Consider the following 60948-nt stretch of genomic DNA (forward strand, 5'->3'; position numbering starts at 1 on the left):
TTTTTGCTTTTAGTTTGGTCATCATAAAGAGGGTCTTCAAATAAAGACTATCTTAAATCTCACCAGCTGGGATCTCTGTATATTTGAAGTCTTTAAAAATAAACTTTAATTTTTAATTGACTTTTAATGGATTCAGTGTTGGGTTGTAGATAGAATTCTAAGAACATGATACTTCCTTCCTCCACCCCTCCCTCTCTCCCTGACACTCTACTTCCTTTCCCTTTCTTTAGTTTTCAAGATAACATTTTAATTTACATGACAGTGAAAAGGCTAGTATTTCACCAAATAAGAAGTTTAACAAGTGAAAAGCAAAAATCTAGTTTATTGGGAATATAGATAACAGCCACAGATAGTAACTGAATGGAAAAATGATCATTTCACACATCTACAGTAAATTTTAAAGTCATCAGCATAGTATAACATTCTTAATCAACAGTTTGGAAAAGGTATAAAACAAGGTTTTATAAAATTTTATTTGTACCAATTCTGGTACACACAGTTTTTTTAAATTTTAGCTCCCACATAGAAAGGGAGAAAATATGGAGCTGGCTTATTTCACCCAACAGGTCTTCCAGCTACATCCATTTTGTTGCAAATAGTAGAATTTCATTAGATTCTTCCAGCTGAATACTATTCCATTGTGTATAAATACCACATTTTCTTCATCTGATGATGGATACCGTAATTGATTTCAAATTTTGGCTATTGTGAACAGTGCTGATATAAATAAGGTGGTAAAGGTATCTCTTTGATACGGTGTGTTCATGTCTTTGGGTATATATCCAGAAGTAGGCTTATTGGATCATATGGCACATTTGTTTCTGGTTTTTAAAGAAATCCACACGTCGTTTTCTGCAGTGGACACTCATTTGCATTCCCACCAACAGTGTTTAAGTGTCCCCCTTTCTCCTCATCCTTGGCAGCATCTGCTACTGTTGTAGATTTTAGCCATTCTGACAGGGGTCCTGTGGTACCTAATTGAAGTTTGATTTGTATTTCCTTGATGGCTAGTGATGTCGAGCTATTTCTATTTGTTTTGAGGACTGTTGATTGAAGTTATCTGCCCATTTCTCAGTTCGATTGGTTGTTTTTGGTTGTTGAATATTTTAAGTTGCTGATACATTTGGGATAGTAATTCTTCACTGGGTAGTTTGCAACTACTTTTTCCCATTTGGCTGGATTTTCTTCATGCTATTGATAATTTCTTCTGCGGTACTAAAGCTTCTGAGGTTGATGTAGTCCCATTTGCTTAGCTTTTGTTGCCTGTGCTTTTGGGGTCTTGTCCAAGAAGTCGCCCCCTACACCAGTGTCTTGGAGTGTTTCCTCTACATTTTCTTCCAGCAACTTCATAGCCTTGGGTCTTAAATAGATCTGATCCACCTTAAGTTGACTTCTCTATAGGAGAGATGTGTGTCTCTGATTTCATTCATATGTGTGTGTGCATATATATCCAGTGTTGTCAGCACCATTTGTTAGAGATCACCCTTACTCCACTGGATGGTCTGAGCACTTGTGTCGTGTGTCAGTTGACTATATATATGCAGGTTAACTTCTGGGCTCTCGATTCTGTTCCATTGCTCTGTGTATCAGTTTTTATGCCAGAACTGTACTGTGAATTCCTACAGCTTTGTATATGCTTTGAAGTCAGGTATTGTGATGCCTCTACACTGACTTTTCCATTTCGGGATCATTTTGGCCATTCTGGGAATCCATGATTCTGTATTAATTTTTTTTTTTTTTTTGACAGGCAGAGTGGACAGTGAGAGAGGCAGGGAGAAAGGTCTTCCTTTGCCGTTGGTTCACCCTCCAATGGCCGCTGCGGCCGGCGCACTGCACTGATCCGAAGCCAGGAGCCAGGTGCTTCTCCTGGTCTCCCATGCGGGTGCAGGGCCCAAGCACCTGGGCCATCCTCCACTGCACTCCCTGGCCACAGCAGAGAGCTGGCCTGGAAGAGGGGCAATTGGGACAGAATCCAGCGCCCCGATCGGGACTAGAACCCGGGGTACTGGCGCCACAGGCGGAGGATTAGCCTATTGAGCCGCGGTGCCGGCCTCCATATTAATTTTAGGACTCCTTTTTTCTAATTCTGCGAAGAATGTCATTGGTATTTTGACAGGCATTTCATTGGATCTGTAGATTGCTTTAGGTAGACAGTTATTGATAATGCTTATTCCAGTCCATGGGCAAGGAACATCTTTCCATTCTGTACGTGTGTGTCCTTGATGATTTGTTCCATCAGTGTTTGAAATTGTCACTGTGGACTTTTCACTTCTTTGGTTAAATTTTTTGCAGACTCAACCTGTGAGGCCCGCACTGTCAGGATGGGGGGTGACAGTGTCCTTCAACGAGTTCCAGAGAACACGTCCATTCATTAACAATCAGCCTCAAGCTGTTGAAGGGCAGGCAGAGGGGGCCTGGCTAATTCGGGCAACACTGATTCCACAGGACAAAGCCACACTGGTGCTGCTATGCTTCTCCAATCAGCTAGAAGACCACATAGCCTCCAAGTGGTCCCTATGGGCCTGGGCCCCACCCAGGAGCTGTGCACCTGGATGGCACTTACAGGGCCCTTCAACAGGAAGCAGGGGTGTGGGACCTGAGCCGGGGGCACCTGCCGCCTGCCAGCAGTCAGGTCACAGGTCCTTCCCAGGAGGCACGGTGTGCCATGCCGCTTAACCTCCTGCATGGGCTAGGCAGGCAGACTCCCAGCCAGGCACAGGACCACCCACCCCCACCTCCCTGTTTTAGGTGGACTAGCTCTGTGGCCAAAATCTCAGCCAGTAGAGTAGCCTTTCCCTCGGCGGATGTGACCTGCTTAGTGCGGCACAGAAAAAACAGATCAATAAGCCACAACCCACAATGACTACTACTGCAATCATCAATGCGTAGGGATGGAACCAAATTGCACAAGTCCCCACCAGTCCCTGACCAGTCCCTGTGTAAATGTGGTAACAGCCTGGATAGAAATGCACGTGGCATGGCATTAAGCTTTGGGTTAAATTGAGAGCAAAGCAGTAAACTCCCCTTCCTAAGGGCTCTGATACAGGCTGACAAGTTACAATGTCAAGTTACCTAGTCCAAGACAGGCACCTTGGTGACACAAACAGCTGTGAAGCGACCATCAGACTAAGGGCCACGGTTGGATGAGAGACTGTGGCGACAGCTTCACCAGCTACCGTGGTGGCCAGTCCAAGGGCCCTCTTAGTCCACTCTGCCAGCTGCCTGACTACGTCCTTGAGGGGCTGGTTCCAAGGTCCGGTCCAGTTACTGTGCACTTGGACAGGAAGTCCAATCGCCGGGGCTGTCCTGGTGTTGGGAGGGGGCAGGCCTCCTTCCTGTGTCTCTTCATCGGTGGCTCGTTTGGGGAAAGGCGCTGAAGTCGGCTTGTCAGAGGGTCGGCTTTCAGAGAGTGGGGTCGGGGATCGGCATTTCCGGCTGGTGTCCGCGCAGGCTGTGGAGCGCTCTCACGAAAGACACAAGCAAAACCTCTCCCCGTTGTCAGGAGGGGATCGGGCCCTTCTATTGGAGGGTCGGGTCCCTCCATCGAACCAGAGGCAACTGGGTTGGGCCCGTGCAGGGTCTCCAGAGGGTGAGACTTGTAATAAATTTAAGGTGAAGACAGCAAAGTTAACGTGCTCGTGGAGGGTACCATAGTCCCCACTCTGTTCTTCAAGTGTAGTCTTAAGGTCCTGATGTTTTCTTTCTATGCTGCCTTGGCCTGGGAGTTACAGGGTGTGCCTGTGATGTGACGAACGGCATACCTAACACAGAGGAGAATGCTGTAGACCCTGCATAAGCAGGGCTGTTAGGAGTTTCTAGGGGACTTGGGAGTCCCAAGACAAGGAAGCAGGACAGGAGGTGGGCTGTCACCTTACAGGCGTTTTCACCTGCGGAAGGAGTTACTGTTACAAACCCTGAACCTGTGTCCACCGTGACATGGAGGGACTTCTGTTTGCCAAAGGAAGGGACGTGGGTAACGTCCATTTGCCACAGAGCATTGGCCTTAAGGTCATGGGGATTAACCCCCATAGGTTGTAGCGGTCCCAAAGGCAACAACGGGGCACACCCAGCGCATTGACGGACTGTGTGTGTGCACTCTTGGATGGGTAGGTCAGGGAACAAAGCAGCGAGGCAGCGGGCTGATTGATGACTGATAAAACCGAGAGTGAGGATCTCTGGCAGTGCCCTCGACGGCAAGCATGTTGGGGTGGGCCAGCGTAGCAACCTGTAGCTCAGGGGAGGATAAGGGACTGGGCAGACCAGCGTGCGCTCTGACACGCTGAACAGAGAGTGGAGCTGTGCGGGCTTCCAGTGGGTGTTGCAGGAGGCAAGCAGGGTATCCAAAGGGAAGACAGATCCAATTTACAGTAGGCACGGGGGAGACGGGGGAGTGAGCGCACTACACGCTGTCAGTAAAGAGGCTGCAGGGTTCAGGAGTCGGGCGCAGAGCATGGGAGCAAGGGGTTCTAGAAACTGGGGATCCTGCAAGGTGGGGGTGGTCAAACTGAGTTGATCATTGGCTTGAGGTCAATTTGACAGTGGCAATGGTCCCAGAAACACTAGCGTCTCTAAACACCAGGGGGGCTTGAGGGATGGGTTTAGAGGAGATAACGGAAGGGACAGAAGGGGGCAGCAGGTGCATCAGTTGGAGAAGTTTGCTCAGGGCATGTGACTACCTGTCTGGCCAGTAGAGCCAGCCAAGGCAGTCATGAGGGAATCGCCATTGAGGAGAGCGGTATCCAGCGACAACTTAGGAAGCAGGATAACCGGGCGATCCGGCTCGCAGCCAAACTGTCCAACGGAGGACACACGTGATTTCCTAATAAGAGAAGAGAGCATTTAAAGAGGAGACTGGATCTTTGCCATGGCTGTGGAGGACACAGATGGACCCATTCCCAAACACTGTCGGGAGGCTGCCGCAGCACGCCTGTAGGTGTCCTCCAGAGCCCAGATCGATGGCCCAGAGTTCCTTTTGTGGATCCCTCTATGCAGCTGTGAGGAGGCAGTGGCTCGGGTCACTAGGGCGAGGGCATCGGCTCCCTCGGGCCACTAGGGCGAGGGCACGCTCGGCTCCCTCGGGTCACTAGGGCGAGGGCACGCTCGGCTCCCTCGGGCCACTAGGGCGAGGGCACGCTCGGCTCCCTCGGGTCACTAGGGCGAGGGCACGCTCGGCTCCCTCGGGCCACTAGGGCGAGGGCACGCTCGGCTCCCTCGGTAAGCTCTCTAGAGGAGGTGGCATCAGGGTCCCCACGTAGACACGTGAAAGGGAGGTAAGTTGGTGAGTAGCTAACTTCAGCCAAGGACAAATCCAATTTATATGTCCCAACTGGACCTGTATTTCATTTAAGGTAATTTCCTTTGGGATAGAAATGGGGGGTGGAAGAGGGTGAATGGTGTAGGGAAGGATCTCAGTGCCCAGAAGTGAAAAGCAGGAGAATGTGGGACTTTCCCAGGGGCTACACAAGGCCTATGGCCCGGAGGTTTTGCACAGCTGGAGTGAAAGCATCCTTAAGGATCACAGCGTCTTGGTGAGCCAGCAAAACCTCCCCCATGGAGTGGGTGACATGTAAGCCAGTAATGGCAAACAAAGGTGTCAGAGCCTTCAAAGCATAAATTTGACAAATGGCCACGCTATTTTTCATGCCTTGTGGCAAGACTGTCCCCTGAAACCTTTGTGCTGGGACTGCATTGTGGGGCCCAGGCACTGTGAAGGCAGAAGGCTCCCCATGCCCAGGGCAAAGGCGGACAGTAAAAACGCAGTCCTTTATACGCAGGACGTGAGTGGCAGGACCAGCGGGAAGCGTAGCAGCTCTCCTGGTAGGGGGGGGGGTGCCCATTTTTTTCACGTGGGTATTGACAGCCCTCAAATTGTGGAGGAGCCAGAAGGAGGATGTGGATTTTTTGTGGATGACAAAAATAGTATTATAAGGGCTAACTGAGGGTTCTATATGACCCAAGTCTGTTGTTGAACCAAAGCGGTTAGATGGCTTAGCGTGTGTCAAGGCAGGGGCCGCTGTTCTACCCACAGGGGTATCATCAGTCCATTGTAATTTGATGGGGAAAATGGCACAAACAATAGCCCCTAGAATTGGGCGGGGGAGGGTGCTTGTCAAATCTGGGGGACTCATGGCCTGTTTGTAGCAGGTCTTCCAGACAAAACTTATCAGTATTAGCATAGTTCCCACGCTACCAAGCAGGTCACGCCCAATTACTACCCAAGCCTACAGCTATCAGCAGCACATGGCCCTTGTGTCCCTCTGAGTCTAAGCAGCAGGGTGTGTTAGCTGACGACTGGGAGAAAGTCCTCCCACCCCTCGATGTCAGGGCCCTGGGGACTTCCCCACTCCAAGAAACTTCCTCCTCTCTCAATATGGTGACATGTGCCCCTGAGAGAGCTGTGCCGTTGAAGACCTGACCATTAATCCAAACATGTATGCGAGGCTTGACCTCTGACTCCAGAGGAACGGTCCGGTCAGCCCCAGGGGCATCCACTCCCATTTGATTGGATCATCCAGCATTGGAAGACGGATGGTCCCCCTTGGGGGGATGGGGTTGGGGTCTGCCCTGATGCCCACTTAAAGGTTTTCCTTCTTTGTCATACTGGGACCTACACTCCCTAGCCCAGCAGTAGCCCTTTCTATAGCTGGGGTACACCGAGCGAGGAGAACAGGCTATGGGGTGTGACTCAGAAACCACGGCAGTCACACCGCACATGGCCCTGTGCTCCGCAGCCACAGCACGCCGGGGGCCCACCTGCTCCCACAGGGTCCCTAACCGGCACCACAGCAGTCAGAGCCTGGGAAAGCATCTCTGGGCACTAAGCAGCTGGGTGAGCGTCTCGGTTCGGGCAGAGTGCACCCCAGTATCCTGACGTGCTAGAATCCACTCGTCTGATGACTTCATACACACCGGGGCAGTCGCAGCACGGCGCTCTGTCTAAGCCTTTCCATACCAGGTCACAGATCAGGGCCCTCTTGGTCCCCTCCTGAGCGACCTTGCCCTCTACAGCCTGCTCCACTCTAGTAAATTAGTCAGTAAATCCTCAGAGGGCTTGGGACATAGCCCTTGGAGATGGACCAGAGACACTCCCACCCACAGTTTACACCAAGCTCAGAGGACGCAAAGCTTTCCCTGTTCCAAGAATTGGGGGAAGAGGGCCTGCAGCCTGGGTGATGGGGTCTGCCCAGGGGCCTCCCTGAAGACTCTGAGCGACCTGGCAGGGGTCCCCAGCTCCAAACTGCGGGCTGCCTGCTGTTCCCACTCATTGTAATAAAAGGCTCTTCATTTTATAGTCTCCGGGCTCCAAAGAGGCCTGCACGAGGTCCTTCCAGTCCAGGGTCAGCTAAGACCAATGGCTATGGTCTCCAGTAGTTGTTCAGCATAGGGCGCACTAGGACCATTTTTATGTACTGCTTTGCACAAACCCTCGAGAGTGGAATGATGGTGGGGACACCACTGACTGGGGCGTCGAGGGGTTGGCAGAGTAGTGACAGGGGGAGGTCTCGGGTGAATTGACCTGGGGGGACGTTGCAGATCCCCAGGGCGGGGTGGGAGGGGCCGAGAGGGGATGCAGCAGAAGTGCCCCAGGAGGAAAGCAGCCCCAAGGAACCTGAGCAGCAGGGGCGGGGGCACAGCAGGAGTGTGGCGAGGAAGAGGTGGTGCTTCGGGCTGGCCCGGCTACATCCAAACTCCTTTATCCACAGGCAGCGGAGCCTGGAGGTGAGCTGGAGACAAAAAGGGAGGGGGCCATAGCAGGGGCCAAGGTTGCGGGGAAGGGGAGGCTCGGGGGAGAAGCCAAGGTCGCCCTCCTGTTCGGTCCCCCATCAGGCCCGTGGCCTCTGAGTTTTTAATCTCTGGTTTGGTGGGGAGGCTCTGAGTCAGGAGATGCGGAGCCCACAGATCAAACTCCGCGGATGTTTGTGGCATCTGAGGTGGAACACAGGGATCTGGCTGGCAGCATGATGTCAGGAAAATGGCAGTAGGGGGCGCTATGCATTGCGATGGCAGTAACTATGAGCTAAAATGGGAGGGGATCAGGTATGCTGGCATCCACCTCCTGCCGTCGGGAGGCTTGTAAAACCTTCTCCCACACGGATCACGAATGGCTACTGCCTCAAGCCACGTGCCCACAGCGGTTTCCCAAAACTTTTTATTCCTCTCGTTTTAGCTTGAGACCATGAGTTTCCAACAAAGACCTTAGGCCTGGGGTCCTTACTCCGTGAGTTACAAAAGTAAGCAACCGACTAGGACAGCAAAAGAGCGAGCTAGGAAGATACAATCACAGACCAATTCAACGGGGCAGTTGCAGGGCAGCAAGAGAAACCCACGTGACAACCCCAGCAGGGGTCCTAGAGTGGGATGGAGATGTCCTCCCACCCAGCAGGGAGGGACTGGGGCCCAACCAATGGGCGATGCCTCCTCACCTAGCAGGGACGGCCCCACCCTTGCCTACCTTACACATCCAGGTCCCTGTTAAGGCCAGTTGTGGACTGAACCTGCAAGGCCCACACTGTCAGGATGGGGGGGGGTGACAGTGTTCTTCGAGTTCCAGAGAACACGTCCATTCATTAACAATCAGCCTCAAGCTGTTGAAGGGCAGGCAGAGGGGGCCTGGCTAATTCGGGCAACACTGATTCCACAGGACAAAGCCACACTGGTGCTGCTATGCTTCTCCAATCAGCTAGAAGACCACATAGCCTCCAAGTGGTCCCTATGGGCCTGGGCCCCACCCAGGAGCTGTGCACCTGGATGGCACTTACAGGGCCCTTCAACAGGAAGCAGGGGTGTGGGACCTGAGCCGGGGGCACCTGCCGCCTGCCAGCAGTCAGGTCACAGGGCCCTTCCCAGGAGGCGTGGTGTGCCAGGCCGCTTAACCTCCTGCATGGGCTAGGCAGGCAGACTCCCAGCCAGGCACAGGATCACCCACAATTTTTTCTAAGTATTTTGACGTCTTTGTGGCTGTTACAAATGAGATTTCTCTTGAGTTCATCATTGGCATATAAAATAGCTATTTATTTTATAACCTGCAACATTACTGAATTGTTTGATTCTAACAACTTCTTTTAAAGATTTTATTTATTTATTTGAGAGGTAGAGTTCAGACAGTGAGAGGGAGGGGTCTTCCAACTGCTGGTTCACTCCTCAAATGGCCGCGACAGCAGGAGCTGAGCCAGTTTGAAGCCAGGAGCTTCTTCCAGGTATCCCACAGCGGTGCAGGGGCCCAAGCAGTCGGGCATTTTCTACTGCTTTCTCCAGTCTATAGCAGAGAGCTGGATCAGAGGAGAAGCAGGCAGCGCTAGAACCGGCATCATATGGGATGCTGGCATCGCAGGCAGAAGACCGACCTGCTGCACCACAGCACCGGCCTCTCTAACAGCTTTTTGGTGGAGCGTTTAGGTTTTCCCATGTACATCATCAGGTCATCTGCAAACACAGTTCTGACTGGAAAACGTCCAGTACTATACCAGGTAAGAGTGGCAGAAGCAGACATCCTTGCCCAGTTCCAGATCTGCGGGGAGTGCTGTTTGCCCACCATTCAGCATGATACTGGACGTTGGTGTGTCACGTGCAGCCTCCCTAATTCTGAGGAATGCGCCTTCTCTACTTAACTTGTGGGGGATCTTCACCATGAAGTAGAGCCGAAGCTTAGCTGCCTTCTCTGCACCTATTGTGATGACCGTATGGTTTTTGCGCTTCATACTGATGATCCTGTATTAGGACACTTACTGGTTTGTGAATGAACCACCCTTCCATGTCTGGGATAAATCCCACTTAAGTGTGATGTGTGTGTGATCTTTCTGATTTGGTTTTGGATTTGCTAGTATTTTGTTGAGAATATTTTCATCTGTGTTCATTAAGGCTATAGGTCCGTAGTTTTCATGTCATGTCTTTGGTTTTTCTATCAATGTTGAGTTTGGTAGAGTTCCATCCTGTTCAATATTTTGGAGGTATCTTAAGATTACTGGAGTTACTTCCTCTCTGAATGTTTTGTAGAATTCAGTAGTAAAGCCATCAAGTCCCAGACTTTACCTTTATGGAAGACTTTTGATTACTCTTTCAATCTCATTGCTTGTGATGGGAATGTTTAGGCGGTCTATATCCTCTTGATCTAATCTTAGTAGCTGATGCTTGGTAGGTATGCAGGAATGTATTTATTTCTTCAAGGTTTTTCAGTTTATTAGCACAGAGTTCTTCATAACAGTTTCTTACATTCCTTTGTATTTCCTTGGTATCAGCTGTAATATCCACTTTTGATTCCATAAATTAATTTTCTTAGTCTGGCTAGCAGTTACTCTATATTACCCAAGAAAACAAGCTTTTGTCTTGTTGATTTGTTGTATTTTTAGTTTCATTTATTTCTGCTCTGATCCTTAGATTTTTTCTCACCTCCTGCTACCCCACTGTGGATTTAGGGTTTGGTTTGTTATTTCCTAATCTTCAAGATGTGTCATTAGATCATTGACACACCACTTAATGTAGGCACTCAGGTCCATTTACCCAACAGTATGTGTGAACTTTGATGTAGCTTTGGGTGATCTATTTATGAGTAGGGCGTTGAAGTCACTCACTATTATTGTATTGGAGTCTCTCCTTTTAGGTCTAACAGTATTTTCTGTATATATCTGGGTGGTCTTGTGTTGGATGCATATGATACGTCTTTTTGCAGAACTGAAGCTCTTATCAAAATAGTATATCCTTTATCTCATTTTATAGTTTTGATTTTAAGTCTGTTTTATCTGATATCAGGATGGCTACACTATGCCTGCTTGCGTTTGGTTTTTATTTGCTTTGTATATCTTTTCCCAGCCTTTCACTTTTAGTCTGTGTCTTTTTATGAAGTGAGTTGTTTGTGTAGGCAGCATATCATGGGGTCATGGTTTTGTATCCATCCAGCCAATTGGAGCCATTTGGTTGGTGAATACCATTTACATTCAGTGTGAGTATTGATAAATGAGAAGTCATTTTGTTGACTCAGCAATAACTCTAACTGCTCTGTTAGTGAATTCAGTGGTATCAAGTGTTTGGATAATTTTTTAGAGACAGAAAGGTCTTCCCTCCGCTGGTTCACCCCCCAAATGGCCACTATGGCCGGAGCTGCGCTGATCCGAAGCTAGAAGCCAGGTGCTTCCTCCTGGTCTCCCATGCGGGTGCAGGGCCCAAGGACTTGGGCCATCCTCCACTGCACTCCCGGGCCACAGCAGAGAGCTGGACTGGAAGAGGAGCAACTGGGACTAGAACCTGGCGCCCATATGGGATGCCGGCATTGCAGGCGGAGGATTAACCAAGTGAGCCACGGTGCCAGCCCCTGGATACTTCTAATGCAGGACCCCCTTCAGAATTTTTTGTAGGGCGGGTCTGGTAGTGTTGAATTTTCTGTTTTGCTTATCTAGAAGATACTTTATTTCTCCACTTTCACAGGATAGCTTCACTGGATATAATATTCTTGGAAGATACGTTTCTCTTAAGACCTTGAATATACCACCCTACTCTGTGTAGAATTTCCACTGAGATGTGTGATGTCAACGTAATTGGTTTCCTTTTATATGTAACTTGATGGTTTTCTCTTCCTATCTTGACAATTCTTTGTCTTCTGACAATCTGACTACAATTTGCCTTGGTGAAGACCTTTTTTGGTTGAATCTGCTTGGGATCCTTTGAGTTAAAAATAACATCAGGGGGGCCGGCGCCGCAGCTCACTAGGCTAATCCTCCGCCTGCGGCGCCGGCACACCGGGTTCTAGTCCCAGTTGGGGCGCCGGATTCTGTCCCGGTTGCCCCTCTTCCAGGCCAGCTCTCTGCTGTGGCCAGGGAGTGCAGTGGAGGATGGCCCAGGTGCTTGGGCCCTGCACCCCATGGGAGACCAGGAGAAGCACCTGGCTCCTGGCTCCTGGCTCCTGCCATCGGATCAGCGCGGTGCGCCGGCCGCAGCGCGCCTGCCGCGGCAGCCATTGGAGGGTGAACCAACGGCAAAGGAAGACCTTTCTCTCTGTCTCTCTCACTGTCCACTCTGCTTGTCAAAAAATAAAATAAAATAACATCAGGGGCCGGCGCTGTGGCGCAGTGGATTAACGTCCTGGCCTGGGTGCCGGTTTGAGACCTGGCTGCTCCACTTCCAATCCAGCTCTCTGCTATGGCCTGGGAAAGCAGTGGAAGATGGCCCAAGTCCTTGGGCCCTTGCAGCCACGTGGGAGACATGGAAGAAGCTCCTGGCTTCGGATCAGCACAGCTCTGGCCGTTGCAGCACTGGGGAGTGAACCATTGGATGGAAGACACCCCCACCCTGCCTCTCCTCTCTCTCTTTCAAATAAGTTATTTTTTAAAGATTTACTTATCCTTGAGCTTGTTCTATCTAGATGCCCATATCTCTTTCCAAACCTGGGAAACCTTCAACTATTACTTCAGTTAGCAGGTTCTGAATCCTTCAGGAATACCTATAATACAAATATCTGGTCATTTAATGGTATCCCATATTTTGTATAGACTTTCTTCATTCCTTTTATCTCAAAATTCTTGTCCTAGAAGTCATTCCTCCACTTATTCTGCTGTTAAAGTTCTCAATCGTATTATTTCACCGAGTGAAGGTTTAATCTCAAAGTTCTATCTGGTTCTTCTTAATGGGTTCTCTTTTATAATATCTGCATTCATGTCATTCACTGATGCGCTTTCTTCTTTCCCTACACTGACGTCTGCCCATCTGGAGTAGGTTTTATTGGAAAAGCGTTGATGGTTTAGCTGAAATGCAGGGTATTACTTGGCTTTGCTGCTTTAGCTCTAAGTGAGCCCAGGAGTGTAGTGATGTCTGTTGTAGGAGTCAATGTCAGCTTTGTCAGTGAGTGACACAGTGGTTTAGTCTGCTGTACTTTGTAGGCAGGGAATTGTGGCTTTGAGATAAACAAGGGTTTCCTTGGTGTGGAACTGTGGTTCAGAGTTCAGTGTCAGTCTCCCTGGTTAATGTGATAGCCGATGTCTTGTTCCTGGTGCTGAGGGAAACCATGCTGGCTGCTCCCTTGTCCAGCTGGCAAGCCTGAGTGATGCTACAGCTTTTGGCACCAACGTCTGTGGTTCTAGGACTGTGTGATATGGATGGACCCTTCTTCAGGTTCTGTTAGGCAAGTCCAACTGGTGCTGTAGCTTGTAACACCAGCAGCCCTAGTCCTAGGACTAGGAGATGTGAACTGGACCCTGTGTAGCCCTGCAGGGTGACTACAAGGCATACAGATTTTACTGAATGGTATGAGCAGAGAGAAGTAGAATACAGGTAGATTCTTCCCTATGTCCACGGGGTGGATTCCAGTGGCAAAGAGAAACTTAAAACACTGTTATAGTCCTGGTGTTGCAGGGTATAGTGGGGTCATTACCCAGATCTCCTGGGATGGGAGTGGATTTTTTTGTGGGCTCTTGTGGTGTTAGCCCCCAGAAACTAAGTTGTATCCCCCTTTCTCACTTAAGAGTGAGCAGCACTCTGGGGCTAAAGCCCAAAAAACTCCGACAGTTGCAGGATGCAGGCACCTGTCCCTGGCCCCACATCCTGCCCTGACTGTACGATGCTGGCAGGAGAAGAACAGGCATGCTGCACTTTTCATTGCCAAGTACAACACTCTGCCGGGGCGGGAAGGGGGGACAGGGCTTGTGAGTTCCTTGCTCCAAGCCCCACAGTTGCTCAGACCCCATCAGCTCTCCAGTCTGAAGTAAAAAGGCAGGAGGCAGCTGCCTGCCCTCTGCCCCCTCCACGGCCAACAGTGTGTCCTACCTGCCTGGGTGACAAACTCCCTCTTGGCTAAAACTGCAGGCAACGGGGTACACAGCAACTTCCTACCTCAGCGTGGTACGGTGGCAGCTCAGGCAGCAGCTGGCCGTGCCACACTGCATCGGTGGTCTTGTCCCACGGAGCCTGCACTGCTGGTCACTTACTCGCTGAGCGTTTCCATCCGATCGCTGGAAATCAGTCTTTGTTCACGTTCCACGGCAATTTTAAGTTAGTGTGGCTATGCCTGTTCAGCCATCTTACGTCTCTCTCTATTCCAATTTCTAAGATGTGGTGGTTTAATTTTCATCTACTCCATTTTTACTGATACAGGACTAAATATGGGCTCACATTCAAGAAAGTTCAAGAAATGGAATAAAAGATAATGTGATTTTCCTATGAACTTTTAAAAGCCCATTGTACTATAAACTTCCTGTCACAAAGAATTGTTTTTAAATTGATAATAGGTTTTCCTGCACTGTGGCCATGTCTGTCTCCTGGGCTTTCACTGCCAGTGGAGGTGCTATTTGAAAGAGCTACAGGGGCCAGAAGGTGGGGGAGACACAGAGCGGTGAGGGGATGGGAAGAGGAGAGATACCTTCTATCCACTGGTTCACTCCCCAGGTGGCTGCAATGGCCAGGGCTGGGGAAAACTGTATCTGGGCCTCCCGTGAGGGTGGCAGGGGCCCGAGTACTTGGGCCCATCTTCAGCTGCCTGTCGGCAATGTCAGCCCCACTTACTCTTTTCTTATGCTAACTCTGAATGGGATTTGATTGTGATTTTATCCAGAAACTCTTTTTAAAAAAAAATTCCTGTACTTTTAAAAAGGAGAGGTATTCTATGATGGCTTTCATGGCCTCAATCTCCCTTTTCCTAGTTATTTAAAGGTCATGAGAATACTTCCTAAAGTTTGTGGAAAATGGAATGAAAAGATTAATTTTCTACAAAAAAGCTTTGAAACCCATGCACACTTTTTTTTCATGGATCTTGTAACGGCTGCCTCAAACACATGGATCTGAACACATCTGGTGCCAAAACAAATTTAACTTTGAATTCTACTTTCCATGAATCTTCTGGCTATACTGCCTTCCTGCCCAGCACTGAGAACTCCCTTTCTTTTGTGTACCAGGTTGGCCCTGCTCCCTGGGGAGCCCAAGTAGATAGAGCAGGTTCTCCCAGGGCTGGGCCTTGCTTCAGTCACACAACCGTGCAGACCACACCCACCTGCAAATGGATTTGGCTGAACCCTTCTTCTCAGGTTCAGCTTCCATGGCTCGCACTGGCCCAGTGCACCCTGCAGCGACAAACCACGGGTGCTGTGACATTCTCTCATGTGGTAGAATCTTAGAACCCAGCTGCCTGCCCTCTGCTTCCTCCCGGCCTGGGATGGTGGAGTTAGTGGGATACCTGCTGTCCAGTTTTGCAGGTGTATCTCTGGCTACATCATCCTTCCTGAGCTGGAACTGTGAAGCCTCTCTGTTTCAGTATTAGTGATGTGATGCATCTCGGAATCTATGCCAGGTACCAGGTGAAGGGCTATACATGTATATCCCACTTAATCTTCAACACAGAGACAGGTTTCCATTTTCCTCATTTTATAAACGGGGAAATCGGGGTCCAAGATCATGCTATTGACCTGGTAGACCCAGAATTCAGACTTGATCTGAGTGAAGAGCACCCCAACCCCACCTCCACCTCCACCACTGACTGCATGCTGCATCATGACATGCCCGTCACGAGGGACCGCTGTGCTCCTAGCACAGAAGCCCTGTAGGAGTCGGTCGCCCAAGAACACTGCTGCCACCTGCAGGTGAGTGCACTCTGTGCCGGTCCCACGACCTCAGAGGCAGGGCTGTGGGTACCACTGTCAGCAAGACTTCCACTGAGACAAATACATAAAGAAACATGCACACAGGTCAAATCTACACTGCACGGCTTCACTCACCCTGCATCTGCGGACAGATGCTCACCACAAAGCTTTCCAATTATCTCCTAAAAACACACGGAGGGGGAGCAGACAGTAGTTACCTGCAATTGTGGGTTTCACTCTCCTTCTCATGTCACTACTGCTAAGAACAAGGTGCAGATGTGAAAAATTGCTTTTATTAAGTATTTTTCTTACAAATAATTGATAACTCACATTGGTCCAATATTTTTGGTCAATATGCAAAGTGGAACATTCAGTAGTCCATAAGTTTCCTACAGATATTAGACACATAATTTATGATCTGATTATTCAACGGATTAGAAAATATTCAATAGTGTGATTAGACACCTTTATACTGGAACTCCTCTATAGCTTTCATATAGGAAAACCATTACTGTTTCCACCTTTCTTTCTAAACACTGATGGAAATGCAAAGGCAACAATTAAGGCTTCTTCCACTGTTCTAGAATCATTATGTACGCTATTTGCTATTTTAACTCCCATTGTCCAAGACATAACTTAGTTTAAGATATGGATGTCTTAATTTCCCAGGATTTAAACAGAACAAAGTGGAAAAAGAAGGAAAGATTACATTTGATGCTAAGCACATTTTTTCCTTTACCACGACATAGACTTTATTTCTAATTTAAAAAATACCACTGAATCTGGCAAACTGAGATTTTAAAACAAAAAGTAATAATTAATTAATGAACCCTTCCTCCTTTCACTTGGGAAGGATTATAATTTACTTTGGAAAATAAATCTAAAATATTACAGTCCCTGACCAGCAGTACTTACAGTAATGCTTATAGAGCTGGATTTCAACATTGCTATCTCCGGGACACTAACTCGGCTCCTGCAGTGAGCTGTGTGCCTGGAGGTCACTGCACAAGTGATGGCATTGACTTACTAACACACGGGTTACCAACGCAGATACTGTCTCCTGGACAAGCAGTTCTCAAAGTTAAGAAAATAAAACAATAAATACAAGCAACACCAGAGTTTTTACCTTTTAAATGATTACAATTAACTCCCACTTACCTGAAAATACAAAAACATAAAAGATGATATGTGGAGTTGTGTCACTGAATTTACTTGTGTGGTTCTGTTTTTATACTTTTTTTAGTTGAAAAAATTATTAGTTTGTAATTGGAGCAGTAAACTAAAAATAATTCAGTTAAAAAAGCATAATCTACAACATCATGTAAGAAAAATAAGCAAATAAGCCTTTTGGATATGATTTTTTGTACTCCCTGGAGAGGAAAAAAAGACAGTTAATGATTGGAGATTAAAATGAAACAGACCTTGTATTTACCCCAACAACTTGCAAATGAGTCACAAAGCATAAAACTTTCTCATTCATGATCACACATAGATGACTTTGCCCTCAGTTCCATAATATTCTTCAAACACTTTCCTTTACAAAACTATTAGTTAAGCTTGTTTATTTTAGTTTTACTATGAAGTTATTTATTTATATAGGCCACACGAGTTAATTGGCACACTTAAGGATAAGACATTCATTACAAAAAAAGGGGGGAATCATGTTTCCAAATATAATCCCAGATATTTAACGCATTAAAGCAGAATTTCTACCATCCATTGACCAGCTTTTAAAATGATCACTAACTGTCCACCTGAAGATAGATTATCAATGCTGGGTCAAGTGTAAACTTATTTTGCAGATATAATGTATACTCAAGAGTTCTTATAAAGATAATCTACATACATACAGGTAATCTGCCTCAAAGAACGTCTTAGAAATACAGTATAAACATTTAAGAACCATGATGCAGTCCACAGTGGGTCAACCTTCAACAAGGACTTTCTTGAAACCTAGTACAAGGTTACTGGCTCAAGACCACATCCCAGAGTGACAGCAGTGTGGGCTTTGAATGTAGGACTCTACTTCTTAAAAAAAAAGCACACTTGGTTACATGGCTTTAACCTTGAGCTACAGTTAGGCTACAAACCCTGCCCTCCCAGTGGAGAGCGAGTCATGTGGAGAGGGGTGTGCTCTCTGAGCAGTGGGTGGAGTCCTGGCTTTTCCAGCTTTGATGGAGAGCCTGCAGGCGCTGAGAAGTCCGTGTGCTTACGTTCAGGGCAGGGTGAACCTTACAGATCCCACTCTCCTCCATGAGGGACAGGCCGCAGATCCCAAAGTAGGCATGCAAAGCATCTGCAAAACAAGCCAGCAAACGCTCACAGCAGGCATTCAGCCACCTACCTACCAGCCCATCACTACGCTAAGAAACCAGACGCTGTTACTCAAGAACCTATCACCAACAGAGCAAAGCTGCCACCGCGCCCTTCCTCGGAGACTGGAGGCCAGGGTGCAGCCTGGCTCACCTCCACAGGCTTTCCTGCCACTGACAAATATGGAAGTAAGTGGCTTGAATACTGCACCACCAAAGGACAGCTTTTTTCTTAAAAAGAAACCTCTGAAGCTAAGTAGTGATACCCCCATCTTACCTGACAATTCCTAAAGCATATACTATCCTAATACTGTGTTCAGCTAATACAAAAAATAACCCATTCAACAATGCTGTCCCCTATTTAATTCTGCTACCCAGGGTTCTCTGAGCTGGCAACAAAAACCAGCTCAAGCGGTTGGCGCCGGCACTGCCCCGAGGCCGCGGCCTGCTGCAAGCCTTAGACTGGCGAGGCGCTTGGCTCCCCAGCCTCGGGACACCGCCAGAGTGTTCGTGGGCAGGCAGGGTGCTCCTGCTTTTTGAGTGGCCAGTATTTCTGGCCTCAGAGCTGTTAAACTCCAAAGCCTCTTACCAAGTCAATTTTGTTAAAAGAGTTCAAGTTTAATATACATGAATATGGTTTACTGTTCAAAGCAGTCCTGACAAATAGCTGCTTCCATCTCCTGTGGCACTGTGGTTTTCACAAACGCAGCCTACATTCATCACCTTGGGACTCAGGGGGAAACGCCCCAGAGCCTTCTGTCTCAGCCCCTCTATAATGTAGCACTGCCCCAGAGGGCTGCTCTAAAACAACATGCAGCTTTTTCTTCTAGAAACCAGGGAAAAAATGCAACAGAAAAGGATATAATATAATCCAGGGTTAACAGAAACCAAAATCTGTAAAATTAAAATTTCTCCAGGTAAAGTAAAAATAAAGCATTGTTTCCCTCAAAAGCCAGTCAGACCAGAACTAACTATTTCAAGTAGTTTTTATAAAAATCTGGCCGGCGCCGTGGCTCATTAGGCTAATCCTCCGCCTGCAGTGCCAGCACCCCGGGTTCTAGTCCCGGTTGCCCCTCTTCCAGGCCAGCTCTCTGCTGTGGCCCGGGAGGGCAGTGGAGGATGACCCAAGTCCTTGGGCCCTGCACCCGCATGGGAGACCAGGAGGAAGTGCCTGGCTCCTGGCTTCGGATCGGCACAGCACCAGCCGTAGCAGCCATTTGGGGAGTGAACCAACAGCAGGAAGACTTTCTCTCTGTCTCTCTCTCACTGTCCAGCTAGCTCTGCCTGTCAAAAAAAAAAAAAAAAAAAAAAAGAAAAAGAAAAAAACAAACAAACCTCCCCGTTCGTAGGCAGTGATGTATTCCAGTACTTCAGATGCTAAAATAGATATATTTACTTAAAAATAAAACATTCTTTTCAGGTTTCTTCCACAAATATGTACAGAATCTCTGGGTCAAATCTGCTATGACGTTTACTAGAACCAAGAATATTCTCACTTTACAGGATCTTGTTAAATGATTTTCTACAGGTTCTGGGACTAGGTCTCCCCACATAAATCCCACACATCATGCAAAGACTTCCGTTCCCTAGTAAGCAGGCTCTGGAGACACTGTAACGTGGCCATAAAGTCCATGTAACATCCAAATACCGGCACGCGTGTTACGGCTCATCTACGTGGAAAACAAGAACCTTCTTTTTAAAAAAAGCTGTTGAAAACACTGCACGCCTTTCCAGTATGCTCATACGGACACACTCGCCCAGAAGCTGTCACTTCTGCCTTTTGACTCTGAAGGTAGTGTACGTTTTTTTCTAAGGAAGCACATCTTACACCAAAATGCAGGTAGCTGTGGTTTCATGAGCCCCTATTTATGTTCTGATCCAAGTGCACCTCCCCACTGCAGGAGATGAGTTTGAGGCACTTACAAAAGTCGTCATTCTAAGGCAATGTGGTTTGGTTTTGTATATATAGTTAATTCTGTGAAAAGCTCATCAGAAACATCAGTGTTCTGAACTATTGGAACAAACTCTCAGCTTGACTTCTATGGGTGAAAATATGTGGGGTACAGAAGGCTAGAGGGTGATGCTGGCTACAGAGAGGAGCCCAGTACTGGGAGGCTGCGATGTCAGGCCACTCCTACCGTCGGAATCCACCTGGGGTCTGGCTTTGAGAGTGAGAACGGTTAGTGTTCTGACAGCAAGGTATTCAGGTAGAAAATTCAGGTGAGGGGCTGGCACTGTGGCACCGCACCCCATATGGGCACCCGTTTGAGTCCCGGCTGCTCCTCTTCCAATCCAGCTCTCCGTTTAAAGCCTGGGAAAGCAGTGGAAGATGGCCCAAGTGCGTGGGCTCCTGCATCTGTGTGAGAGGCCCAGAGGAAGCACCTAGCTCCCGGCTTCAGACTGGCTCGGTGCCAGCTGTTGTGGCCATTTAGGGAATGAACCAGCAGATGGAAGACTTCTGTGTGTGTGTGTGCCTCTCTCTGGCTGTAACTCTTATCTCTCAAATAAGTAAAATCTTTAAAAAACATTAGGTGAATCTGTCAATACACAATGAGAGTAAGGGTGGGTAAGGACACCAATTTTCAGAATTTCAGATTTTCTACTTAAGGACTTGCAAAGAGAGCTCAAGTATAGTCAATAAATCTGATTTTGGATGAGCCAATCATTAGAACGCAGTAAGATCCCTTTGCCTACTGCTACCAAGTACAACCTTGATGAGTAAAATATGTGGGGGGAAATGCACAGCCTATCAGTACCTCCTGATACTCAGCCCCTTCCTGAATACCCTCCAACGCCAAATCTACCTTAGACGTTAACAATCTACGTCCTAAAATGTAATTTAGTTAAGTAGAGATACATTTCCTATCCTACATCCTTTCTTACAAAGGTGCTAAAAAATGTACTCAAGAAAAAAAGTTGTAGATTCACACAGAAAATAACTACCTGGATGACTGTCTGGCCACTTGGCAAATCCCCCTACGAGGCGATCTTGAGTGGATAAGATGTAATTCCTGTTTTTCTCAAAGTTGGTATACTGGAAAATCTTCAGAAGCTGAAAGGAAAGCACAATTGAGTGGCATGGAACACTGGTGTCGCTTCCTGGCTCAGACACAAACCCTCTAGACACGCGTTCCAGGGCTCAGAGCAAGTCTCTGGGACTGGAGCACTTCAATCCACCCACCATGTTACATTCATCATCTTTATCAAAGCTACTGTGCTCTTGTTGTTAATACTTCTGTCTGAACAAGACCCAACTAAGCTTTCTGTATCACATTAAAGCCAGACTCAAAACACAGCTTCTCTAATCATCAAAATAATCAGTCACTGAAAAAATGTAACTTTGATCTACCTTATTTTAAGATAGGCTTTTGACGGGCCTGACTATGGTGTAGTAGATTAAATCTGCCTGCAGCACTGCCTCCCATTCATATGGGCACCTGCCTCCACTTCCGGTCCACTCCCTGCCAATCACCTGGGAGAGCAGTGGAGGACGGCCCACACGCCTGGGCCCCTGCACACACATGGGAGACCTGGAAGAGTTCCTGACTTTGGATCAGCCCAGCTACAGCCACTGTGGCCATTTGGGGAGTGAACCAGCAGATGGACAAGCTCCGTGTCTCCCCTTTCTGTAATTCTGCTTCTCAACTAAATAAATAAATCTTTAAAAAGAAAAAAAAAAAAAGCTTTTGCACTATTACTTACAAACCAATAGTAACTGTCACTAAAAATATTTCAGATAACAGCAAGAAAATTCTTAACATGGCACTAAAAGCTGTTTTGTGTGAGACCAGTAAGAGACTGCAGCTCTTTAATTAGGAAAGGTAAAGGGGAGATAGACACACTAACACACTGTGCTGTCACACAAGGCAGGCCATGGGCTCGTCTCTCTCAAGATCCCATCTTGAAAGAGTGAAGGAAAAAAACCATACAGAGAAGGGGGTTGGGAGGAGTAGGTGAGCGGGCCAGACATTTATGAAGGCACAGAGTGGCTAAGGTATGCTAAGGAATCAAAGAGCAACGGGTTAACAGTGACTGGTGGGGAGAATTATTTCTCAAATACATAAGGAAGTTCTGAGACAAACTTACCGCTTATTTTAATTAACAGAATGCAGGGGAATCACCCTCTAGAATCCTACACTAGGGACGTCTTTCCAGCAGGTGGCAGAAGGATCATAACATACAGAGAAATTACAACCTTACTACTGGACGCTGCCCGGCACTGAACAACGGCTACCCCACCACAGTAAGCGTTAATTACTGGCTTTTAAATTTTAGACTCAAATTTCCAGCAAAGCATGAGAATTTTATTAATGTTGAAAAGCAAAACATGAATGTTATAAAATCGGACATAAAATTTTACAGCACTGGAAGATCCAAGAGTAGGAGAAATGTCCAGAATTAAAAACAATAAAACCAAGAACAATTTGCTGGGTAAAAAGGAGACTAAATCTGAATTTTTCATTGTTAGAAATCAAAGATAATGCAGTATTATTTAATGTTTAGAAGTGGCTGCCTTCAGAAATTTATCACACTGTTGAGCTTGTATCAAAAAGACCTTCAGGGCCATCTAGAAGAGACTCCTTCCAGCAAAAGATGGGACAATTTGGCGATTAAAAAATATATAATGGACTACAACCTCTAAGATGTGAAAAGTCCAAGAGTTCAAAATGATACGCACAAAAAAACCCTTAAAATCCAATATTTCATTGGAAAACTTGAGACAAAGGAAACCAACTTACTGTGCCTGAAACTAATAAAATTAATAGAAAAAATTAGGTACGTATCTGTGCTTTTCTGTGCAAAGCAGGTCTCAGGGAAAAGGTCAAATTCTGTAAAAAAGATGCTAGTTAATACCTTTAGAAGGCACGACAGAATACCATTGTTTTGCAGTGCCTTAAAATGACTACAAGTTTAAGCTATGATCCTCAGGCTGCAAACACCGTTCCATAAGAAGCTGATAGGGTTTACAGATAACAGCAACAATCAAAAAGGAAATTCAGGACATAATTCCATTTAAGAGTATATAAAAGAGGCAAATATTTAAGAAGAAATGATCAAGGAGGCTGCAGACTTGTGCAAACTATGACACGCAACTGAGACAGACTGCCCCCCTCAGAGATGGAAAGACAACCCCTGCTCAGGGTAGGAAGATGTACCACTGTTGAGACGTCACGACTACCTAAAATTCCAACAGCCTTTTTCTCAGAAATGGTGAAATCAATGATCAAATTCCTGACATTTCAAGGAGACCCCCCAAAACCAAAACCATCTTTGAAAAGACAGAAACTGGAGCATTCACACTTCCCCACTTCAACACTTCCAGTATGATAGTGGCACAAGGACACACACGGAACGAAGGAATGCAGGAGAATGTCCAGGACCAGCCAGCGTCCACGGTCTAATTTCCAACAAGGGGACCTTCACTTCACAGAGAAGGGACAGTCTTTTCAACAAATGGTGCTGGGAAAACTGGACACCCACATCTAGAAGAATGAGGCTGAATCTCAGATTATTATAAAGATTAACTCAAAACTAATGTAAGACCTAAAAGCTATCAGAAGAAAACTAATGAGTCATCAAATTATTATAACAGGGACAATATTTTTGACAGTGGATTGGTGGTCATTTCATGGGCATGACATCAAAAGCACAGGTAATGAAAGTAGTTTAGCTGAGCTAAATCAAAATGAAGAACTTCTATGCATTAAAGGACTATCAATGAAAAAAAAGGCAACTCAAGGAATGGGAGAAAATATCTCAAAGTTATGTAAGTAATAAAGGACTAATATCCTGCACATGAGGGTGAAAGTCCACGGAAAACAGAATTAAAAGATAGCTCCAGGGACAAGTACTCAGCTGGATAAGCCTCACACCACAGTCAACGTCTGACTCCAGTTTCCTGCTAGTGTGGCCCCTGGGAAGCAGCAGCGACGGCTCCAACTATGGTGTTCCCCCTGCTGTAAACGGCAGAATACACTGTCACCAGTCCTTGCCTCTGGGCCTGGTCCAGCCCCAGCCATGACAGGGATCTGGGGAAGGAACAGCAGAGGAGAGGTGACTCTGTACTGCAAGTAAGCAAATTTTAAAATAAATTTTTTTCTGGGTGTGTTTCAACCACATGTACGAATCTCACGAGAAGAAACTAGGATATTTTATAGAAAATAAACAGATTCCTGTTAGATTTCGGAACATCAGAATGAGATCATTCTAAGGAGTAAAAAGCAGTTTTGAGGTAAGACAAAACTCGTGGTGGCTACTTGATGACTAAACACTGTGGAACTGGGTATCTTAAAATGTAGTAGAGATAAAGAAACTGGGGAGAAAGCAAATCAGTGAGTTTCAGGAGGTTTAGATAGAAATTAATAAACAGAAAACCTTAAATGGTTCTGAAAGAAATGGCCTGTGGTCTGTTCAGTTTAGCACCTTCACATAAAATCTTTGCTGTGATCACTCTGACATAACATCAGTTCTACAATCATTACTAGTCAGTTTCAGCAACATGTTTTCTATAACCTTATACTCAAAAGAAAGCAGATATAGAATAAGCTGTACATAGTAGGTTAAAAAAACAAATTCTGAATAATTTCAGATTCCTAAGTACGGAAACGTTCAAGTACACCATAGATAACAATTCTGTGGAAAAACCACACAGAAGCTAGCTTTGTAGAGCGAGAGAAAACCTGGTGGCCCACATCTAACAGCACTTTTCCAGCAGTTCACGTGGACACGGAGCGCGGGCTCCCGGCACTTTCTCTTACCTTCAGAGTTGCTCCCACCCAGAAAGAGTAGCAGGTGTCCACCGGTTTATTGGGTCTCCCGTGGTAGCCGTTCTGCTGTCTCATTATACACCACCTCTTGATTCTGTTCAGTTCTTTCTCGGAGAAAACCTCTTCCAGCTTGCCCATCAGACACAGGGACGCAATGCCACAAAAGGTAGAGCCTCCTGGGAAGCAAGACCACACAACGCTTTACACTCCAAGCAGGAAGGGCACGGACACAGTGAACATGGTTGGGAGAAAGTGGTTAAATAATTCTAGACAACAATGAAATAAAAATTAAAAGACAATTAGAGAGGCCGGTACTGTAGCACAGTAGGCTAAGCCTCTGCCTAAGGCACTGCAATCTCATAATGGGCACCGGTTCGAGTCCTGGCTGCTCCTCTTCCAATCCAGCTCTCTGCTGTGACCTGGGAAAACAGTGGAAGGTGGCCCAAGATGCTTGGGCCCCGCACCCACATGGGAGACCTGGAAGCAGCTCTGGCTCTTGGCCTCAGATCGGCCTCTAGTCGTTGTGGCCATTTGGGAAGTGAACCAGCGGATGGAAGACTTCTCTGTCTCTCTCTCTCTCTAACTCTACCTCTCAAATAAACAAAATCTTTAAAAATAAAAGACAATTAGAATTTTACAATAACTACTAAGTACTTCATTGAAAGTACTAATACTGAAAGTCTTCAGTGTTAATTTGATGAAATGAGAGGATTTAAAATAAAGTTCTAAAGATATATATTTACTTAGAAAAAATACTAAACCTTGGAACAGGAGTAAAGAGCTTTCACACGGCTCACGGCAGATCTGGGACTGAACTCTACACTGAATCCTTGCCCAGGACTCATCCCCCGAGCCTGCTTTTCTGGACTGAGGTTCCATCTGCCCAGTGAGAATCTGATTTGCAGTTACCATACCTGCTCAGCTTAAGAATTTTATGGGGGGCTGGCACCGTGGCACAGGTTAATTCTCCGCCTGCAGTGCTGGCATCCCATATGGGTGCCGGTTCATGTCCAGCTGCTCCTCTTCCGATCCAGCTCTCTCCGATGGCCTGGGAGAGCAGTGGAAGATGGATGGCCCAAGCACCTGGGCCCTTGCACCCATGTAGGAGACAGGGAGGAAGCTCCTGGCTCCTGGCTTCGGATCAGCTCAGCTCTGGCCATTGCAGCCAATTGGGGAATGAACCAGCAGATGGAAGACCTCTCTCTCTCTGCCTCTGCCTCTCAAATAAATAAAATCTTAAAAAAAATTAATTTTACGGAAGAAAATCAAACATGAGGGTACTTGACAAAGTTTGTGACAAACTGGAATGAAAAGTTCATTTTGCTGCAGAAACATTTTTAAAAATACAGTATATTTCCCTAACTTTTTGAAGACTCCCAGTATGTATGGATTTCAAAATTTTTACACCAAAACAAACTTTCAACTTTATTTTCCACGAGCCTCTGAAGTGCCCTCCTACAGAACAGATGCACGCTCAGCTCTGACAAGCATCCCTACTCACTGTGCTAGGTCCAGCAGAGCTTCCCAAAAATGTGCTCTTGGATCCTCGGGGCCATGAATGGGATGTCACGTGGCACAAGGCGCTTTGCAAATGGACTAAGAGACCCTCCTGGACTGTCCAGAGGCCCTGCACGTGCTCCCCAGTGTGGCCACAAGACAGCAGGACTGAAGACCACAGAGAGCAGAGGGAGGGAGCCGGGAGACGGACGCCTAATGTGGCCCAGGGCCACCTCCCCTACAGTCCCAGCTGACACCCTGACTTTTGCTTCTGGTCCCCAGAATGGTGAGATAACAAATGGGTTGTTTTGCTCCTAAGTTTCTGGTAAGATGTTAAAGTAGCAATAGCAAACTAATACACTGACAAAGATAATTATTTTGCTCAAGAAATGAAAAATCAGCATTTTCCATAAAACAAAACAGATGACACTTTGTACTGGCACAATTTGGTGTCAAAACAACATAACACATCTCCTCATGGTTTTTTTGTTATTAATTTCAGCACCTGAAGTGAACCGTTCTTAACATTTCTCACTTCCTATCGTACTCTCTGGCGAAGGAAAGCTGGCCTCCCTCTGGCAAACTCAGGGCAGCTGTATCACAAGAAATGTGTTATCAGCAAAAGTATTTTTTTTCAAGATTTATTTATTTGAAAGGCAGAGTTCCAGAGAGAGAGAGAGAGAGAGACAGAGAGAGAGACAGAGATCTTCCATCCACTGGGTCACTCCCCAAACAGTCCCACTGGTAGGGGCCGGGCCAGGCCAAAGCAGGAGCGTGGAATTCCATCCATTTCACCCATGCACGTAGCAGGGCCCAAGCACCTGGGTCATCTGCTGCTGCTTTCCCCGGCACAGTAGCAGGAAGCAAGATTGGAGGTGGAGCAGCCAGGACTTGAACCAGCGCTTACATGGGATGCTGGCATCAGAGGGAGGGGTGCCACGCCGTCCCCATAAACACCCAACATCACGTGGGAACAGTGAAGTGAAGTGAATTCAAGCGAGCTGAGTGCTTAAACGAAGCCTAAGTGACTTAACGTGTCTCTTCTGTATTAAGAAGCAGAGATACTTGGGGCCAGTGCTGTGGCACAGTAAGTTAAGCCTCTGGCTGCTGCGTTGGCATCCCACATGGGCACCAGTTTGAGTCCCGGATGCTCCTCTTCTGGTCCAGCTCTTTGCTTACGGCCTGGGAAGGAAGTGGAAGATGGCCCAAGTGCTTGGGCCCCTACACCCATGTGAGAGACCTGGAAGAAGCTCCTGGCTTCAGACTGGCCTAGCTCTGGCTATTTGGGGAGTGAAACAGTGAATGGAAGTCATCTCTCTCGTCTCTCTCTTTGCCTCTGTCCATATCTAACTGTGCCTCTCAAATAAACAAACCAATCTTTAAAAAAAAGTAGAAACATTTCAGAATAATCATAGAACCAAATTAATTTTTAATCTGAATTTTATATTATGAATCCTGAAAGGAAATAGTTTTCTAAAGTCCCTTTCTTCTAAAACACATGGACATCTTATCCTGAAAGTCTTCATCACCACAGAACTACAGAATCCCTCCTCTGGAAGTCCGCGGCCTGGAAGGCTACAGCACACCACTCCACGTCCACGACAAATGAGCTCCAGGTTACGCAGCAGCTGAAGGAGAGCACTTGAATTAAAAAGAAAAACGCACACACACCCGGAACCAAAAACCAAACAAAGTGTTAAAAATATTTAGGTTGGAGACTTAAAGGACATAGATGAAGAACTGCCGCAGAAGCCTCCAGGCGAGGATATCCAGTCCATCCCACACGTCAAGGACAGCGAGATGGAGGATTAGGCAGACAGAGGTAAGCACCCAGATAAGGACGAGAGCCACGCGTCAGGGGATGCACGGAAGGCAGAACCTGCCCAGAAGGCAACAGTGGAGCCAGGCACAGAAAAACGGGCCACACGCCACAGGCGAAGATAGGGAGTGGAGAGAAGCGGTGGAGAGAGAGCAGTGCGGGTGAGAAGAAGAACATCAGCGCCGTGCAGCGTGAGGGCAGCTGCCAGCATCTGGAGGGCCTCCTCCCTGCAGCCCAGCGTAGGGCAGGGCTCACTCCTGGGTGCGTCCACAGAGCTCGGCTGAGCTTGGGCTTTAGACTACGGACGTCACATGGGCAGGATGCTACTGCTGAGCAAGCACAGGTCTGCTTGTTTTTAGAAGGTGTTTATTTCAGCAGCGTAAAAGGGGAGGAGGGAGTGTGGGAGAGGGGAGGCGCAAACAGAGAAAGAAGGTATGGGGGAGAGATCACTTCCGTCCACATTCACTCCCCAACTGCCACCAACAGCCAGGGCTGGGCCAGGCTGAAGCCATGAGCTCAGAACCACATGGGTGGCAGGTGCCCAGGCACGGCAGCCGTCACCAGATTAGCAGGAAGCTGGGCCTGACGCAGACTAACCAGGCCCTGAAGCAGGCACTCAGTGTGGGACGCAGGTGCCCTAAGCACGGGTCACTGGGTGTTAAGTGACACAGCTTCCTGACATGGAGCCTATCAGGTGGAGACGACGTCTGTGAGCCACATGACGAGAGTCACTGTGTGGTTCTGTACTGCGCCAACCTGGCTACGCTAGAACTGTTTCCCAGAATTCCCTTCCCTGACGAGCCTGCAGTGAGAGCTGGGGGACCCTGTGAGATTCATGAGGGAGGAGCGGGCAGCTCTCACTGCCCTGGCTGGGGCTGCAGGATCGCAATGGCAAAGGCCGTAAGCCTCCGACTGCAGCTTACCCTTCTCTCCCAGGCACCCGGCACCCCAGCTCGACTGCACCCCATCCCATGCACTTCCCCAGCCCAGCCACAGTGCGCGCTGCCTGTGCCCGGCTTTTAGCAAGGCCTGGACCATGCCGGGCTGCAGGATGGTGTGTCAGCGACTTCCCTCACCTACAATACCCCTGCAGGCTTTGCCTTCCCCACCCTCTTCCACAGTTGTATAAAACCACATTCCTGTAATGAATTCCCGATTCCCACAACATCTGAGTTCCAGCTAACACAAAGGTGCCTACCCCAGGAGGCTGGCGGAAAACTGAAAATGAACCATATATGAAGAATCAAACGCTAGGCAGCACGCAGCAGATACTTAGTAAGAAATCCTCCTCTTACCCTTAGATCAGGGATTATAAACTGGGACTTGTGAGGGACAGCAGTTTAACTGGCACATAAGAAACAAGAACAAGGAGTGAGCATTTAGCCCTGTGGTCAGGACATGAGCATTCAATGTGCGAGCACTCAGGGTAGACAGCAACCTCTGGCGCCTCACTCCAGCTTCCTGCCAATGCGGGCACTGGATGGCAGCAGCCACAGGTTATGGCACCATGGGAAACCTGGATTGCGCTGCTAGCTCTTGACCTGGCCCTGGCTGAGCCCCAGCTACTGTGAACAAAAACGGAACAGGAGCGTAAACACACAGAACTAGGGAATGCTGACTTCCCTGAAAATCTGCAGCCCTGGCAGGCCCACATGGCAAAAACAAGCTTGAGGGGACAGAGAACAGTGGTTTGTGAATGCGCCACGGCCTCAGTTCAAGTCCCAGCTGCTCCACTTCCGATCTAGCTCCTTGCTGATACACCCGGGAAAGCAGTGGAAGATGGTCCAAGTGCTTGGGCCCCTGTAACCACACAGGAGATAGGAGACTAAGAGAAAGCTCATGGCTTCTCTCTCTCTTTCTCTCTCTCTCTCTCCCTCTCTCTCCCTCCCTCCCTCTCCCCCACACCCCGTCTCTCCCCTTCTCTTTTTGTAACTATGCCTTTCAAATAAATACATGTTTAAACAAACAGAAACCTGTGCCACTGGAGGTACTGCAGACACTTGGAGGGAGAAGTGTAGCTTGGAGTCAACACTACAGACCAGGTTACCAACACCGAGCAGATTGAGAGAGAATCACTTGTTACTTCACTCAAGCATCCTGCAGGTGTGAGACACACTCCAGTAGATCAACAGATAAAACCTCTGTTCTCATGAGCTTTAAGTGAAGTGGGAAGAGACAGATGATAAACATAAATATAAAATATACTTCACTTTAAAAATAGAAGTGATGCAGAGAAAAACCCAGAGAGAAGTTAGGAAATGGAGTGTACATATGCTGTTGTTTAGGAATTCTAAATAGGGGGTATGTGAACTGTTTTTTTGTTTTGTTTTGTTTTGGACAGGCATAGTGGACAGTAAGAGAGAGACAGAGAGGAAGGTCTTCCTTTTCCTTTGGTTCATCCTCCAAATGGCCGCTAGGGCCGGCGCACCGCGCTGATCCAAAGCCAGGAGCCAGGTGCTTCTCCTGGTCTCCCATGCGGATGCAGGGCCCAAGCACTTGGGCCATCCTCCACTGCACTCCTGGGCCACAGCAGACAGCTGGCCTGGAAGAGGGGCAACCGGGACAAGATCTGGCACCCCGACCAGGACTAGAACCCGGGGTGCTGGTGCCGCAGGCAAAGGATTAGCCTACTGAGCCGCAGCACGGGCCTGAACTGTTTGCCATTAAAATATTTATTTATTTATTTATTTATTTATTTATTTATTTATTTATGTTACTCTACCTGAAAGAAAAAGCAACAGAAAGATGGCGCCGGCACACCAGGTTCTAGTCCTGGTCGGGGCACCGGATTCTGTCCCGGTTGCCCCTCTTCCAGGCCAGCTCTCTGCTGTGGCCAGGGAGTGCAGTGGAGGATGGCCCAAGTACTTGGGCCCTGCACCCCATGGGAGACCAGGAGAAGCACCTGGCTCCTACCATCGGATCAGCGCGGTGCGCCGGTTGCAGCGCGCCAGCCGTGGCGGCCATTGGAGGGTGAACCAACGGCAAAAGGAAGACCTTTCTCTCTGTCTCTCTCTCTCACTGTCCACTCTGCCTGTCAAAAAAAAAAAAAGACAGGAAAAGACAGGGGCGGGGAACTCCAACCAGGCCTCCCATGTGGGTGGCAGCGGTCCATGCACTTGAGCCACCATCTGCTGCCTCCCAGGACGCGTCAGAAGGAAGCTGGACGGGAAGCAGAGCAGTCAGGAGTCAGACTGGCCCTCTACTGTGGGGTGTGGACATCGGAGGCGGCAGCTCAACCCTCTGTGCTGCAACACCAGCCCCGTGTTTGCCATTTTGAACTAAAAACCAGCATTTGAACCAAGACTTGCAGGCTGTGAAGCAAATCCAGGTGCATTCTGGGAGGGAGGATTCTACACCCCAGGAACCGCAAGTACAAAGTGCTGAGAGGCAAGACAATGAACTCTGCAAAGAGAAGAGAAAAGCAGGACTGACTGCAGAAACGAGAGCAAGCAGCAGGTGCGGAAGGGGTCGGAAACAGCGGTCAGGAAGCAGGACAGGCGGATCGGGTGTTTCAACAGCAGGACACAAGGCAGGAGCAGGTGACAGCGGATTTCAAACGTGAAGCAGAGACCGGAAGTTGGATCTTCAATGTGGGGATGGTGGGAGACCGTGGAGACGGGGCTCAGTGCGAGATAATGAGGCCACCGGGGAGCTGTCCGGGAAGGCGTGGTGCTGCTCTCCAGCAGCCGGGAGTCCAAGGTGTCCTAGCTGGAACTGCTGCTGCTTCTCTGGCTTCCTGCCTTGCCCTGGGCCCTCTCCTCCCATGGTGATGCCATCTCCCCAGCGCAGCACTGGGTTGATGCTGGTGGCACAACCTTCAATTTCTAAATCGAAGCAATGCATTCTATTTTTTACAAACTCCCCAGTTTACGGTAGTTTCTACAGCGAAGGGATCTAGACTGAAACAACTTTAAAGGAGGAAACTTCTGAAGCTGCTGAAGGCTTGCACAGACTCTGAAAGGAAACGCTGTCTGTGAGCAAGGCACACAGTGTATCTGGACCACTGCTCTACAGAGTCACAAAACAAGAAAAACGGAGAGCACACCCTGCTAGGCAGGACGGGCGCACCTGCTGGGGACAGCACGAGTGGGAAGGCAGGCCGCACCACAGTCCTCTGGCAGACTTCCCATCCGCCCGACCTGCCCACGCCAAGACAACAGCGCTCATCTGCCTAAGCACACTGTGGCACACTCGGGAGGGTGCTGCTGGCCAGAGGCAACCCCACGAGGGCTCCAGAGCCCCAGACCCTGCCTGGCTGCCCCAGTACATCAAGAACTGTGGCAAGCATCTAGTCTACCAAGCCGAATTTATAAACATGTAAGCTATTTCAGCACCAAGAAAGTTGTCAGAATCAAAACGGAGTCACTTCTGTCAAACCCTAAAAGCAGTTTTTAAAATGGTAACTAAAGCTGACACAATCTCACATCTCATAACAGGGACTATCACAAATGATGCCACACTGCAAGCTTGCACAAAGCCACTCTAAGCACAGAAAATACTTCTACGTCCAGCAACAGTCTGCTTAGCCCTGGACAGGTGTCTCCCTCTCCCTCGTAACTGGTTCCTGGTCACCTGGGCAAAGGATCCCTGCACAGAAAGAACGGATGTTATCTTCCTCTTTGCTTTTAAAGCATCCACTTGCCTCAGTCTCTGAATACACTTAACGACGGCACGCACATTCCCACTGCAACGCTGACCCCAAACAGACCTGAAAGACTCCAGAGACTCTGGTATTCACAGGCTGCAACACGGGTCAGGCCTCTGGCCTTGCGGCTAAGATGCTGGCTGGGAGGCCCACATGCCCTGACAGAGGGCCTGGGTTTCAGTCCTAGCTCCGATCCAGATTCCAGCTTCCTGCTGTGCACCCCAGGGAGGCAGCAGGCCAGGCTTGGTGGGTGGGCTCCCTGCCACCCCGTGGGGGATTCAGACTGGGCCTCCTGGCCTGGCCCAGCCCTGACAGTTGTGGGCCTTTGACGAGTGAACCAGCCAATGGGAGACCTCTGTCTGCGGTCTCCCCTCCCCTCTACAGCATGGGGCACAATCCTCCACAGACAGTCCTGACAAGGGGCCACCTCCTCGGGCCCCAGCACTCAGAACCATGGCATATAGGACTGGGGAACACGTTTTCCTGACAGGACCCGCCGGGGAGACCATGTGTGGGCAGCCCCCTGTTTCCTATCCCGGAGAACACAGTCCCCACAGACAGGAACCACAGTCCCTGTCCCATGAGCCTCCTGTATGGGGAGGCATCTCCCAGCCACAGTGCGGACACCACGCCCAACTGGGGGCTCCAGACCCCTGCTGAGAAATGCTCAGAGCTGCCCTGGTTCCCTGCACACCTCCAGCTGTCTCAGTCCTGACCCTGGTGATGACCGGCAACACAGCGGCGGTTGCCAGTGCCCCCGCCCCCAGGCCCAGACAGACGCAGGCGTGGAGCAGTGTCTGATGGCTGCCAGTGCCCCCGCCCCCAGGCCCAGACACACGCAGGCGTGCAGGGACTGTGGTGGAGCAGTCTCTGATGGCTCCAGAGGAAAACCCAAAACAGTCCTCTGCAAACTCCTCTGTGACCTACAGTCAACGAATATCTAAATCCAAGCAATGAAGATGAGAAAGAAGGCATTTTTTAAACACATTTTTAGTCTCACAAACCACTTTCCCTCACATCTCTCCCAATTCTACTGGGCCAGTAAGGAAACCCTTGCAGCCCGAGGGAAGGGCCAAGTCACACGGGCAGTGTCAGGACGGAGCCCGTCCCTCACCTGGCTCTCCTCCGCCTCCAGGGCCTGGCTCACTCTACAGAAGAGAATGGAAACTCAGTTACTTCTGGAGAGAAATTTCACTCCCAATGAGCTCGGCCATGAACGTGTGGGTGTGGGGACGATCAGCTCACACTTCTGGTCCTGCCACAAGGGAGGCCACGGGGAAAGGAGACGCCGTGCTAGCGTGTGCACTGAAGGCATTTCAGGACGACGACTACGGGGAGGTAATACAAACCCTCATCTCCTCAGGAATTTATGGATTCCAGTTCAATATTCAACATCTCTTTAGTCCTTCAGTGTTCTGTCATGGAAGAAAAGCCGTGATTTCCTAACAACAGATTAAGAAATAATCCCAAGATCCATTCATGCAGCCACCACTGCAATAATTACTAGAGAATACGGCATGAATGGCTGGCCTGAGTAATTCCTGAATGATTACAAAACGAAGACACTTTAACCAGCCCAGCAGAGTCAGAGAGAAACAGGAAAATGACGAAGAAGCTCACGGGGCTGTACCAACTGCTGAGAACGACTTCTGTGGCCGCCATGTGGAAGACACTAGGATGATGAATGGGACAGAAGACACTGCATGTTCACGTATTTAAGATGTCTTACCATGAGATTCAAGTCCAGCTCCCTGTGCCAGCCCATTGTCATAGGACTGCAAAAGAAAAACATCGTTCAGTTTAATAGGGAAAGAATTACAATAAACGAATAAATAAGTTGCCATTGTGCTAATTCTTTTGTCTTTTCTAATGTCACTTCTCCTGTATATCTCCAAAAATATGCACCTGTACCTACAGAGATGTAGAACCAGGCATTTGCAACACCTGATTTGTCTCCTTAACCAAACCAAGTCACTGATGGATACACTCGGCACACCCTGAGAACAGACTGGTCAAAGATGGTACCTATTTCATTTCTATCTAATACTACCTCTGGCCTTTCTCTTCTACCCTTGGAAGTATTTAGGAGTTGAGGAAAATGTAAGGATTTTATACCCATAAAACATTATAAATGTGAGCCAGATCTATGCTGAGGGAGCTTTAGGTCACTCAGGATAATGGTGCCTGCCTAAAGTACAATCTGCCCACACATTTTCCCAACTCAAAATAGAAAAAGACCCAAAAAACGCATAAAATGCAAACCTTAGCAAAGCCGGAAGGCATATCTGAGTTTGAGATTACCGACTTGTAGAAAAGGAGACACGGAGGCCCACCAAGCCATCCCTTATCACCCTGGGCGAGCCACCATGACAGGTCAAAGGTCATGAGGAGGAAGGGAGCAGGGTGAATGGTGGGTCTGAGACTGATCTGAAGTCACTGCCTAACACAAGAAGTTCACCCAAGCACTGAAGTGCGGGTGTGCTCACTCTGCACAGCGGCAGTACGCACAAACATCACATGATTTAGCTAAGTACAGAACACGCTTCCAACTTCAGCACCCACGGTACTGCAGAGTGACTGCATCAGGTATGACGTCTGCTGCTAGCCCTCCAGTCCACACGAATCATCACATAAACAACAGGCGTGACAAGGAGTGAGTCACGGGAACGCAGATCACCTCACCGCTCACCAAGTCCACCAGCAGCTGTCACTGACGTACTCCTCACTCACACAGCGCAGGCGCAGCTGTGCAGACTGTCTCTCTCAGTGGGGAGCCCGCATGACACTGTCACGGAGAACTCAAAAGGGCGGCCACCAAAGACGAAGATGCACTGACACTGGAAGCAGAACTGAAACCAAACCGAGTGCAAGCTCCAGAAAAATGCACTACAGCAGGAACGCCGCCACGCTGCTGCCTGACACACTCCACACACAGTCCACGGAACGCAGAGAAGGCCGCGTGGCTGCAGGAGCGAGCGCGGGGCGCAGCGAGGAGGGGAGGTGTTCCAGAGAGCAGCCGCTGGCAAGCAGCTCCGCAGGTAAGGAATTCTCAGGTACCGCACCGCACAAAGGGTAAGTGTGGAAAATGCACCACGCACGCCCTGTCCAAAGTTCCGTCCTGGGCAGGTGGCAAGCACTGGCTTGCCTCACAGTGTACTACACAAACAATGATTTTACTATTTTCAGAGACTCTCTAGACTTTTAACACTGACATAAAAGAGATGGCAAAAAAGTTAAAGGTCACAGAACAATCAAACTTTTCTCCAGTAATAATTAAAATCACTCTATATCATTTCGGCTTACATCATCACCCATTCCTGCCTGCTTGCGCCAACACTGGTGACACGGTATCACCCATCCCTGCCTGTGCTGACACTGGTGACACGGTCATCACTCATCCCTGCCTGTGCTGACACAGGTGACACGGTCATCACCCATCCCTGCCTGTACTGACACTGGTGACACACTCATCACCCATCCCTGCCTGTGCTGACACAGGTGACACGGTCATCACTCATCCCTGCCTGCCTGTGCTGACACAGGTGACATGGTCATCACTCCTTCCCACCTGCCTGCCTGTACTGACACAGGTGACACACTCATCACCCATCCCTGCCTGTGCTGACACAGGTGACACGGTCATCACTCATCCCTGCCTGCCTGTGCTGACACAGGTGACATGGTCATCACTCCTTCCCACCTGCCTGCCTGTACTGACACAGGTGACATAGTCATCACCATCCTTGCCTGTACTGACACAGGTGACATGGTCATCACTCCTCCACGCCTGCCTGTGCTGACACTGGTGACACACTCATCACCCATCCCTGCCTGTGCTGACACAGGTGACACAGTCATCACTCATCCCCACTTGCCTGAACTGACACAGGTGACACAGTCATCACTCATCCCTGCCTGTACTGACACAAGTGACGTGGTCATCACCCATCCCTGCCTGTGCTGACACAGGTGACACAGTCATCACCCATCCCTGCCTGTGCTGACACAGGTGACACGGTCATCACCCATCCCTGCCTGTGCTGACACAGGTGACACGGTCATCACCCACCCCTGCCTGTACTGACACAGGTGACACGGTCATCACCCATCCCTGCCTGTGCTGACACAGGTGACACAGTCATCACCCATCCCTGCCTGTGCTGACACAGGTGACACAGTCATCACCCATCCCTGCCTGTGCTGACACAGGTGACACACTCATCACCATCCCTGCCTGTGCTGACACAGGTGACATGGTCATCACCCATCCCTGCCTGTGCTGACACAGGTGACACGGTCATCACCCATCCCTGCCTGTACTGACACAGGTGACACGGTCATCACCATCCCTGCCTGCCTGTGCTGACACAGGTGACATGGTCATCACCCATCCCTGCCTGTGCTGACACAGGTGACACACTCATCACCATCCCTGCCTGTGCTGACACAGGTGACATGGTCATCACCCATCCCTGCCTGTGCTGACACAGGTGACACGGTCATCACCCACCCCTGCCTGTACTGACACAGGTGACACGGTCATCACCCATCCCTGCCTGTGCTGACACAGGTGACACGGTCATCACCCACCCCTGCCTGTATTGACACAGGTGACGCGGTCATCACCCATCCCTGCCTGTACTGACACAGGTGACATGGTCATCACCCATCCCTGCCTGTACTGACACAGGTGACACACTCATCACCATCCCTGCCTGTGCTGACACAGGTGACATGGTCATCACCCATCCCTGCCTGTGCTGACACAGGTGACACGGTCATCACCCATCCCTGCCTGTACTGACACAGGTGACACGGTCATCACCATCCCTGCCTGCCTGTGCTGACACAGGTGACATGGTCATCACCCATCCCTGCCTGTGCTGACACAGGTGACACGGTCATCACCCATCCCTGCCTGTGCTGACACAGGTGACACGGTCATCACTCATCCCTGCCTGTGCTGACACAGGTAACACGGTCATCTCCCATCCCTGCCTGCCTACACCTACACAGACAATACAGTTACCACTCATCCCTACCCTGCTGGCGCTGTTTTGTTGGCTTGGCCTGACACAGGCTGGTAAAACAAGAAAGGGACTTGGGAGCTAGGAGAAAGCAGCAATACTCTAAGGGTCTAACTTCTGGTGAAGAAAGGCAAAAAGGAAGGGAAAGAGTCCCTTTAAGGATCACGTGGAAAAAGAAAACACACAAGAGCAAAATTTATAGGTCTGCAAAACAAACAAGAACGCCTCTTCTAGTAGAAAATCATAACATTACCCTTGCCCCTACGGTGAAAATAGCCACCCACTAAAAAAATAAACAAACATGTTTTGTTGCAATGCAAAGAGAGCAGCATCTATAGGAATTCTCATCAGAAAAAAAAAATCCATGAACTTCTTACAAAAATAGACACATCTACCTGCCAAGTGAGCCTGAGATGAAAACACTGAGTGTATGAATATCCGCCCCACTCCCAGAAGCAGCCTTCGCGGAACAACACTACAAGAAAGCGTTCCCCACCCAACTGCACAGCCAGACAGGCTTCTGGGATGAGAAAAGAAATCAAAATTAAATCAGACATGGATGAACAATGGAAAGAAAATGAGAGTTAAATGATTTCAGGAAAGGAACAAGAAAAAGGTAAAACACGCAAAGGAACAAAGACTAGATTACAGGATACCCAAAGAATGCCGGTTATAAATGCAAACAGGCTAAGACAGGGCCACGGAAGAAGCAGCCAAGAGTACAAAAATGAGACAAAGAGGCAAAAAAGGTTGGGAGAAAGTAGCTGAAATAAAACACAAGCAAAGTAGCCGCAACACTCAAAAGCAGAACACCTAAAAACTCCAAAGCGAATGAATAGGGCAGCAAATAAATGCGTGCAGGCTAACTCTGGCCTGTGGGAAAGTTTTGTATAGCTCTTAACAATATGGTCAGTCTCAATCAGAGCAAAACCCAAAGCAGAACTACACCAAGACACCATTTTTCAGCCAGCAGAAATACGGGTAAAAATAAAAAACACATGACAGCTCACTGCTGAGGCTGTATGGAAACAGGCACTAGGCACTCATAACACTGACGGGAATACAAACCAGTCCATCCTTTGTAAGAGGACATGACACGGCTGGCGCCGTGGCTCAACAGGCTAATCCTCTGCCAGGCGCCGGCACACTGGGTTCTAGTCCCAGTCAGGGCGCCAGATTCTGTCCTGGTTGCCCCTCTTCCAGTCCAGCTTTCTGCTATGGCCCAGAAGTGCAGTGGAGGATGGCCCAAGTGCTTGGGCCCTGCACCCCATGGGAGACCAGGAGAAGCACCTGACTCCTGCCTTCGGATCAGCGTGGTGCGCCAGCCACGGCGGCCATTGGAGGGTGAACCAACGGCAAAGGAAGACCTTTCTCTCTGTCTCTCTCTCACTGTCCACTCTGCCTGTCAAAAAAATAATAAATAAAAAAAAAAAAAAAGAGGACATGACACATGCACTTCCCTACAGATCGAGCAATTCCACCACCAGGAATTTATCATGAATCAGAGCTCTAACAATACATAAATACACACAGAAATTACTAATTACAGTAAGGAATGCAACTGGAAAATACATGCTTCAGACACACAGGAGCTGAACAAACTGCAGCACTTCCACGTGGGGGAGGAATACACCAGTGTGAGAGAAAGAATGCAGAAAATACCTACAACTGTTAATAAGGACTCATTTCCAAGGCATACTGCTAAGTGAAAAAGGCAAAGCACAGAAAGTATCTAAGCTGTAGTACTATCTTCTCAGTAACAAAGAGGAAGAAATGAAAAATACACACATCTACTCATCAAAAGCAAATATAGGAAAGATAAGCAAAAACTGAATGGGAATGGTTACACATGAACGGGCTCAGAGGGAGCCGCACTTCTGTGACTGTGTCTTCTCAAGGTTCTGACCGTTCAAAACCAAGCCAACGTCTCACGATCAATGCAATCAGCAGAGTCCGACAGCGGGTGGCCTAAGGCGGGGGTACTCTAAACAGGAACAAACCTATCCTTCAACAACACCAAAAGGGAAAATAACGTAAGTAACACGAGTATTTCTCAAATGTAGTAACTACGTGCCCTCAGACTTAAAACAAAAGAACCAATGTATTCTGGGTAGTTTGTCCCTGTCAGAAGGTGGACTCACTGTGGTGCTGGGCTGAAACTGGAGGTGCAGGCACGGATGCAGTTTTTAACATACAGCCAGATAAACGTTCGGAAATACAACGGCATTTCCAAAGGTTCGTGGGCAAATGGAGTAAAAACCCAACTTTATTTTGGTGAAAAAAAACAAAAAAAACAAAAAAAACTGAAATCCACGCACAGTTTTTCCAGAATAGGCATTCTCCACGCACTTTCTGACGGCCCCCGGTACGGTGGAAAAACGAAAGGAGACTTCAGGGAACCACAGTCTGCCTAAGGGACCTCAACTGGCCAAATGCGGGACGACCTGAGCACCAACAGCAACGATGGCAGGACTGACCGGAACTCACCAGACAGGAGCCTGGGGCCACCCTCTGACGAGGAAGCCTCTACACGGAGGCAGAGAGAACGCTCTCCTCCAGCCAGTGTCACTGTGACTCAGGAAGGACGCCGGACCTGGACCACCGGCACACCGACAACACCGGGACAGATGGACCTCGTGTCCAGGCTTCTTACATGAGACTGCACACCGACAAAGGGAAAAGTGCTGACGAGACACAGAAAACTCAGGCACACACCAGCTTCACCAGACAACCAAAAATGAGGCAAACCCGCTCGCCACACCCCGAGAGGCGACACGCTGACAGGACTGCTGCTGCGCCGCTCACGGCACAAGTGCGTCGTCACCTCCCTCCTGTCTAACGTAAGCCTGATGTTGCAGGCTTCTCCTTCCCTGCGCAGAGGCTCTTAAACCAGGCTACTGCTCAGTCCACTAAATCTGATGCAGCTACGCAGTTAAAGACAATCCCGTCCCTCTAGAGCTGTGCAATCATTTTGAAATACTGACTTCAGTAAAAGCAGAACTGGACCAAAAGTCTAACCTGTAAGATAAAAAACTTCACATTTAGGAAATGATAAACCTGGAAAGCAGTATTTCTATTTCTCTAGTTTCATTTGAGAGGCAAAACAGAGGAGCAAATGAAAATTTTGATTGCAACTAAGCTTTCCTTACTACCGTCAATTAAAGATCAAACTACACTACAATTTCCATTTTACATTCTCCCTAAATTAAACCTTGTACGGGGCCGGCACTGTGGTGTAGTAGGCTAAGCCTCTGCCTGCGGCACCAGCCTCCCATATGGGTACTGGTCGGTATCCCTGCTGCTCCTCTTTCAATCCAACTCCCTGCTAATGGCCTGGGAAAGCAGTAGAAGATGACCCAAGTGCTTGGGTCCCTGCATCCATGTGGGAGACCTGGAAGCAGCTCTTGGCTCCTGGCTTCGGACAAATCTAGCTTTGGCCGTTGCAGCCATTTGGGGAGTGAACCAGTGGATGGAAGACCTCTCTCTCTGTCTCTACCTCTGTCTGTAACTCTGCCTCTCAAGTAAATAAACAAAACTTAAAAAAAAAAAAAAAAAACTAAAACTTGCGGTCCAGTGCTTGGCCTAGTGGTTGAGATATCGCATCCTCTATCGGAGTGCCTGGGACTGAGCTCCAGCTCTGTTTCTGACCCCAACCGCCTCCCATGTGCACCCTGGGAGGTGGCAGGTGCCGGTTCCAGTAGCTGGGCCCCTGCCACCCACACAGGAGACCTGGGATGAGCGCCCAGTTCCTTGAGAGCAGCTGAGACTGGAACTGGCGCCCACGTGGGATGCACTGCAGGTGGCAGTTTAACCCACTGCACCACAGCACCAGCCCTACCTCTGGGTCTTACTGATAAAAATGACTTAAGAAACTCATCCTCAATGTAAGAATATTCTTGTGGCCCTGTGGGTTAAGGCCCTACGTGTGATGCTAGCATTCCACATTGGGTGCCGGCTCAAATCCCAGTTGCTCCAATTCTGATCCAGCTTCCTGCCACTGTGCCTACGAAAGCAGCAGAAGATGGGTCAAGTAGCTGGGCCCCTGCCGGTCATTTGGGAGACTCCCATGGAATTTCAGGCTCCTGCCTGCAGCCTGGCCCAGCTCTGACCACTGCAGTCATTTGGGGAGTGATGGGGATGGAACATCTCTATCTCACCCCAACCTCTGTAATCTTATCTTTCAAATAAATAAAATCAAAACAAAGATTCTCATAAAGTATATAATAATCTTCCAGTTTGCTGGAACTAACTCCTGCTAGGTTGTGCTGTCAGCATTTGCTTTTTATTTTACTTCCTGGGAGTAGGCATTTAGCCTACCGGTTAAGACACTCGTTGCACACCGGAATTACCGGGTTTGATTCCTAGCCCTGGCTCTGGACTCCAGCCTTCTGCCCATGCCGACACTGGGAGCTGTGGTGATGGCTCAAGTAACTGGGTTCTTGTCACCCACATGGGAGACTGGACTGGGTCCGGGCACCTGGCTCCAGCTCCAGCTGGACTCGGTTAGTAGATGGGAACTGTCTGTCTCTCGAATGTTTTAACAAGTATTTTATGTCTTCTTCTTCTAAGGCTGACCAAACCCTTCTGTAAAAGACATGGCTTCTTAACATAAAAATCAGGTATTTACATTTTAATGGCTAAGGAATCAATGTGTCCTTTAATATTTTTCTATGAGGTGCTCACACAGTGTAACCAAAAGGCAATCTTACTACCCTTACTTCAAGATCTCTTGTGGAAGAGATGAGGCGCTATTATACGACAGTCCACAGACACTGGCAATACAAAGCTAAACGGGTCATTTATGCACTCACCATGCTTCTTCTAATGTAGCTGATGGCCTTTTTCACATCCATGCCTGACCAGTTGTTGAGCATATAGCACACACAGGAAGCACAGTAGACGAACCGCATGTCATTCTCACTGCCTTCAGGTACTGCACAAAAGCTGGAACAGTTAACAACAACATGATTTTCTACTAACACCAGACGATACGTTCTTTGCAGGAAAGTTAGAAAAACCTACGCTGTCTTTACTTGCAGAAAAATCTATCACCGATTTAACTTTATCCTGCCTGTACTATGTAACAGAACTATGATCTCGAATACTATAAAACTACCTCTAGGTCACTGCACTTGCTCCCAAGTCCCCACCAGTCTCTCACACTGCCTGTCATTCGGTTCCAGAAGCTGACCTGCTGCAGCCAGGGACAGCGGTGGCACACTGCCGCGTGCATTTACGGCAGCCACTGTGCAGTAAGAAATTCCCAAGCCCATTTCACTACATGAAATTTTATCCAAACATACATTCAAATAATCAACTGATCTTTTAATGTCACATACTGAATTGGTTTTGGAGAGAAAATAGCTCGTGTTTCATATTTACGTCTTTATAAACAAGTGTAAGGCAGCAGTAATCAAAGACTAAGAATGAAATACTGAGCTATCAGTCCCATGTTCCAAGTGAGTGAAGTATCTAATCTTATAGTATTATAAGTAACATCAATTTACTCTTATGTCTACACTAATCTGTCCCTCATCAAGAGCAATGAATGTTTAACAGCCCTGATACTACACAACATGCAAGGATCTAACAACACAGCCGATTTTTTTCTCCTTAGATGTCATCATTACTGCTTCATTACTCCACAGCTTAAAAAACTTTATCTTAAAACTCTATGAAGATTCTTCTCTAGACACACCACTCAAACCACCGAATGTTAATGAACATATTAACTCTTGTTCCTATCCTTTAAAACTGTCACAGAAACTACCTTCACTAGAATTTAATATTCAGTGTTCATCCCTTTCTCCTCCAGCCAGGTTTTTTTCTTTTTTTTTTTTTTTTTTTGGCTCGTAGTAAGTACAAATTCATGGGGCAGAGTGTATGGGGTCATGTTTTCACGCAGGAGTGCACTGCAATGATGAAATCAGGACATTTAGCTTATCCGTCTACCATGTTAAAGCATTTATCACCCCAGACACTTTCTTCCAGCGGTTCTGAAATACACAATGCGGTGCTGTTAGCTACCATCGTCCTTCTGGGTAGCAGTAATGGAGACATGCGCTATAGCACTATATGAAGCAGTGTTGTCAGCTTCTGTGTAGCAGTACCTGAGACATACTCCTACCTGGCTAAGACTCTGCACCTGCTAAGAGCTGCTCCCAACCCCCTCCCCAGCCCAGCCTCTGGTAACCACCACTCTCTTCTCTACTTTCATGATTCCCCATGTGGGTGAGAACATGCAGACGTGCCTTCTGTGCCTGGCTCATTTCACTTATTCTCATGTCCCACAGGTTCATGTATGTTGCCATGACAGGTTTTTGTCCTTTCATATTGCTGAACAGTATTTCATTATATATATAAAAGCCCATTTTCTTTATGCACCCATCACTGATGGACCAATCAGTATGTTTTAAGGAAGACATGTTCAGACTAACTATATGCTTACTTCAAAATACTGCAATAGAGCCCAATCCTGATACTACTAAACCGTTTATCTATGTCTCAGTTTTTCAAAAATGAAAAGGGAACAGAGAGTGGCCCATACCTCCCGTCTTCCAGCTGAAGGGCTCTCAGGCCTGCTAAGCAAGCTTCTTTATTTACTCGGCTTAAGTCGTCTCCAAGAATGACGAGGCAGGAGAGGCCAGTGTAGGTCATGGCTATGTGGCCACTATCATAAGGATGAGCTGTTCCAGGATTCTAAATTCAAAATTAATATGTTAATTAACAAACTGAAATTAAAACTTATCTCATTTACTAATCTCACATGAGGTTTTAGTAACCAGCAAACTTAAATGCCGCTCACTCTGATCTGTACAGACAGCTCACTGAAACAAAGAAAACCTCCATTTGACATGAGATGGGCCTTCCACATCCGTAAGTTCCACATTTACAGACTCAACAACTGCAAACTGAAAACAAGCAGGAAAAAGCTCGGTATCTCTTTTTCTTTAAAAAAAAAAAAAAAAAAAAAGATTTATGCATTTATTTGAAAGAGTGGCAGGGTGTGGGGGTGAGGGAGGGAGAGAAATCTTCCATCCGCTGGATCACTCCGCAAAGGGCTCCAACAGCCCGGGGCCGGGGCCCTCCTTCCTCGTCCCCCACGGGGTGGCAAGTCCCCGCCGCTGGGCCACCTTCTGCTGCCTTCCCGGTGCATCAGCAGGAGCTGAACTGGAAGCAGAGAACTGGGACTCGGCCAGCACCACGCTATGCAGTGCTGGTGTCACAGGCTACCGCTTAACCCTCTGCACCACGATGCCAGCCCCAAACCCCTGCATCTGACTGGACACGCGCAGACCATTTCCCCCTTGTCATTATTCCCTAAGTAATGCATCTAAGCATTACTAAGCATTATTCCCTAACTAACGTGATTCCCTACATAGTAAAACTGCATAGCACTGACACTTGAAGAATATGGAAAGTAATCTAGAGATGATTTAAAGTATGTGCAAAGACGTGCGCAGGTTATATCTAAGTATGATGCCATTTGTATAAAGGACTGGAGCCAATTCTCCTCACTTCTATCGCCCCGTAACCCTTCTCCTCCCTTCGACCCCAGAAGAACTAACCTTTGATGGATTGAACGGAATCCCCAGGTATGAAGAGCCTCGGAAACCACAGCGATTTAAATTTGATCCTAAAAAATAAAAATGTGTGCTTATTTAAAGTACACCTTATTTTTGTATGCAATCTGCACTGGATCTGAGCCAAAAGGCTGAGAAGTGATTTACGCAGTCCAAACCAGTCTAGCTACATGATCTTCACGAACCGGAGTCTTTCAGGACCAAACCTTTGTCACCGTCTACATTTTCAGACTAGCTAATGTTGAATGCTCATGACATGCCAGTCTGTGCTACGTGCTTTAAGAGAATCTCCTTAATGATTTCCTACCATGAGCCTTCCCAGCTCACCTCACTGCAAACAAAATGCACCCATACTTCTCCCATCCAACCTTTTTCACGTGATCAACATATTCAGTCCCCTTTCTAGAGAGCACAAAACAGAAGCCCACAGGCTGAGAAGTCCAAGGTAACAGTTCACACTCGGGTCTAAAACCCTCACTCCCTGTCCAGGGACTTTCTATTCTCCTTCAATGCCTCTTCACACGTGAGGGAAGTAAAGGTTATACACTCTTCTACGGTCATGGAGAACAGGTACTTTGTATTTCAACATTCCAGCCAATAATGCATTTGGCTTTGAAGTATAGAGACCATTTTAACATAGTACTTACTCAGTATTTGTTCATAGTATATTTTGTTTGTTTGTTTGTTTGTTTTTGACAGGCAGAGTGGACAGTGAGAGAGAGAGACAGAGAGAGAGAGAGAAAGGTCTTCCTTTGCCGTTGGTTCACCCTCCAATGGCCGCCGCGGCCGGCGCGCTGCGGCCGGCGCACCGCGCTGATCCGATGGCAGGAGCCAGGAGCCAGGTGCTTTTCCTGGTCTCCCATGGGGTGCAGGGCCCAAGCACCTGGGCCATCCTCCACTGTACTCCCTGGCCACAGCAGAGAGCTGGCCTGGAAGAGGGGCAACCGGGACAGAATCCGGCGCCCCGACCGGGACTAGAACCCGGTGTGCCGGCGCCGCTAGGCGGAGGATTAGCCTAGTGAGCCGCGGCGCCAGCCCTGTTCATAGTATATTTATTCACATTTTTCTACCTACATTTTTCATTTTTCAAGATATCAGTAGAACATACTAGAACAATCACATCCACATGGCAAAAGTTTTGATGGTTATCAGAAAACCAGCATGACAGATGCAGAACACAGTACTGGCAGAATGTAAATGCACTGCTAAGAAAAGTTCCAACTGGTTTACAAATAGGCTGACATAAGGAACTTCTTTTACAGCTCTTATGGCTGACACATGAGAAGTTCACAGTAACTGACTGCTCACCAGGTACTGCACTTTGCTTTTTAATCACCTAAAATACAATAATAGCTGATGCATTAATTCCTTCAACAAATTAGGAACTACTAAATTTAAAACTCTCCATCAATCACATCACTTTTTCCTTATTAGTGAAAATGTATCTTAAAAAGATACTAATGGTAATACTAATTTTTTTAAAGATTTATTTATTTATTTGGAAGGCAGAGTTACAGAGAGGCAGAGGCAGAGAGAGAAAGAGAGAGAGAGAGAGAGAGAGAGACAGAGAGAGACAGAGAGGTCTTCCATCCGCTGGTTCACTCCCCAAATGGCTGCAATGGCTGGAGCTGATCCGATCCGGGGCCAAGACTTGGGAGCTTCTTCCGGGTCTCCTATGCAGGTGCAGGGGCCCAAGAACTTGGGCCATCCCCTACTGCTGTCCCAGGCCATAGCAGAGAGCTGGATTGGACGTGGATCAGCCAGATCTCAAACCAGAGCCCATATGGGATGCTGGCACTGCAGATGGCGGCTTTACCCGCTATGCCACAGCGCCAGCCCATGGTAAAACTAATTTTAGTGTATATGGTTCTCTTATCCTCTCTAAAGACTGTTAAATCGCTAAGTTATTTAAGACTTACCAATACATAAAGAATCATCAAAAGACTGAGGCCTTATGACCCAGTGGGTGTATCTGGGAACCAACTCCCACAACTTCAAATATGAGAGCCATCATGTGTACAGAAATGCTCACTAGTGTGACAGTGGTGAGCACGGGGAGGCAACATAAACATACAACAGGCTGCACGTATCACGTTACCCACTGAAAGGAACATTACACTGCTATTAATTAATTAGTGTAACTGTGCTAACATGGAGAAATATGATAGGGTCAAGTGAATTAGCAGTATACAAAAACACACGAGCACTGTGGTTTATAATTAAGAATATCGTGCATACTGAAAAGGCCTGGAAAGGAATAAAAACAGTATTAATTATGTGGGATGACAGGAGTAAGAGACCCTGACTGAGCTCCTGGCTCCGCCCTGGCCCAGCTCCAGCCGTCGTAGGCACTTGGGGATGAAGGAGCAGCTGTGAGCTCCGTCTGGCTGTCCCTCAGAGCCTCTCAAATTAACAACTAAACAGCAACATTTTCAACACTTAATTAATTCACTAGGCTCTCTCTGGTTCCTATCACAATTTGTCAATGATCATGCTTTCCTTTATAATAAGCTTACCTTTTTGTGATAATCATTAAAGTATAAACATGCAGTTCCTTCGAAATTTCTGACTAGATGGGTACTTCCCGTGAAGTTCATATGGCTCCATGTGTGACTAAACAGCGCCATCTAGGGGCTGCTGTCGTGGCACGGCAAGCTAAGCCACTTTGACGCTGGCACTGAGTCCCGACTGCCGGGCTTCTATTCCAGCTCCAGGCTGGTGTGCGGGGAAGGCGGCAGAAAGTGGCCCAGGTCCTCAGGTCCCTGCTACCCACAGGGGAAAGCCGCGTGAGGTTCTGGGCACTGGCCTACGCCAGCCCTGGAAGTTGCAGCCATCTGCGAAGTGACCCAGCGGATAGGAGGTCTTTCTCTCTTTCTGTGTGTTTATCTCTCTGCTCACTCTGCCTGTCAAATAAATATACATATAAATAAATACATCTTTTTTAAAAAATAGCACTATCTGGTGCTCCTGCTCAGTAGAGCAAAGCAAATTGAAAGTTCCCTGTGATGTCACTCGACTTGTGACAATCCATTGTACAGTTCCTATCCCAGTCCTGCATAAAAACAACTGATGGCAGAGACTGGTCAACATATACATATTAAAAAAAAAAAAGCAAAACAATCCACATTTGACAAAGAATCAAGAGGCACTGATTTGGGGAACGCACCCTCCACTTTAGTAGTGCCATGAAGTCAAACCAGTTCACGCTGTCATGGAGAGAACGTAGATAACAACATACTCAAGTCCAGGTTACCTCAGAAAATTGAAAGCTGGTACACTAGAGAAGCAGCAGACATGGGATCACGTGCACGACGTAGTGTGCCCGTGTTTACGTCTAAGCATGTTGAGAGAGATTACTAGAAACTATCCTGTTCAGCACCAACTATAAGGAAAAGAAACTCCTTCACTGACTTGTCTGCACAAAGAAGATCGCCGCTGACTTTTAAAACAGTGAAGTTCCAGAGACACAGAGAGGCCGAAGAGGAGAGAGAAAGGGAGATCTTCATCTTCAGTTCACGCCCCAAATGGCCCCACGGGCCAGGGCTGGGCCAGGCTGAAGCCAGGATCCAGGAATCCATCCAGACCTCCCGTATGGGTGGCAGGGGCCCAAGTTACCTGGACCACCTTCTGAGGCTTCCCTACAAGCATCAGGAGGGAGCTGGTTTGAGTGGAGCACCCGGACGTGAGCCAGCGCCCACCTGGGGTGGCTCCCTCAGCCAACTCCTGTTTGAAGAGTAGATTATATTGTGAAACTTTTGAGTTCTACTGTTACGTTCTTAAGTATATGTCTAGTATAAGATAATACATTTAAATATTCTTTAAAAACAAAGGAAATGGTTATAAGCTTCTAGAATATTGAAGTTTAATGAGACATAAAAAGATTTTGCTTTTCATTAGTAGCATACTTCCTCTTTCAAGAAAGAACTTAAATTGCTTTTTATAGGAAAAAAGTTGGCTCTTTCAAGAGAAAGATAAAATAGAAGTTACACCAAAAATTCTATTTGGCGCTCCTAAGAAGGGACAATCCTTAGGATAAACATCTCTAGACTTGTGATGCTAATGCTGCTTAAATGCAATCCAAAAGGTGACTGACACAGTCTTAACTTTCTAATGCCCATCTGAAATGATTTCTGCACTGAGCAAACAAAGCCCAAGCGAGGAATGTGGCAATGTCTTACACACAGAAATAGACATTTATACTTATGAACATGGAAGTAATTCTTCATAAGCCTTAAAAAGGAATCAGGCTTCCTAGTAAGAGGGCATACCTTTCACAATTTCTTAAAGATGACAAGACCCACCCAGACAATGTAAATCAAAACTTTTATAGCAAAAAAACATTCTTTTCAATATCCATTTTCTACATTTCAGAGATTAGGTTTTTTTTTTTTTTTTTTTTTTTTGACAGGCAGAGTGGACAGTGAGAGAGAGAGACAGAGAGAGAGAGAGAAAGGTCTTCCTTTGCCGTTGGTTCACCCTCCAATGGCCGCCACGGCCGGCGCGCTGCGGCTGGAGCACCACGCTGATCTGATGGCAGGAGCCAGGAGCCAGGTGCTTTTCCTGGTCTCCCACGGGGTGCAGGGCCCAAGCACTTGGGCCATCCTCCACTGCACTCCCTGGCCACAGCAGAGAGCTGGCCTGGAAGAGGGGCAACCGGGACAGAATCCAGCGCCCCGACCAGGACTAGAACCCGGTGTGCTGGCGCCGCTAGGCGGAGGATTAGCCTAGTGAACCGCGGCGCTGGCTCAGAGATTAGTTTTATAATTGAACTTAGACAATTAGGGAAGGCAGGTGAAGTGTTCTTGCACTCCGTGGTTCAAGGAGAATTCAGAATCACACCTCGCCTGTGCAAGGATCTGTGCAAGTCTCCAGCACATGACAGGCAACAGGTGGGCTGTCTCTGCATACTTTTTAAATAATACCACATGAACTTTCTGAATGCCCCTTGTATCAGCTGACTTCAAAAATTATTACACTAAAGGGACTGGTGTTGGGACATGCCAGGTAAAGCTGCCACGTGCAACACCAGCATTCCACATGGGCACCGGTTCATGTCCCAGCTGCTCCACTTCCAATCCAGTTCCCTGCTAATAGCCTGGGAAAAGCCATGGAAGATGGCCCAAGAGCCTGGGCCCCTGCCACACACGTGGGAGACCTGGATGAAGCTCCTGGCTTCCACCTTGCTCAGCCCTGACCAATGAAGCCACTTGGAGAGTAAACCAGCAGATGGAAGACCTTTCTCTGTCTCTCTCTCTCTCTCAACCAAATAAATAAATCTAAAAAACAAAAAAAATTACACTAAAAATTTTTTAGTTTCATTTTCTACACTTTTTCAAGTGTCTCATAATGTGCCAGAATCTTCCACCTGCTGGCTCATTTTTCTAATGCCCACGACACCCAGGGCTGGGCCAGGCTGGAGCTGAGAGGATCCAAGTACTTGAGCCATCAGCTGTTGCCTCCTAGACTGAGCATTAACCAGGAGCTGGATGCAAGTGGAGGAGCCATGACTGAAATCCCACACTCCGACAGGCATGCAGGTGTCACAAGTGGTGGTTTACCCTCTGCACCACAACAACCACCCCTAATCAATCACAGTTTTACAAAGAATTTGTCAACATAGGTTTTTTAAAATTATATAAAAACAAACATGAACTTTAAAAACAAAGCAGACACCATAAACTATGCCTCAGAATTGATCAAGTTAATAATTTTTTTCTACAGTTTTAGCTTATTATTTCTCCAAAGTTTGAGTGAGATTTAGAAATGATTATTTCAACCAGTAAAGCACAGTATTACCCTAAAATGCTGATTCTTTTACACAACTACGTGGTGATCACTGATTCAAACTTCATGATTTCCAACAGTTTATTTGCTTGATCTTTTTTATTTAAAGGAAATATATTTAAAACTTTTATTTATTTGAAAGGCAGATGACACACAGAGACTGGCTAGGATCTCCTATCCACTGGTTCACTCCCTAACTGCTCACAACACCCAGCGCTGGGTCAGGCTGAAGCTGAGCTTGTAATTTCACCCAGGCCTCCCACGTGTGTGGCAGGAACCCAAGTACCGGAGCCACTACCTACTGCTTCCCAGGGTTTCCACCACAGGGAGCTGGACTGGAGAGGGGCCAGGCCCTGCACCCAGGCCCTGCACCCAGGCCCTGCAGTGATCTGGGATGGGGGTGTCCCAGCAGTGTCTTAACTGTGGCACCAAATGCTCATCCCTGCTTGATCTTTTCAAGGTTAGGATTTCTACAACCAAATCAGGTAATTTACATGTACCAGAATGAACGCTGAAGTTTATGAATCCCGTGTGTATTTAGTTGGCCATGTAATTTATGAACTCTGAGAACAATTCAGCAAGTTTTAGGAAACGGCTGAACAGAGTGCTCTTGGAAACTGTTAAAGAAATGCGAGTGAAGCACCAGAGGGAGACCCGCAGGACAGTGAAGAGACCTGATGACCCAGAGACAAAAAGAGAAGCTGAGGAAGAAAATCAGAATGAGCTACAGAATCAGTCACACACACACATGAAGTACACATAACCAGCACGCATCATCGACATGGGAGCACACCACGGAGAGACACTACAGCTGTGATGTACAGCTGTACTCACTCCAAGACAACTACAACTGTCTCTCCAGAGACTGACCACTAGACTGAAGTGCTGTACGAGAACAAAATGGGAACACTGCATTACAAAACACGCATGAATAAGACATGTTAACAGGGTGCTAGTACATACTAAGACTTGCTGGTTCAACACATGTAATGCCAGGCACAATTGGTCACGCTAAAAATAAAATGGTAAAAACTCACTCACTGTCTTCTGTGGGAAGGACCTGCAGGGAGTAAATCCACTCGATTATATCATCTTTGTTCACCACATCTAAGGAATCCAACATATCCAGCCCGGAGAGCGCAAAAAATGCGATTGTCAACCTAAAAGAAAAAAAGGTAAGATGCCGCCGTGACTATCAAACCATGGAACCCTTCCTAGCTCACAAAAGTAAGAAACCTGTGCTACTTTTACAGTAACTTGAACAATCTTGCTAAATCCAAAAATACCAAGCATTCTTGTGATGTAACAGTACCACACAAACCTTTGTTTCAATTTTCTGAAAAGGCTCCCGTGAGGTTAGGAGACCGACCCTCCACTGAAGCACACAGGAGTCCAGCAGCAATGGGAAGGGTAACAGGAGACTGTAGACAGGCGGTCCTTGCACCTCATCACACAAACAAGCACGGAAGGGGAATAAGCAAAACGGCCCTTCCACTAAGTCACCAAAAGCAATTAGCTTACAGCTGCGCTTACTTCTGGAGAGAGGAGGATGAACTCATGTTTCTTCATATCTGTTTATAAATAGTATGGCTCCTTGAAAACAATCGGCAATGAATTCTTGGAAACAGGAACACTTTAAAAACTAAACACAGATATATTTCAACTACATTTTCCCAGAGACACACATTCTTTAATGGAATCAAACCTGAGGCAACACCCTTCCCCTGTAACACTGCCCTCCTGCAGCAACCGGACTCCGTGGGGCAGCTCTTAACACAAAGAAGAGATCCTTACATACAACCCCCTTCACACTGACAACATCCCTAATGTGGCTTGAGCACTGCCGCCTTCTTTCCACAGACGAATGACCCCCAAGTCCAACATCATCCATTACTACTTCAGGGCCAGCACTGCTGCAGCAGGTAAACGCCCTGGCCTGCAGCGCCAGCATCCCATATGGCACCGGTTCGAGACCCGGCTGCTCCACTTCCGATCCAGTTCTCTGCTATGGCCTGGGAAAGCAGTAGAAGATGGCCCAAGTCCTTGGGCCTCTGCACTCATGTGGGAGACCCAGAAGAAGCTCCTGAATCTTGGCCTCAGATTGGCGCAGCTCCGTCTGGTGCAGCCAGTTGGGGAATGAACCAGCGGATCGAAGACACCCCCCCATAACTCTAACTTTCAAATAAATAAATAAATCTTTAAAAAAATAACAAATTACTACTTCACAGTTACACAGAGAGGAGGGGCAGAGAGAGAGAGAGGTTTTCCATCTGCTGGTTCACTCCCCAACTGGCCGCAGCTGAGCCGATACAAAGCCAGGATATTTGTCCTGACTTGGAGGGACAAGAGTAGCAGTGATCTTAGGACCTAATCACATTCTGGAACACTGCAAGAGGACCCAGCCACACTGTAGATACACCAGAGTAACAATCACCCAGCACCCAGCTGTGCTCCTGAACATACACACACCTAACAGGGACTGTAGGACCCAGCCACATTGTAGACACACCAGAGGAACAATCACCCAGCACTAGCTGTGCTCCTGAACACTACACACCTAACAGGGACTGTAGGACCCAGCCACACTGTAGATACACCAGAGTAACAAACACCCAGCACCAGCTGTGCTCCTGAACACTACACACCTAACAGGGACTGTAGGACCCAGCCACACTGTAGACACACCAGAGGAACAATCACCCAGCACTAGCTGTGCTCCTGAACACTACACACCTAACAGGGACTGTAGGACCAACCACACTGTAGATACACCAGAGGAACAATCACCCAGCACCAGCTGTGCTCCTGAACATACACACCTAACAGGGACCGTAGGACCCAGCCACACTGTAGACACACCAGAGGAACAATCACCCAGCACTAGCTGTGCTCCTGAACACTACACACCTAACAGGGACTGTAGGACCAACCACACTGTAGATACACCAGAGTAACAATCACCCAGCACCCAGCTGTGCTCCTGAACACTACACACCTAACAGGGACCGTAGGACCAACCACACTGTAGACACACCAGAGGAACAATCACCCAGCACCCAGCTGTGCTCCTGAACATACACACCTAACAGGGACCGTAGGACCCAGCCACACTGTAGATACACCAGAGGAACAATCACCCAGCACTAGCTGTGCTCCTGAACACTATACACATAACAGGGACTGTAGGACCCAGTCACACTGTAGACACACCAGAGTAACAATCACCCCGCACCCAGCTGTGCTCCTGAACACTATACACATAACAGGGACATTAGGACCAACCACACTGTAGACACACCAGAGTAACAATCACCCAGCACCCAGCTGTGCTCCTGAACACACTACACACCTAACAGGGACCGCAGGACCCAGCCACACTGTAGAACACATGGGGGAACAATCAACTTAGGATCTAACCACACTCCAGAACACTGAAGGAGTAGCGACGACCTCAGGACCCAACCACACTCTGAAATACTACAGGAGTAGTTTGAAAATCATTGCTCTGGGTAATAGCTGTGTCTCAAGGGAAGGGGTTTGCTTTTTCTGTGCTATGGACTCAAATAATAATTATCTGACTTGCAACAGTGCATCCAAACCTCCTGGGGAACTGCAACAGGGTTTTCAGCCTGGATGTAACCACATGGTGAATGATATACTTGTAGCCAGATAATATTAACACATATTAATTTAATCTATTAGTTTATTATTACAGAAAAAAGCAAGACGAACAGAAGTGAAAGTGGAGCAAACAAGGACTTGAGGTCAGACGGGGCAAACACAGAAGCCTTCCGCTCTGCAGCAGGGATGAGTCAATGCATGACCAAAGCGTCGCGGCTTTAAGCTAGTTTCTCTTCTAAGACTGAGCATTCAGAAATGGTCGCGTCCACCTCTTTTTCTAGGTGAAGACAATGACCTGCAAAGAGTCATTTGCCTGAGATTTCGATTCTGGATAACCCTGCGTCCCTGGGCAGTGATCTCTCGAGAGGGCTTCTCACCTGCTGTGCACCTGGCTATCCCAACTGCAGGACCACGCCACCGGCATGCAGTGGCTGAAGGCCCTGTTGGTAGTTGTCCTTCCTTCTGGATAGTTTCATTTATAAGCAAGTATCAAATACAAACATCAGTCTTCTGTTGACTTAATTATCAAGAGGTCCTCAAGGTCCAGCACTTTCAATTCATGACTTAAGACCGATGAGATTCTCACAGCTACAGTGAACAGCTTATTTTACAGAGTCAAGTGGCTGGCAATGGCTGGAACGAGAAGTCACTTTGGAGCAATGCCTGGCCTCTCTCTAGGACAGGTTGGGCAAGGATTTCATTCCTGATCAAAACAGAATTCTCAAGTGGTCCTAAGGCTCTGAGAGGGAGAGAATTAAAATAGGCATAAGAAACAGAATCTGGGGCCAGCGCTGTAGCGCCTTAGGTTAAATCCTCTGCCTACAGCAGAGTTCTGGTCCCGGCTGCTCCTCTTCCCAACCAGCTCTCTGCTATGGCTGGGAAGGCAGTGGAAGATGGCCCAAGTGCTTGGGCCCCTGCACCCGCGTGGGAAACCAGAAGAAGCACCTGGCTCCTGGCTTCAGATCGGCGCAGCTCCAGCCATTGTGGCCATTTGGGGAGTGAACCCGCGGACAGAAGACCTTTCTCTCTGTATCTCCCTCTGTAACTTTACCTCGCAGATAAATAAAAAAAAAAAAAAAAAACACAGAATCTGGGGCCAGGGGCTCATGAGGGAAACGACGCAAGGTGCTGTGGCATCGAGATGCCTGCTGCTTGGGGGCAAACCACTGGATTGGCTGACTCAGCACCAGAGGGGTAACCTTGCCAACACACACCTAAAGTCAGGCCTTCATTTCTTTTTCAGGACATTTGTTCTCGTCCTTTCTTCTTTTCTCTGGAATCGAGTCTCTGAGACTGTAGCCTGAAAAACTGAAAGCAGTCAGCCCACGGCCACTCTGGACGATGTATGTAAAAGGTGCACCTTACATGGATGGGACACAGCATTTCCCTTCCAACTTCCAACCTGCTTCATCAGTGGATCAGTTCAGAGACGGGAAGATCTCTACCCGTCCAGGCTTAAGCGGCAGGCACGCTCACACACACGGAATAAACAGCATTCACTCACCAACAACAATGCAAAAAAGGAATTAAAAATGGCCTGGGCAGTGAAAAAAAGAACTCAGTCATACTGACACGAGAGGAACGAGTGGGAACACTGCCAGGCTAGGGCGCGAGCGACGACTGCAAGCACTTAGATTTCAAACTTTTTTTTTTTTTTTTTTTGATAGGCAGAGTTAGTGAGAGTTAGTGGTTCACCCCCCAAATGGCCGCTATGGCCAGCGCCGTGCCAATCCGAAGCCAGGAGCCAGGAGCTTCTCCTGGTCTCCTATGCGGGCGCAGGGCCCAAGCACTTGGGCCATCCTCCACTGCCCTCCCGGGCCACAGCAGAGAGCTGGACTGGAAAAGGAGCAACCGGGACAGAACTGGCGCCCCAACCGGGACTAGAACTTGGAGTACCAGAGCCTCAGGCGGGGGATTAGCCTAGTGAGCTGCAATGCTGGCTGAAACTTATTTAAAAAAAAAAAAAGATTTTTTTTTTTATTTACTTCAAAGGCAGAGTTACAGAGACCCAGAGGCAGAGAGAGAGAGAGAGAGAGAGAGAGAAAGAAAGGTCTTCCATCCACTGGTTCACTCCCCAGATGGCCACAACGGCCAGAGCTGTGCCAATCTGAAGCCAGGAACCAGGAGCTTCTTCCAGGTCTCCCATGTGGGTCAGGGGCCCAAGGACTTGGGCCGTCTTCTACTGCTTTCCCAAGCCATAGCAGAGAGCTGGATCGGAAGTGGAGCAGCCTGGATACAAAGCAGCGCCCACATGGGATGCCCGCACTGCAGGTGGTGGCTTTACCCACTACGCCACAGTGCAGGCCCAGTAGATTCCCAACATCTAACCCTGCATGTAGACAACCTCTTCCTTACTGACACCCCAAGTGTCTTTAATAACTGACTGCATTCCCACCTAGACCTCGAGGCTATGGCTCACCAGTACTGTGGAAATCTAGAATTACAAACAAGCAGCTACAAAAAGAAACAGGAACACAGACAAAGCTGACAACAGCATCTGTGAGGAGAGCCTCTGCAGGCACGTTAGAGTTCATAATGAGGTATTTACTAGCATACAGATGCGGAGTAAGCACGTGGGAGTAAGTGACAGGCCGCATCAGCTCTAGAATTTCAAGTGTTATTTTTCATTTATACCATTTTTCAACAGCTGACCCATCTGGTAAATATTTTTAAGTACAGTCACACATCTCTGGAATTACATTAACAGGCAAAGAGGCTTCCCACTATCCAATTACTCATTACAGACCGGATGTCATGACAAATCGAACAAAGCAATCCACGACAGCGGCTACCTAACCTGCTCCCTCTGCCTCCTGCTCTGCAGTGCGGACGGCGGCCCAGTCCCAGCATCCTGGGGCGGCCCCAGCGCCTCCGCCTGGCCTCCCTGGCTCTGGTTCTTCAAGAATCGCACTGAAATGCGTATCTAACCGTGAAGACCCACCGCTTGGCAAGCTCCCATCACTTATGTAATACCAAATTCAAGTTACCTGGAGGACACACAAAGCCTTCCGCAATCTGGCCCACGTCTGGCTCCTCACACCCCATCCCACACACCCTCCTTGCACTGTGAAACACTACTGGAGAACGGATGGATGTGTTCTGCTCAACGGTAACACTACTGTTCATCTCCATTTGCAAAGTAAGAAATAAAGACCTCCGGAACACATTCGCGGGTACAGTTTGGGGTTATTCTCCTAAGTGGCCTCCTCCGAGTCCCCTGCCCGCTTCAGGTTCGGCACTCAGGTGCGCCCACAATGCCCTGCAAACAGCATCATCACTGTGGAAGCCGAGCAGGATCAGGATCCGTTGGGAGCCCGCCAGAACCGCAGCTCCTCGGACCTGCGCACACTCTGCAGGTTAACAACGTGCCCAGACTCTGACGGGGAGCCTTGCAGTCACCTGTGTGCCTGTCTGTTTCTCCCCTCGGGCAGTCTCAAACCCTGGCCTGCACCAAAGCCTCCTGGGACGTCTGTGGCGGTGCAGACTTTCAGGCCTGCAGAGCGCGTCCAAACGAGTGGACCCGGGGGGGTCCCAGTAGGTGCATGTCTAAAAGCACCCCACTGTCACTGATGAAGGCCCACTCTCTATGTGTAACTCTTCCTTTCAAATAAATAAAATTTAACCTGTTAAAAAAAATCCTGTTCACTGACAAAGCTCACAATCCAAGGTTTAACATGCATTTGAGGTAACCAGTAAAGCACCACCTTCTACAAGTTAATATTAAAAAAAAAGATGAAAAAGAAAATATACTTTTTATTTTCACAAAGCCACTGTCACTACAGAAGTAAAAAAAAAATTCTTATTTGTCAGACTAAGTGAAACAGGGAAACAATAATTTTTGCCACAACAGTAGGTCATAAAATATCTAAATATTCAGTCCAATATGAGGTCTTAGGAATCAGCCAGTTCACATCTACTGCTGAAAAGAAAGGAATATAAGACCCAAACCAACGGCTTAACACTGAATCCCGGTACCCAGAGAGGAGGCACTCAGCAAATGCTGGTGGAACTCAAGCGTAACACAGGAAACAACTGTGATCGAGCCAACTCACTGCCGTATCTTACACCCTAACAGGGGGGCCAGCGATGTGGCGTAGTAGGCTAAGCCTCCTCCTGCAGTGCCGGCATCCCACAGGGGCACCACTGGAGTCCCGGCTGCTCCTCTTCCCATCCAGCTCTCTGCTATGGTCTGGGAAGGCAGTGGAGGGTGGCCCAAGTCCTTGGGCCCCTGCACCCACATGGGAGACCCGGAAGATGCACCTGGCCCCTGGCTTCAGATCAGCCCATCTGGGGAGATGACCTTTCTCTGTCTCCCCCTCTCTAACTCTGCCGCTAAATAAAATAAAATAAAATCTTAAAAATAAAAACAAACAAGCAAAAAAAAAGCCTAGTATGGCAAGAAACTGGGTGGCCAGTCATCTTCCCTGAAGAGACTGAAGCTTTTTCACATCTTACTGTCCACTGTGACCCACACACAACACAAAAGGACCTATGTGAAATGCAGCAGGGAACGCACTGTGTAGGAAGGAGAGAACTGCCAAACAACAACAACAACAACAACAACAACAACAACAACAAAAATCACCTGACACGTAGATGTTACCCAAGCCACCAGAAAACCAAAGTGATTTAAAGAGTGCTACTCAGTGGCCAGCAAGAGGGATGAACTCGGCACCTACTCACGCACCAAGGTGCTCTACACCCACGATCTGGAACACCACACCCAGTGTAGACCCCAAGACTGCACGTTATTAAGCCAGCTGTTAAGTCAGACCACTCGTGTTGTTTTACTTCAGCAGGGTGCGGCGCCAGTATCCATCAGGCTATGTGCTGTAGTCCAAGCTGGAACTTCGCAGCGCAGACCCAGGGCTCTCTGAAAAGGCAACCACAGACTGTGGACGGCCGCGAGCCAAAGGCGGCGGTGCAGGTCACAAGGTCACAGCAGGATGGAAGGATTTTCATCCAAGTGTTTTCAACGCACAGAACACCCCTCCGCGTAAGATACAAATAGGCTACATCAGCGCATGTTCCAACAGGACGCGCGCTGCTGTCAAGCGACCGAGTCCTGCAAGTCTTAAATCCAGGCGCAGGGCCGGCTCAGGGGGGAGACCGACCCCACCGACGGGGAAAGCAAGGTAAGTCGCGCGCGAAATCGGGCCCGCAGGACACAGAGCACTGCGGCCGGCCGGAAGCGCTCTCTTTGGGGACCGGCGACCAAGCCGAGCGTCTCCTGCAGCCACCCTGGCCCCTCCGGGCCGTCCCCACCACGCCCGCCCGAGGACGCAGCACTCAATTCCCGGAAACCGGCCGTGTCGCTCACCGCCTGGACACAGCTGCTGACCGCGTGTGCAGAAGGGACCCGCAGAGCTCCCCAGCACCCCGCAGTCGTGAGCGGCGGCTCAGGGCTCGGAACGCGCGGGCCGAGAGGACGGCCAGGCACCGCGCCCGGCCGCACCTGCCCGCACCTGCCCGCACCGCGACCGGCGCGGAGCGACCCGGCGCCGCCCCTCCGCCCGCGGGAGGGAGCGGCCGTTCCCGGAAAGCGGTCTTGCCCGCGGACGGCGGGGCTCGCCGCGGCTCCCACCCAGCCCGGAGCGGGGCAGGCGCGGGGGTCGCCACCCGACACGCCACCGCACGCACTCCGCCCGTCACGCGGAGGTGACCGAGCCAAGCGACCCTGCAGAGGGGACACGGCGAGCCCGGGGCCGACGGCAACGGCGTCTGGGAAGCCCCCGCCTCACAGCCTTCCAGAGAGCCCCGCCGCGGCTCGGGGAGGCGCGGGGGCACCGGGCGCGGGTCCGGGCCGGGTGGGCGGCGGCGCAGCCCCTGCGGGCGCCCAGGAGGCGGCCCGGCCCCGCCGCGCCGCCCCGAGTTACCTGCTGGTCTCGAGCGAAGAGTAGCGTTCCGGCAACACCTGCAGGCAGCGCTGGAAGAACCGGACGTGCGGGTCCCGCAGGAAATCCAGCCGCTCGCCTTCTCCGCTCCCCGACAGCGGCTCGTCCTCCGTGGCCGCCATGCTGCTCCGGAAGTGACGTCTGTCGCGACCCGGAAGCAGTTGCGCGCGGCGCCAGCGACGGTGAGCGGTGAGCCCCTGGGTCCTGCTCAGAGTGGCCGGGCCCTGGCGCTCCGGCCTGCGGAAGCACGAGGCGCAGCCTCCTCGCACGCCGAACCCCAGGGCTGGGAGACGCCTGTCGAGCCTGGCCAAAGGCAGCGGGCGCCCCGACGGGCATAAGGCGGAAAGCCGGACCCCGGAGACATGAGGGCCGGTGGACAGGGGAAGTGGACAGCCGGTCGGACTGGAGGCCAGCGGACACCCGGAGTGCAGGCGCCGTCCTTGCC

The 60948-nt window shown here is 48.6% G+C and overlaps 1 protein-coding gene across 3 annotated transcripts; it reads right to left on the minus strand.

Moving 5' to 3' along the window:
* Window positions 1-15825: 15825 nt before the first annotated feature.
* On the minus strand, window positions 15826-60650 carry PGGT1B (protein geranylgeranyltransferase type I subunit beta). 3 transcript variants are annotated; one of them, XM_070076016.1, is made up of 9 exons: window positions 60486-60650; window positions 52030-52148; window positions 45190-45257; window positions 44169-44320; window positions 42433-42565; window positions 34324-34369; window positions 24625-24809; window positions 20810-20918; window positions 15826-17850 (listed from the first exon to the last, which is right to left on the minus strand). In XM_070076016.1, exons 1-9 carry the CDS (start codon window positions 60623-60625, stop codon window positions 17669-17671), a joined length of 1134 nt encoding a protein of 377 aa, XP_069932117.1. In that variant the 5' UTR covers window positions 60626-60650; the 3' UTR covers window positions 15826-17668. The 3 variants fall into 3 exon arrangements, with proteins under 3 accessions (XP_069932117.1, XP_051700034.2, XP_069932118.1); XM_051844074.2 differs by lacking the exon at window positions 60486-60650 and adding an exon at window positions 59930-60065; XM_070076017.1 differs by lacking the exon at window positions 60486-60650 and adding an exon at window positions 52310-52551.
* Window positions 60651-60948: the final 298 nt, after the last annotated feature.

The sequence above is a fragment of the Oryctolagus cuniculus genome, chromosome 6 (genome assembly GCF_964237555.1).
Source record: "Oryctolagus cuniculus chromosome 6, mOryCun1.1, whole genome shotgun sequence".
NCBI lineage: Eukaryota > Metazoa > Chordata > Mammalia > Lagomorpha > Leporidae > Oryctolagus > Oryctolagus cuniculus.

Excerpts from the sequence above, each read along its gene's own strand:
- PGGT1B (XM_070076016.1), bottom strand. The coding sequence starts at position 60,625 with ATGGCGGCCACGGAGGACGAGCCGCTGTCGGGGAGCGGAGAAGGCGAG. Across the intron at positions 24,810-34,323 it reads AGCTGGACTTGAATCTCATG|GAGGCTCTACCTTTTGTGGC; the intron begins GTAAGACATCTT and ends CTTGCTTCCCAG. Across the intron at positions 20,919-24,624 it reads GGGTGGGAGCAACTCTGAAG|CTTCTGAAGATTTTCCAGTA; the intron begins GTAAGAGAAAGT and ends CTTTCCTTTCAG.